The following is a 72,089-nucleotide window of genomic DNA, read 5'->3' as shown; positions in this document are numbered from 1 at the left end:
GCCTGTGTGAATTTTGTGAAAGCGACATCTAACTGACTGGCGTGCTGGTATAAAAGTTTGCTGAAGCCGCATTTACCAGACAAAGGCTTAACAAAGCAAAATAACCCTGGCCTAATTTTTATTACAAGCAAAATGCCCCGGACCCAAGGCGCCAGGTCTCCTAAATAAAAGGTTTTACCAATTTCTAACAAATCAACGCATTTATTTGCGCGATAAAGCTACGATTTGGTCATACAAAAATAGGTGTTTTTACTTTCTATTTTATTTTATGACGTTTTTTTTTTTTATCCTAAAAGCTTGGACTCCACCTCCAGAATCCTCGATCTTGCCCTGGTCATCAGTAGCGTGCTTATTTTTTTGGTGTAGCGTGCTTATTTTATGGTCTGAACAGATGGTAACCCTGTCTATAGCCTACATCAGGGGTCGGCAACCTATACGGCCCGCCAATGTAATTTATTCGGCCCGCCGCTTCTTTGACAAACTATAGACACGAGTCCATTTCCTACACTTTTTGACTATTTTAACTATGTAAGTGAGAAATATTTTCGCGCTTTGCGTGACGAACTTTCTACGTCCGTTTAGTCTACGTTTTGTGGCTGTTTTTTGAACTGCAGATTAGCGACTTGTTGCCGTGGAAGTCTGCCACGAAGTGCGTCGCGGACCAACGGAAAACGCATTCAAAAATATATATTTTTTTAAGCAATGTAATAAAAACTTGCAAAAAATTTAAGAAATTTAAGAAATGTCGCTATACTAAAAAAAACGCGCTCCCTTCGCTCGTCAGGTGCGCCCGGACACAAAAAGGTTAAACACTACCCTAGATTAACTATTAAGGAAGGGGTCGGCAACTTTGGCACGCGAGATGATTTTTCCGGGCACGCCAAATGATTTAACGCGCACGTTATATCACCTTAAGATAGTACAGCTATTACATCACTATCACATCATTAACACTAGCGCCAACTAAAGGGTTGCACACACTTCGAGGTCGATCTTTAGTGTTCGTATTAGTGCGTTAACTGTTGTATTTGACAGTATTTTTTGTCGGCAATAAACTTGTTGTTTACGACTAACCGTTCGTATTACGTCGCAATACCCTAAAATTAGCGTGATGTTTTTTGCGTAAAAGCAGGGCATTCTACATTAAAAGTAAGCACATATGTTTTTTATGCGACTTTGAAACCTATACCTTAAAGCGAAACTCATATAGTTAACACTTCTAGGTACCGACTGGAAAAGGTTGAAGTAATTTCAAAATAGCGGGAAAAGTGTTGTGTTCGTGACAGTTCGTTTTTTTTCAGCAGGGTAAGTATCTTTACAGAATTTAACTTATGAAATTAGGCCTATAGGTTTAATGACGTCTCCCAAGATGCGTAAATTGGATGTCAGATCATTCGTAAATTAGCAGATTACAGTAGGGTTCGGAGTCGTACTCAGGACTCAAGATACACTAATGGTAATACTACCCGAGTTTAACGTATGCGCATGCGCAGTACCAAATTTTGAAACGGACAAGGCGGCAAACTGTAAATTGTTATCGTGGAAAAGCATACGGTGGCATGTCTTAATGAGCCCTACGAAGGATTTCTGAATACCCATCTCAATTTAGTTATGTGTATCGGTTAAATACAGACTGTAGAGTCTGAGCCGGACTCGGGACTCGATGAAATTAGCCTATTTGGCCGGAGTCGGACTCGTGTTGTTTTTAACCGACTCCGCAGCTCTGGTTGCCAGGGCAAACCAAACATAAAAAAAAATGTTTAGCACGCGAGTTGTTGATATTATTTTGAAAATATTCATAAACTCGCACACTGCTTACGAATAGTTGCCGACCCGGTATTAAGGTTATCGCGTTTCCTCAAAGTGGTTTTGTTACACTTTTCATTAGTAGTATGCAGGGTTTTTTTAAGGTTTGGTTTTGGGTGACCGCTAAGTAGTTTTAAGAGACCGCAAGTGTTTCATTTAAATACCAAAACATAGCTTCTGTAGTTGCAATCCAAATTTTGGGAAACCGCTGGAGAAATTTGGGGGACCGTTTCGGACGCTTTTTTAACAGAAAATCTATTTTGTTAAAAATATATGAATTGCGAATCAAAAATAAAAGTAAAGTTATTTTAAGACGTGTTTCAGCTTTGTTGTGTTAAAATTTAGAAAAACTTCTCGATTTGCCAAGTTGTTTTTTATTTGCACTCCTTTAGCGCCAAAACGATATACGGAAACAATTTTGTGGTAAATGGGTTAAAATAAATTCCAAAAAGAACAAAACATTATTTTTCCGAAATCACAAAAGTTGTGTACGTTGTGTTTATAGTTATACGAACTCTTCGCGTACCCCTTAAATATATGTCTATTGGGAACACTAAACACGGATCTGTTGATTATCTCTTTCTACTATATGTCTATGTACTGCCTAGTAGTCTTTAAAATACAACCAAGGTAAAAAAAAATGGCGCTCTTTCACTATTGTACGTAAAAATTAATAAAATTTTTTTCAAAATGCCGCTTACCACAACGCATATTGTTTGGGTTAGGGTGCGGGTTAGCGTTTGGTTGAGGGTGGGTCAAGTTATTATTAATAATAAACATAATATTACTTGACCCACCCTCACCCAAACGCTAACCCGCACCCTAACCCTAACAATATGCGTTGTGGTAAGCGGTATTAATATTTTTTTTTTTGCATAACTTTTCACGTACAATAGTGAAAGAGCGCCAAATAAATTGCACCTTGGGTACACAGCAATGTGTTTGCACTAAATTAGTATTTGCTCGCTGAAAAAATGGGCGCCTGTCTAGAATCCTACCACAACGCACATTATTATAAAGTTCACCCAGAGCCGAAACGATCCTAACTGCACCCAAATATGTAAAAAGCTTTTGCACCCTCACTTATCGGCATACGTTTGCAGTACAATGTATACAATACAGAGTGCATAGAAAAGTCACAAAGTGCAAGGTGCAATTTTTTTACCTTTGTTGCACCCGGTAACCCAGATTTTGGCGCTCTTTCACTATTGTACGTAAAAATTAATAAAAAAATTTTTTTCTTTAAATGCCGCTTACCACAACGCATATTGTTTGGGTTAGGGCAAAGAGATTATAATCTCTTTGGGTTAGGGTGTGGGTTAGCGTTTGGTTGAGGGTGGGTCAAGTTATTATTAATAATAAACATAATATTACTTGACCCACCCTCAACCAAACGCTAACCCAAACAATATGCGTTGTGGTAAACAGTATTATTATTTTTTTTTGCATACCTTTTCACGTACAATAGTGAAAGAGCGCCCAGATTTTTTTGCTCGTGCACTTGCGAGATCTCGTGAAGATTTGCCAGACTGGCCCAAGACAAATTACGAGCTGTATACTTCCCTTTGGTAATGTTTTGGGGTTGTGTTGGTGTGGTTTATTATGATTAGTCATTTCTTGATGTATAAAATGCTAAACATTCACCAACTTTATACATAATTATGGGCGCTCTTTTACTTATGTACGTGAAAACTTATGCAAAAAACAAAACAAAATAATACCGCATACCACAACGCATATTGTTTGGGTGAGGGTGGGTCAAGTAATATTATGTTTATTATTAATAATAACTTGACCCACCCTCAACCAAACGCTAACCCTAACCCAAACAATATGTGTTGTGGTATGCGGCATTTGAAGAAAGTTTTTTTTATTAATTTTCACGTACTTAAGTAAAAGAGCGCCGGCAAGTGCACCTGTGGGTTGTGAGATAGTGTTAAGATATCCCATGCTTTCCAGACTGTTTAACCTTTATGTGCAGTGTATTGTGATGTTTTTTTTTTCAATTGCCTGACACTGATGTAAACCACTTATACAAAAATGTGTGTATATGTTTATTTTTTTTCAACCAGAAGTTTATAAAAATTTTAGTTAAATTTGTCAAAATGATTGTTAACTTTCAAAGAAGTCGAATATTAATTAACAAATTAAATGGTAAGATGTGTTTCTTTATTTTAATTTAAATAATATTGAACTTGCTGGTCAATATACCCTCCAATGTTAGACAGTACCCCTACCCTATTGTTGAGTATTTTTATGTTTAAAAGCATTTCTTAGGTACATTGGCCATACTAAGACCATCGCTTAATCAACTGTGCTATTCTGAAAACAGGTTGTTAATTTCCTTTAAGTGAAGATGTATGTAAGAACAGATTGCAGCAGGCAATTGTGCTATGGTCGTTTCTCTATGTGCACCTCTCTGAGCCCGGTCCCAATATTGCAGTAGGTTGTCCAAACTTCACCCGAACCTAGTTATGTTTCTAGCCGGGCCTTTTTTTGATTTCGGTAAACCTTTGTCCCAGTCTAATCGCTTCAACAAATAACAATTCAACCCAAGTTGGATTCGACTCCACTTGGTGAAATTAAACACATTCCATTTTAAACAAAATTAGGCAAGTCATAAATCTATAATAAAACAACAGCAAGTATCAATTTAAGATATTTGTATTCCAATAATCATACAAACGACCCAATTTTACTGAAACATATTTAATTAAAGAAGTTTATTTTAAGTCAATTCATTTATCCAATTAACTCTAGAGATAGTCAAGTTAAGTCATTTCTCAGAATGACTAAAGACATGTCAAGCCATATAAAATAGTTACTGATGTGCACTAAAGTCAATTAATTGATTACGTAATTACAACACTGATGAAAACATAAATTATTTCAGCACCCTTACGTACTGAATCACCAGAGACTTTAGTGCTCTTTTACATACAACATTTCTTAGCATAATGTTAGCCAAACTGACCTTCAAACTCTTTTATCCTTGACCTAAAATAGAAACTTTTAGCTTTAATGAAAATGACATTGTTTATAACTGCTTTTTACATAAGGCTACAATATTGCTAACGCAAAAGTGATCTAAGAACGGACTTAAGAACAGGATGTATTAGTTTTGCATAAGATGTTTCATTATGTGATATTCATCAAGAGTAAACCTGTGGTTCGTTTATGTTTTTGTACACTTTCTTTCAGTAAACAAAGTATTATTGTTCCCATGGAAGCGAATTCCAGTGACAGGCCTTTCCACCTCCAGCAACAGAGTTATTATGAGTGGCAAGGATTCATTTGAGCTCCGCCATCAAGTTGCCTCGGAAAGTATGTTTTTAGATTTATTTTGTCCTAGCTCGCAAACTGCAACTGAAATTAATTTTACTGTGCAGCTGTTGGTTTAAGAAGTTGCAATTTAATGAATCAGAATTTTCCATACCCTTAAGATAAGATAAAAAGTATATATAATGATGTTTTTGTCACATTTTGAGCCGGAATATTTTAAACCATGTTTAATTTTTATTGAGTTAAGAAAATAACACAAAACTCACAATATTATTGTTTGCAAACAATTATTTCTTTTTGCAAAAAGCGTCCAACTTATATTTTATAGTGTTGTCTATTCCTCTATGTATTCTTTTAAATGCATGACTTAATTAGGCGTTAGAAAACCTACACTGATATCCTACAACAAACCTTAGTAATTGATGCCAAAGCCTTCTTACAGTGTGTTTAACCCTGCGAAATTTAGACAGAATATGCAACATATTGCGTTTATTGCAGCAGTTTAACAGTAAGGAATTTTTAAGTGGATTTTTCTTCGTTTGTAGCAGTTTAAGCACCAGAATTATGTTTCTGCTTAAACATCACGTTATATAGTTTAAACAATTGAAGTGTTGTGTGATTCAGTCAAATATTTAATCGTACCAATTTCAAAAACATCACACAACATTGGTTCCATGTTAAATTGTCACAATATTTTTAAACCATCGGCTGTAACATGTGACTTTAAACTTTTATACCACACCAGTTGATTATATGCCACTTACTCATAGTTGTATCCTCTTTGCCTCTTATTGTGTTGAATCATTTAATTAAACCCTCTTTTATACCACGCTAGTCGATTAGATGTTATTGTTGGGACGCATTTAGTTAGCCCTTCCAGACACAAATCATAGTCATTTCTATTTTACAATGTTTAGGACACATGTTCTCCGATCACCGCGAAAAGCACAAAAACACATGATATGTTATTAGATTTCTATTTACCAAATCCGTAGCTACTTAAGAAATGTCTAGTCCAGTGGTTCCCAAACTTTTTTGGCTTGGGGCACACTAAAAAAATCTTAACTTTTTCGCGGCACACTTTTAACAGAACAATAATAGAGTATAATTTTACAATAGCCTTAACACACGACAAACTATATCTAAATGTCTCAAAATTCTTAATTTGAAATGAATAGTTGGTATTTAAGTCTTAAATGCATGTGTGTATGCCTATTGGTAATACAATACTCTCTTTTCCGATATTACAAAAAGTTTCGCGGCACACTTGACAATCTCGCAAGGCACACAGTTTGGGAATTACTGGTCTAGTCCAACGTTTACGAAGCCATAACATCAGTTTTGTTTGCGTGTAAATTGTCACATTCATTTTTCATAGTCATTGTATATATCCCCACTAGGCAAACAAACTTTCATGAGGCTAGAAAATCTACACGAGCATGTTACAACGTAATATGAAATAGTAGTAAGTAAGGAGTCCACAAGATAATGAACTGTTCATTTTGTAAAACCCTGCAAAATTTAAGTAGATTTCGCAACTATTGGGTTTATTGCAGTTGTAATTGAATTACATGGCCGTTAGAACACCAGTAGTCTTTAACCAGTTAAAATTAAACTGGCAAACAATGCGTTTATTGCAGCAATTATAACAGAAGGCGTAATAATAATATTAAAGCGCCGTACAGAAGTAGGTATCATTTTCAACGTTTCGAATAACTCTTCATTCATTTTTTAACATAACAGTTCCTTCTAAAGCAAAATTCATTTTCAAACAGGTTTACTTTTTTAACACACACCATTGCTTTTTTCACATTTGCTGTTTTATAATAGGCTATACGCAAAGTTTGCAAAACACTCGTTTATTGCAGCAGTTTACTATTATCAGTAAGCAATTTTATTTTAAACATGTTATGGGTTTTCTGGCATTTCATGCAGCTTTTTGTGACTGTAAAAATTAAATTGAGGTCATCGATTTTGTTTGTAATTTTTTTAAAAGGCTGATAATATGTTGCTTAAAAAAATGTATCGCTATGTCATGCAACTTTAAGGGCGATTATGTTGAAGGCCGTTTGCGTTAACGCCGATTTAGAGCCCACAGCACAATGGATTGTTTCATTTTGTTTAATTGCTCAAATTTTTGCTTGATTTTGTCAATAATTGTAAATTATCATTTTTCTGCAAAAATTACATTTTTATAGGCAACCATGTAGATTCATATGCAGGATCTATAAAAAAAGGTTACCCACCACTGCTGTACCCTGTGTTCATCATTGTTTAAAAAAATAAACTTTTGGCAGAGGAAAGCAATTCAAAATGGACAACTTATCGAGTGGCTTCTATTGGTGTCTTGGGAGCATGTGCCAGCACTTTCATTTGCCCTGGAAATCCTGTGGTTGACTTTGCTACAGTAACGTTATTGACCTATCACAATCATTAGTAAGTTAACAAACCATACAAATATTCAGTAGACCTTCTGTACTGGATATTAAATATACGTTTTTAATAAAATTGAGAATTCTCTGGAAAAACAAAAGTTTATTAGTACAACCAATGCAGCGGTCATTTCACTCATTTTCCTGACTTTAGATATTATGTCTCACGATGTGGAATAACAGAATTTACTATACTGGGATTATGTTATAGTTTTTAATTTTAAGTGTTACAAAAAGCGTTACTAATGTGATCAATGCTAGCGGTACACCTGAAGTTGAGTAACTTTTATGACTTATTTTAGAAGTTAGGAGACGTCAGTTATTGTTTCGATAAAATGCGTTTTTTAAGACCAACAATTCATTACCTCACTTTTTTACAGTGGTATCAAATCGGTGATAGCGGACTACGCACCTCTGATGTTCAAGGAATGGTTCGTTAACATCCTCTATGTTACCTGGCTGATCATCAGTGTATGCACACTGGGCCTGCTCTACGCTTTTAATTACAATAACATTGGTTTTTCACAAGCGGTCGTAAACTTCTTTAAAATTTGATCAGACACTGTTTTGTCAAACGTTGTTCAGCCTCGTATTCCGCGTTGCAAGATAATTGGCTTGGTATTGGCATTATTATTTTTGCTTTTTTGGTTTCGTTAAGTCAGTTGACGAATAAACAGAGTATCTATCAACAAGATCTGTAAAACTCTTGTGCTTGTTTTTTTTACAAAACGTAATCGGAAAAAGTCTTTAAAACGGATAACTTAAAGCGCCCCCACTCACGTATTAGTATTAACAACATACTATTTACATTGATTTGCATTTAGTTTATATGAGAACACACAATAAGGCCTAAAAAGCAACAATATCGGAGGTCATCAATCAGGCATCGGCCGTTTTGGTGACTTCGTTTGGACGCCCTAGTCTGTTTGGGCGCCAGATTTTTGGTCCTGTTTCTGGTTATTGGTGGGTAATGGGTGGGGTTAGAAAATGGGTTAGTTTTGAAATTATTAGGGGAGTTAGTGATGTACTTATGGGTGGGGTTTAGGGTTAGTTAAAGTGTTGTTTAGGCCTGATTCTGACTTTTTAGTTATTATTCCGATTTAGGTACTAATATACTATTAGGTATTTGTCCTATTATGGTCTTATTCCGAGTTGTGTTTTACTCTGATGTTGGTGTTGTTCACCAAAGGGAAGTTTGCAGCTCGAAATTCTTTGCGTAATATCTCCGGAAGTAAACAAGATATCGATTAGAAATTTTTACACATTACTCAAGGCAACCTATAAGCTAGCCAACAATCAGACCATTTTTTTAAAAAAAACATAAAAATATTCATATTTATAAATATTAATATTCAGTAATATTCGGCCCTAAAATTAGGATGTGCCTTAAGTGACTTACATAGGGTGATAGCTACGAGTCTACTCTTCAAAATGAGATATAACTCGACCGCCAATTATTCGGGGATAAGTTATTAATATTTCTTCGAAAATTCATAAACGTCGATAATTTCAAATCGGACAAAAAAGCAAAAGTCCCATAACTCGAGAAATAAAGAAGATTTTCAGTCAAAATTTTTACATATCACTCAAAGCAACCTAACTTAGCCAGCAATCAGACTTTAAAAAAAAAGATATTTATTTTCATATTTATGAATAGTAATATTCAGTAATATTCGGCCCTTAAATTAAAATGTGCCCTAAGTGACTTACATAGGGTGATAGCTACGAGTCTACTCTTCAAAATGAGATATGACTCGACCTCCAATTAGTTGGGGATAAGTTATTAATATTTCTTCAAAAATTCATAACCGTCGAAAGTTCCAAATTTTGTCAAAAAGTTTATAGGCTGCATCACTTAAGCAACCTAGCCGATCCTTCAATCAGGCTTTATCAAAACCTTGGCAAGTTGTTATCAGGTTTAAGTTGGTTTTGCGCGGTCCGCCCTATAGCTGACATCACCGCGAATATAGCGATGACAAAAAAACTAAAAGTCGCTATGTCTTTTATTCTTATCGATGGTGATAGGACAACCGGTCACTCGTTACGGTCACAATTTAATGCCACTTCTTTTCACTGTTTTCTTTTTACTTAAACCCTTTCGTGGAAGACGCCGACCACCGGTTACTCGTTACGTGCTGGTAACATGCCTAAAACAAGCTTGTTGGCTACTTCCGACACTTGAGACAGGGATGCGATCATTTTATACACAATGTGTGAGTTAAAGTTAGAGTTAAGCAAAAGAGAATTAGTTGAAGAGCTGATGAAATTAGTTATAGAGTTGGAGTTTGGAGAAATATTAGAAGTCATGATTGGTGAAAGAGTTGAAGAAATAGTTGGATGAAGAGCAGGGGGAACACTTTGAAGAGCTTGTGGAAGAGTTGGAGGAACAGTTTAAGGCGGGATAGAGGCGAGTGTAGAAGACAATCAAATAACTTTTCTCTAAATTAGAGGTTTCAAACGTGAGAGGTACCGCCCCCTTGTGAGCGTTGACGAATTACAAGAGGGCGTTTTGGGTCTTTTTCTCATTTGGGGGGCGCTAAACGTACATAAGGGCCTATACGTAAAAGTACTTTCCGCAAAATTTAAACAGTTAAAATAGTAACAAACAACACTGTAATATGCAGTGGTGGGATTCAATATTTTTGTCAGCCGGTTGTATCACAAAAGTCCTATATTTCACCCGGTTTATCACAAAATGTCATAGTTTTCGGCAAACAACTAAAGTAGTTGCAAGAACAGGATGCAACCCCAGGTTCCAGCGAATGTTGCGAACTGCGAGTTGGCTAAATCGCATCACAGGTAATTTGTAACATTGAAACTTAAATGGCAACTGCCGTAATTTCAACCTTGTATAGTAGTTAGCCCAACAATTGTTACCTTATTGTGACGTAATAATTTGCTTTCTTGTGTAAGGCTATTGGTTGTTGTTGCGTTGTACTGTTTTATACGCGGCAAAATATTTGTTTATTTAAAGTCTTGGTGCAGAAAGTTGAATTTTTCCTGGTAATAACATAACCTTGGGAAATAATGTATGTTTATTAGGTATGCATATTTATGTTGAGCTAACAAGAAATCTGTATTGCATTTTAAGTTAATTTTTCCGCAAGATGCAGTGTTATGTTTTAGTATGCATGAAACTATATGTTGAATCGTCAGCCATTTTATTTAGCAGTAGCGCAGAGTAGTTTGTACCAGTATGTAAAAACCTTTTTATATGTCCTGTTAGCTGTTAGCCATATGCCTTAAAGTTTTAAGTTATGCACCTACGTCATTAATTTAGTTTAATTTTCCACATGCTCACGTAAATTCCTATAGTGAATGTATGTTAGACCAGGGTTTCCCAAACTGTGGTCCGCGACGACTGCACAGGTGGTTCGTGGCGATATGACAAGAAATTAAAAAGTTACACATATATTTTGTACAGCAGGGGTCGACAACCTACGGCCCGCGGGCCGGATCCGGCCCGCGGGCCTAACCTGATGTATAAAGATCGTTAACGCAAAGCGCGAAAATTTTTCGCACTTACATAGTTAAAATGGTCAAAAAGTAGGAGAAATGGACTCGTGTCTAGTTTGTCAAAGAGGCTGCGGGTCGAATAAATTACATTCACGGGCAGTAAGTTGTCGACCCCTGCTGTACAACGTATGCAGTATGTGTAACTATCATAAAAGTCGCGATTACTGTTAATAGACAGGTATGATATCGCATGGGCATAACGAGAATGTACATGCTGTTCCATCTAAGGCTTAAACTATATTTTGGGCTGTTTTGAACGCAAAAACGTGAACGCAAAAAATTTTCGCGCGACTCTTTCAACTGTATCTATTCAGCCAAAAGGTATATTATGCATACTATGGCATGTTGCACTTCACTATGGGACTCTAATTTCGGCAAACAATTTGTACTAATTTGGATTATGACACACTGTTATTTTATTAAAAATTTCTCCCAGTTTAAAACAAAAAAAATTATCCCAATTTTAAGATTTATTTTTTCGCTTTTCAATCTGACTTGCTGCATGTGTGCACATAAGTTCGCCCCAAAACAGCTTATCTATGTAACAGTGTTAAAGTAAGAAAAGCAGACATGTGCAACCCCAGTCCCCCAGGCTGTACTTCAGCATACCCCATATGTATTTCTTTGTGTCACAAAAAATTTTGCAAGATTCTGCCAGCCTGGCAGGGTGTACGAACATGTTAAACGAACCAATACTTGATAACTACGGTGATTATTTTTTAACCTAAAAACTGGGAAATATTGACCTAAAAATTTGAAATTTTGACAAATTTAGATTTAACTTTACATTCCCAACATATATTAATGATTCCGATATAAGCGCAGGAAAAAAAATATATTTGCAATTTGCTTTGTTGATTACATGGCCCCGTTTTGCCTTGTTACAACGTTTCTGTCGTTTAAATATTGCACACCAAGACGCTCATGTCTGTTTTGCACAAAACTTGTATATATATACGCACCGAAAATGACTTTTAGTTTTTTTCATGTTTATCCTCGGTGAATGTCCCAAAAAGAGATTTGCAAGTGAATTATTATGATACATTTTAAGATACGAATGAGTTCACTCAAGCTCGTTTATCAAAGGTTTACATTGTGAAAGGTTTACCGCTGGGGTTCAGTAGGGAGCAGTTTACAAAAAAGGGTCCCGTTTACAAAAAAAGGTACTCTACCTACTAGTAAAATGGAAAATTTGGGTGGTAAAAACTATTCTTTTACACAAAAGAAAAAATGTTCGGCAGAAATATTTTTGAACAACACGTGACTATTTACTGGTGTTTTCAATCGGTTAACCTGACCAAAGTGACGAAACGCCCACTTAGCGCCAGCCTAAAATGCTCAATCAGCGGTATTTGTAAGGGGCAACACCATTTCAAAAGGGACAACCCCTGGTTACTGAAGCGAAAAACAAGACGACTATAATGAGTATCCATGAGCCTCATAGGGTAATTGAAACAAGCTTTGTGTACTTAGTTTTATTGCAAAACATATAGCATATGTCCAAATGCAATTAAATATTTTTGACGTAATTTAATTTGATTTATTCGAAAGCGGCGCTTTGTGTGAACAATTCAAAGCACAAAAGGAAGGCAAAACTGCTGGTACATAAGTCGTTACTATTTGTTATAAATAACTATTAAAGAGATAAAATGAGTGTTTTTTACCGGCAAAAAGTTACCTGATGCCACCGAGTCGGAGTTTTGCGCACTATAAATGCGCCGTCAGCACTTTTTTGTAAAGGGGCGTTTTCGTTGCCCAGTGCCTATCAACCTTGCACTAGAATTGAAGTGAAGCGAGACGCCAGCCGTGCGATTGATTGGTGCGTAAACATGGTGAAACCCTAGAACTTCAACCAATAAAATATGTTTACCTTTTGGGGTTTGTCCTCGATCAACATCCTCAAGTAAAGGCTCATTTGACAGCTTGACTATATAATATATTATAAAATATTGATGAATGAATAATTCCTCTTGTGATTCCGTATGATCCATTTGTATGTCAACTTATTGTCGCCGATACTAGCTCGCCCACAATGTTGCTGTTTGCTAATCTGCACTTGAATGTTTTTGAAGATAATTGTACTGCAATTTAACAACAATGTCATAGTGGTGTTAAACTGGTTTATAACAATGGCAGCAATACTGGTGTGGGTCGCTGCCAACTGATGTTCCTTGAGTACTTCAAGAACAAGTAATCATGGTCATTCTCGAGGCGTATGTTTCATGCGAGGTCGAACAAAAACAGATAAAGCAAATTATAAACTTACATGTTACGGCAATGCGCTTGTTATTGCTTTGCTTAAATATTTTGTGTTAGCTATGATTGAATACGCAACTTTCAGCGAAAATGTATAACTACAATATATCGAAAAAAGATTGCGACAAATACAACAAAAAAGAAGGATATGCAAGTATTTTTATTCTTGACTGACAACGCGAATACCGAAAAATGTTCACCCAAGCTAGAAGTGTTGTAAACTAGTCATTTGGAAACAACTTAGGCTGCAGCTAAGTCATTTGGAAAATAACAAGTCCCAGTCGAAGTCACGAATTGTTTAAGTGAAGTTCCGGTCATTATTTAAAGCAACTCAAATCAATTAATTGATATAAAAAAAAATGTAGTGCTGAAGTCTTTACAACACTGTAAACTTGCGAGAAAAAAAACAGTGTTTATTCATTGGCAATTTGGGCGCCACGTGGCATAAAGCACTGCAATTTCGATCTCGAGGCTCGACATTTCACACGCAATAAAAAAAGCATTGTTAAGTTGTTCTACCTAAAATTCGAATAGTACTAAACTGCCATGTGTAATTAATTTGTTGCATTATTATGTGTAGAAGTTCCTGATTGGAGTTTGGAGCTAACTTGTAGCAAATATTAGGGTTGTTATTTAAGCTTGTCCCTATTGGCCTATTGGTATATTGCTTATCTGGCTAGGTCTGCATTTTTTATGTTTGTCTAATGTGTAGACCTCCTAGTCCTACTAACTACAGTATGAATTTAAATATTTTAATTTGTTTTCCACCTTTAATAGTTTTATACAATCTGTTAATATGCTCAACAACCAACGTTACCAAAAATAGATAGATGTACTATCGTTAAAGCCCGCCATTGTCAAACAACTTTTATTTAACTTAACATAGGCTTGCAGTGCGCTATTCAGAATTTCCACTTTAATTGGTAGAAATGTCGTACTAGTTTGATGCGCTATTATATCAGTACTGTGTGTTCTGATTAATTTTAGTCTGTGGCCCTCATGTTACCGGTTGTATGAGCGGTGATGCAAGCGCAAGCACAGTGTACAATGCTAAGTGAGAGTCCGATAGATGTCATGATTCCTAAAGAAACGGTCCGTTTTATACAGTATTTTGAAAAGATTTTAAAGCGGGTACATCGAAAAGCTTAAATACACTATAAACTTTCCCGTTTTTCTGTTATCTCTTCGTCGAACATTGACGCGTCTTAAAACATTGCTGAGGGACAACTTTTACAGTGATATGACAACACAGCTGAAAATCAGAACAGTTTTACAGCAGGACTTCTGTTACCAATGTAGGAAATGAATGAAAAACGGAAAGTCGCGCGCGCACGTGCTGCTGGCGCATTGAATAATTACCGAGCGAGAGAGAAAGGCGCTGCGTGGAGTAAGAGGTAGCAAGTCCGGTTTCCATCGCCAGTTCTCAACAAGCTTGACTGCACTGTCCATTTCAATTGGGCGTCCGGCTTACAGTTAAGGTTGGCTATTGTCATGCTGTTACACGTATGTGGATTTTTATCATTGTGCTAGTTCCAGAGAACGCTGTTTTTAGGGTAGCATAGTGGGTATCAGACCAAAGGGTTTTGTAGTATACAACACCTGTTTGAGGACAGAGTAGCCAATTAAATTTGAATCGTTTATATTTGATAATTCTGCAAAATACGCAAACCTTAAATCGTCATCTATAGATGTAGTTTAGACAACTGTAAAATACAGTTGGCTTTAATTTCAAGCCGCTGCCTTTTAGTTATTGTCGTTTTAATAATTTGTGAAGGTTTTGAAGACCACGTATGGCGTAAAGTAAAACATTAGTATTGAAATGGTTAGTTCAACCTTGCTCGACTGAATGGTTTGTCTGTACAATAAAATGTAGTTGATGGTCGTTTCCAGAAAATTCCCCCCTTCCGCAGTTTCCTGTTTCGTCTCGCTCCATTCAGTATCAATTCGACCTACCAAAGCATGCGTTGGTAGAGTAGGCCTATGCACAAGCAAATCTTTGGCTTTAAATGCCCGCGATTCGCCAGCTGCGCGACGTGGTGTTGTGCTTTTTGAAGAGCAACACTTTTTTTATTGTTTTACGTGTATTTAACTTACATTCGTATATTTAAACCGTCATTATTGGCGTATATACTGCGTAAGTAATTAAAGTCAGTATTTTGTCTTGGGTCGCTACCATCATTTTTCAATAATGATGTGCGTTTATGTGAGATGTATTCTAATAATTTAGCGTAATAATTGCAATACTTATTATTCAAAAAGCTGTCAAAAGAGTTGCAACTCAGTCTTCGGGAGGTTGTGGTTGTCCATTTCCTTTTTTAGTTAACATCTATCTGAAAAATGCTGAAATCGTGTAGTTTAGCAGTAACTGCTCAGCAAAACAAAACTTGTTTGTTTGTTATCTGAAAGCCGACACTGGTTTACCAAGAGCTCAGCACACTTGACTCAAAAGCATAAAACATATTTACTTGCTTTACTTTAAATCGGTCATTTTTCGGATTTCGTAAGTTTTTGGCTTTATAAAGTATTACCAATTAATTTCAACTCTATACTACTTGTAAGCAATTGCTAAGAAATCATGTACTCGTTTTGGTAATAAAGGATAATTTACACCCGACAGTTCATATGCATTATACATCGGCTGAATAAATTCACATAAAAAAGCTGCCATTCTTATATAAAAATGTAACTTTTTACTTAGCGTTATAAAATTAGGAATGTTCGTTAATTTATTGTTTAGGGCTTGAGCGTTTTCTTAAGTTAAATTTGTTTAGTAAATGTATTTCAGTCAAAACATTAAATCACCTGCCAACCGTGCAACAAAGCTATTAACCTGTGCATTGCTCATACTTGACAACTCATGTCTGCATCATGTAGGCGGAAATGTGTTAATATGTGCTAAAATTTATTTGATAAAAAACAGAGAAATAGTTCTTTTTTACTGAAATTCTTAGCGCTGATGATGCCATATAGCCGAAATATATCCTTCTGGTTAAGGTCATTTTCCCACACGTTTTTGTCTAATCCCCTAATTCCACGTACGTGACCGAAAGCACGTGTTGAAATTCATTAAATGACAAATTGCTGTCAACAAGTTACTTTGTTTTTTTTTTAACTTGGCTAAGTGTAATATTGGTGTGCTATTGTTACAATCATAACGCAAATTGATGCATGCACTGTTAAGTCGCGTACATTAAATGTTATTTTAGGTCATGCTAACTCTCGTAAAAACGGCTTATTAATCGGTAAAAAATGTGTTCTGAATACAAAATATTGATATGTTATTCAGGTTGTTAGGAAAATGTCACATCAAAGGTTTTTTACATAAGCTTCAAAACTTCTGATTATATGTTTATATATTATAGATTGCGTATTTGCATTTGCGAGCAATCCAAACCGTCAGTAACGTTCGTCGTTCGTTAGCAAATAAACATATTTTTCTATATATTTGGCTTCAGTTGTTACTGTTGTCGTACTCAAAAACGCCTGTGATACCTGGTTTATTCGATATTTTATGAATTCCTCTTAGTCTAAACTGTGACGTACATTGGGCGTTCTCGCAAAAAGCTGCCAGAATTAGTTCATCCATCGCATGTTTGTAGCTATCTGGACACGCTGATAAACGGATTAACGTGTCTTGGTGAAAGATACGAGAAAATTTGTTCCGATCTAGATGTGACGGCGTCTCTCACGCTTTCCGCGCATTGGTTTAATGTTGTTTTTTTGAAAGGTTGGGATATTTATTATTTTTCACATTTGTAGATAACATTTTGTCCAGGGGTTTCACACTAAAAATAATGGCGACTTTCATGTACCTTATATACTAATTTATTTGTAATACATACTCAAATATACGATTCAAAAAAGTTATTATTATCTGCAAAGTTATCGAAGGCGTTTTAACTATGTTCAACTTTCGTTTCTAGTAATGACAATTTCCATCCCTTCCCCTCTGGGTGAGCAAAACCGTTCGACTTGAGGCAGAAACTTTTTTTATTTAAAGCCACTGATTATATATACTATATCACCTATGATAAATTGGCAGTTAAATACAAATTCCATCCAAACATTATAGATTTGAAAACCTTTAATAAAATGGTCGCTGCTCTGATACTAAATTGGTCAACACCTAAAGGCAGTTATTTTAAGTATATAACTCACCAAAAGCCTTATACAATGGGATAAAAACATACAATACCGATCGTCCACATCAAGAACAACACGTCGAAAACGTGATTTAAATCGTGTACAGTGCCTAACACAACTCCTTGGGACAGGTGTTATAAAAACACAATTGAAACTAAACTGTGATACTTTCAAATCAAAAGTAATCTTCGTGCTAGGGTGATCAAAGACGCTATTCTTATTTGATATAAGTGAAACTAATCGGTGTGTTTTTTTGCAATTTAAATGTTGAAACAAGTTCTCGCGTGTTTTTTCTTTGTGAACATTTTGCAAAGTTTTGGAAAGAAGTCGCAGCCTGGAATTCGTCAAAACCTTTTATATCCCTACAAGCCATTCCAGTCACTGTTCTGTTAGATATTGTAAATGACAATGTGCTCGCTTAGTGATTTATCAATCGAAATACTCCAAAACTTACCTTTCTGAATGATGTTCAAGAACACTAAGCGAGCACATTGTCATTTACAATATCTAACAGAACAGTGACTGAAATGGCTTGTAGGGATATAAAAGGTTTTGACGAATTCCAGGCTGCGACTTCTGCCGTGTACATATTATCGCGTAACAAATAAAATTATTAATGACCATAAATCGAAAATTAATGCATAACAGGATGTTTGTCGCATACCTCGTCTAGCATCGTTTGGTGATGGCGAGATATGTCTGCGGATATAACGTCATGAATGCAATTCTAACGTCACAGGTGGCTGACTGTTTTTTAAATTGCCCTTTTTTCTCACAATGCCTTCTTTTTGGATGCGCTGTATAAATTGAGCTACACACTTCGCACTGACTGCAAAAGTAGCGAGGCACTTGGAGACTTATTTTGTGAAGAGCCTTGCTTTAATCTGAGTTCCACCTGAAAACCGCGTCACTAATAGCTTGGTAAGTTGCATCTTGCTGATGTATTAAATTTGGAAGAAAATATTTAGATGTAGTGTTTACAATTTTAATATACGAATTATCAATTTGTAGTGACGTTTTGTCGTTATTTCAAACTGTGCTTTATATATATTTTAAGACAACCTATTTTTGTAGTGTTTAACACGTATGCCTTCACACCACGATCTCAGCAGACAACAACTATCAGTCTACAAACGTAAAAAGAAAAAGTTTACCGCTACAGATCTTACGTAAATTCTACAAACCTACTAAAGAATGTCGAACGAAACTTGTAAGTAACTCTTATTTTTACGCTCGCCGAAACTTAAAACGCCATGAGTTTTAAGATGCAATAGGTTATTAAATCATTAAAAATGGCATGCGTCTTTGTTTTATTGAAATCTAAATGTTTGTGTGATCCACCTTTTTGTGTATGGATCAGTTAATTAGTGTGTGTTGTAGCCTAATTTCAGCCTCTTTAGTGCCATAAAAACAGCTAAAAATTAAACATCGTGATTGTTTTAAATAACCGGAATTTGCTATTTGTTAAATGTTTTTTAGATTAAACTTTTAGATGTGTAGTTATTAGGACTAAATAAATTTATATCAATAGTTTACTCCCGAACTGGTATAACACGATTTTTTAGTATATACCACTTTATTTAAACTGTTTATAATTCCAATTTAGCAGTTTTAGGGGTTATTTGTACAAAATATAGATGCTAAATATGTTTTACCCTTTAGCTTTGTAGTTATTTGAATTTTATAGTTTTGTATTAAGAAGTTATTACAACAAAATATTCTTAATTATTAATTAATTGTTGGTTATATTGTGTTAGTTTTTACAAAGGGCTACTGATAAAGATAGTATTATTTTGATATTGACACTAAAACGTCCTAATATTCACTAAATTGTATGAACGGTTTTAAAACAGGCAAAACATAAAATGAATACCGGTTTTTATAAACCACTTGCAATTGTTCCTTTGCACTTGTCCTTGGAAAGATGTCAACTGGCCAGTGACATCAAAACCCTATAAAAAAGTTATGCGCCTGTTTAAAGTTTATTTTACCCTTTAAACGTCACCCATGCATGCAGCCAATGGATCCGTGCAGCAGTACGACAACCAAGTATTCGAAGACGAATTGCCGACAAACGGCATTGCCAGTTCGGGTGATGTGGTGGTCAACGTAGACCAGGACGTTTCGCCTGGCATGGCGCAAATGAAGGAGCTGGCAAGACTGCGCCGGCTAGAGGCTAAAGAGTAAGTGGCGTACCGGGTGTTTGTTTGTGGAATTTTTTATGACGTCAAAATAAATCTTTTACGTTAATCGGCTTTTTCGGTAATCGGATCGTTCATTGTTAGTTGTTTTATACGGTACTTCGAAGTGGTCGCACATCGTCCATATTATATTTTAAACATGTACCCATTTTTATTAGAAATATTTATGAAATTATCCTAATCAGAATGTAAATTTAAAACATTTGAACAATACTCTGTTTTGTTTAAAATATATCCTCGCTTGAATGATATAACTAACACCTAGTTAATCATGAGACAACGCTTTTTCAGAGGTTACTTATTTAATGACGTAATCAATTTCACAGAAGCTCGCTTTAGCATGGCGTATGCAGAACGGATTACCAGTAGTCGACACCCTTTTGCAACACGAGCAAGGATATGCAGAAATGCTGTCATCACAATTTAAAACCCGGGACCAACTCCCAGAATACTTTTATGTCGAGTTACCACCCTGTCAGTTGCTATGTTAACCTTCCATCGGTGTATGTACTCCAGTATACTAAATTAACATGCTGTGTCGTGAAAAAATGTTCAGTCGAATTAAGCGGAAGTGCGTCATGCAACGGTCACGGGGGAGTGAGGTGCAGTTAAATTAGGGTTAATTTTCTGTGTCCACTGCAGTGCAGAAGCAAAGCTTATAGTGTTGTAGATTCCCAGGGAGCAGCGAAAGACCGTTAGGTCATCAAAGTCAGCCGCTCCCTGACCGCAATATAATCAGAATACATGTACAGGTACGGCAAATTAAATCATTAAAAAACAAATTTAAATACAATGAAACAACATAATTTTGGCCACATTAGTGGCTGCTATAACAGTGAACAACCTTTGTAGAACAACAAAACAAAAAGAGGTATAAACAAACAGCAAAAAACAAAAGGGCAACGGTGCAAAACAAGCGACAGAAGGGGCACAATTTGTGAATGGCACCTTTGCCATACAATACAATAATTACAATGATAACTAAATACAATACAATGGTAACAATACAATAAAACACGAACAAGGGTATAACAAACAGAAACAAAAATATAACAATGCAACGGAATGGAGCGGGGACGATACAACAGCCAAAAAAATAAATAAACAACTAATACAGGCACGTTAGAGAAGGTTCCGTAAGCGACCTAGCGTGACGGTTGCTAGGCTGCGTTTACCATGTTTTTTTGGACCACGTGGTTTTGGTTTGTTGTGATCACACGAGGTAGGATTCAAAGTAAGCTTGTTTTATCGATCGTACGAAAGATTTAAAGGGCAGTGATTTAACATTACAAGGGATGGTTTCCCAATATTGCGAACCTAAATATCCGAATGTATTTTTTCCCGAGTCAGTTTTTACCTTAGGACGGAAATAATTTTGCTGATCATGTAGTCGTGTGTTGTAAGAGTGTATACTAGTTAGGGGAACATGCAAATTGAAGAAAGCATCCGGTAAGTTTTTTGTTTGACCATCGAAAACTAGCCACTTCGGGTTCGAGCTTCGCTTATTTTACAGGTTTGCAAATCAGTTAGTATACGTGACTGCCAACTCGTTTACAGTTCAGTAATGCATCTTTCGAATAGTTTTATCTTTCTGTTAATCGTGCAATCGTGACTAAACAAATTACCGAGCGATAGCCTCCCCAATTTTAGCCTCCTGGTTTCTGTCGCGCGTCGCTACCGGGCGTCAGGTCGCCAGAATGACTTGCAGTGTAAGCGACGCGGCGTCGCGTTGACAGCGTTTTAAGCACATCTCCTGATAGCCGCGGACCGCCAGGCGCGCGCGAAATTTCGTCGCGGAAGTCTTGAATGACTGTGCGCGACGCTGTGTTTCAACTGCTCCATATGTCCTTATTCAGGCTTCGCGAGACCTCGCTCAGTCCCAGCGTGGACTACGAGGAGGTGATGAACGCGCAGCATCTCGCAGACGAAGTAAGCGAGAGCGACCACGACGAGGACAGTCCGCGCTTCATTAAGACCGAGATCCGTCCCGGTATCCACCTGAATCGCAAGCACAGCGCAAGTCGCAGGAGAATGTCACGCGACGATATCGAAGGTAAACAACGCGACTGTTTTATTTGCGCATTATTTTTCTACAGTAAAGGTCTGCCGTTTTTTGATCGCTGGTAAACTCGGTAATTTTGCTTGCGGTGACATTAAAATTTTGGAAATTACGTCATAGCTTGATGTCATTAGCCAATAACCATGTAGAAAGCTCCGTAACCAGTCGAACTCATGTGCAGAAATATGTGTTCCACTAAAATCGAGTCAAAATAAGTTCCAAATAGAAGGGGCCATGTATTTGGGTCCGCTCTGATCCAAAAGGTGTTGTCAAATGTATATAGTTAAAAATACCACTGCACTATCGGCGATTGCCAAACAATGCCTACCTGTGGCCAATGCGTTTCCATGTAGAGAATGCGACTGGGTTAGTGCACTAAATCTGCAGTAAATGCTATGAAAATACATAACGTAAGGTATCACTTTAAAGTTTGAAGGTACTGAAACTGCGATCTTTGGTAACACACTTATCTTGATTTTTAAACCTCGGAATTCGAGATGTTGACAAAATTGTTGGGCGAACATTCGTATAGCATATGCAACACAGTAAACGTTTCCTGTAATGCGATGACGTATTTCAAACGAGCGAGTCAATATCTGACTCATACATTGTTTGCATGTTTTTTGTGAGTTTAGTGTGTCTCTGTGTTTCCCGTAAAATCACCACTAAGTGATTTGCCGTTTAAACCAGGGCATTGTTACGACGCCGGCTCAGTAAAGGTTGCAACCATGTTGCGCAATTTCGAAGTCTCGTCGAGAACTTTCTCATAATGCTTGACCCGCGCCAATACAGAGGATTCGCGCCGGCGGTAACTGGTTAGAAGACAATAACGCCATCTTTCGCCAGTAACTGGCGCAGTGTTCCGTGTGATTGCACAAAATGCGCAGGCGGCTGGCATTACCTTCCCGCCTGTACAACACATTATTGCGTCAAATTTCTACGTCACTGCGAGCTGACGTACAAATTGTGGTTAAGGCTCGCTGTTAGAGTACAGACAAATAAACCTATACCTCTATACTTTTCGCAGACTACGAAGACGAGTTCCAACATCGCGAGCTGATATTAAAGATTCGAAAGGTATGTGACGTCAATTACCGGTCTTACAACGTTTTTTGTTTGTCGATTTAATTTATTGTGTAGAAGATTAAATAACTTAAATATATATGGAGGTGTTGCAATGCTATGAGTCTATTGGGTAGGCGATTATGTGACTGTTTAAAGCGTTACTGGTGTTTCTGATTTTGTTATTACTTGCTAACTATGAATTAATACCTCTACCTACAAATTCAAACCAGAAAATCCAATATAGACTTTTCTAAAACATTAGTACCACAAACACTTCCCTTGTTAAACTTTGAGTAATGTCGTCGCAAATCAAACGATTTGCAAATAAAAAAAATTAAGCCGACTACTAACCAACCAGTTTTTCTCCCCCAGACTCTACCTTTGAAAAACTTTCGCGATGAAATTCGAGCCAGCAGAGACCTTGAAAAGTTCTTGGTTTCTCCTGTTGTTCTTCTTGATGTTCCGCACACCAGTAAGAATTAAACATTATATTTTCTACTTAGCTATTTGAAAAAAACATTGTTTTTCGGCGACACCATCTCTGTTTTTTGGGCCAATTTGCATAACCTGCCTTAGCTTATTGACAGTGCCAAATAAACACTGACAAACCGGTTAAGAGTGTTTACAGAGTTTAAGGCCTTTGAAATAATTTAAAAATACGCCTTTTCTTATTTTGATCAATAATGTTATATTAATTACAAACACATGGTTTTGTCGTGCAAACAGGCATGCTTCCTGTTGAGAGATAAAAACGGTGTTGATTTGTTTGGTTAGTTGTCGGGCGCGCGACTAAAATCGAAAGAAACGCTATGCTATCTTATTTCTTGATGGCGCACGTAGGATTTATTTTCAACTGTATCTTTTCAATCAATGTCGCAAACATGACCTCGTTGCGCTAAACGGCGATATGCTGTTTGCTGATTGGGTCGTGTCAACAATCAACGATTCTCTAAAAAAAATAGCAACGTTAATAACACCGCTGTTCTCCCAAAATCCAGGCCTCGATCGTATCATGGACGACTTGCTCACCAAGCTCCAGAAGGACTTGGACGTGGACGAGAAAATCACGTCGCAAGCCAGCAAGGCCTTTTTCACCTTTCAAGAACAGTACGACGATTCCCGTAAGAGTTTGTTCGTCTATATTTGAAGAACGCTCTCTGTAGGTATATGCGGCATTGCGGTAGTCTCGGTAAATGTTTTCGCACAGCACGACAAACTCTTATCAACCGATGTTTTCCACTTGTTTTCAGGTATCAACGCCGCGGTTATTTGCAAGTGTTTATTTAGCACTTATATTTTCTGCAAACTCATAGTTTTCGGAGATTTCGACGCTTAGCGATCGCGCACCTTGGTCGAAATGTTGGCCGTCGCGCCGCTTTTCGCGGAAATTGACGCCATATTTGTTTTTTAGTTGCGTCAGTGGACCAGCTTCGCGAGACCATTCAGGGCGTGCTCTACAAACCGAACGGAGCCGAGTACCAGGAGAGCTGGGTCACTGCATTGTGAGTTCTGAATTAGTTGCCAGGCCGCAACCGTTGCATTGCGTCATTCAAATATAATCTTGCAAACAGCGTGGTGTCGACTTAAATAGACGCCGTTTACCTATTACTTGATACTTGAAGTGTTTTGAACAAAATGACTGTGACCTTGTACATATATATTGACTCAGTCATTACCAATGATTTTATTAATCACTAATGGTTTTATAAGCTAATAATTTGCTTGGTCGATTTTTCTAATTTTCAATTGATTTATCTGAGCATATAGTATTTCAACCATTGTGTTTTTGACTTTGTTATTGACTTGTTGTATGTTAAACAGCAAATGTGGTCCATTCACTTTATTTGTTATTTGAACTTGGTATTTTATAGAAACAACCGGACTGATTTTTATATTGCAGCTATATAACTTGGGGTGCATTTAAAAAAAATGAAAAATGTTCAGCCTTGTCAAAACACCGGTTCAAACCAGGCGTTGTTAACTACACAGTCCTCCCTATTCATTAAGAATAGAACCACCAAAAACAAGGCTAATTTCTGCACCCAGATGTTCGCTGCCGATGTTGAAGAAAAGTCACGTGGGTATTGCTCGCTTGCGCCACCCACTGAACTTGGGAAACAAATGCGAGGAGGTTTCTTTTGTGCTTGCCGTCATTGCTCCCAAAAAGGAGGTGAGTGTTGTGCTGATTGAAATTTGTGATCGTGCAAAAAGGCGTGGGTTAGATTTAATACAAGTCTTCCTGGCAACCTTGGTAAAATTACAATTATTAATTTGTTTTCCTTTAAAAACCAGTTTCATATTGCCAAGTTGCTGTAAAACACATACAACAAAAATTCTGTTTGAAGAAACCACACGGCAAACGCGAAAATTGTGAATAAAAAGGAATTCAACAAGTTTAAAATTGCGTTTATTTTTGGTTTAATTTTGGCATGGGACAGCACGCTACATTCTCTACAATGTTTTAAAGTCGGAGTTATAAAATGTTCACTCGTGTCCAGGATGTTTTTGTTTACTCGTAACAGTCCTGCCTTGGTACGTTTGAAGTGTGCGGTGGCCACTTACCTACACATACCTACTATGAGCATTGCTCAGTTAGCAATCCTGTAAGCACATCATCCTGAGGGGCTGAAAAATGCTACTATTCTGTAATGCAATCACGAAATACAGTTTGTCGATGTCCATTGTTAGTGTTGCTACGTGCTTATCCGTGATAGTTTATGTATATAAAGTGAGTTACCCTTTTGTTATATTTACAGCTCGGTGCATACATTGTACTTAACGACGTAGAAACAGCATACTGTATTCAGAACATTACGCTTTATGGCATTACCAGTGAGACTACTTAAAAACAGGCGTCAGGCTCGTACAGTGTCGGGTCTCATAATTCTGCACGTGATCTCGTTGATGGAATAATGGACATAGAAATCCATTTGCAGACTGTTTACAAAAAGAATTCGGATTTTGTAAATAATACAGCTACAGGACACTTGTTGCCGACTTTTCATCGTTTTTCTATATCTTGATCACGCGGCAGAAATTCACAAAGAACGCGGTCGAGATTGGTCGCACCTTCTCCTCGATGATGTGCAACTCCTCCTTCCGCCACGAGCTCATGCAGGCCTCTTCAGAGGAGGACTTTAAAGGTGTCCTGGTCAAGCAGAGCTTCCGCTACAAGCGCCAGTTCCGCGAGTCGCTCTCCGAGTATCCGGAATCGATCGACGAGGAATTCATGGTGAGCGATTTCTTCCCCGTGCGCAACCGCTGTTTGACTGTTTTTCAAATACAATCATCATTTTTGTTTTGAGATGAGGAAGTTAGCAAAAAATGAAAAATTCTTAGGCACGCACAAGTACACTTTTGTATCATTATCGTTTCGTGACAGGCACGTTTAGTTGAAAAAATTAACGCATAACTGTACGGTTTTGTGATAAACGAGTAACATATGTGACTCTGGTCATAGTTTTTTTTGTTTAATCCTAACATTCTATTTCACTGACAAGGTTCAATTTAGTGGAACCTTAAGTTGTAAGAAAAGGTGTTTAGTTGTTGGAGTTTTTGCTCTTCGAGTAAGCCATCGAGTTTTTCTTTTAAGTTAAAATAATCTCCTTCTGCAGACACCAGACGTCTACACATACACCAGACGTCTGATTGTCTTGTTTAAAAGCCCTTTGAGTAGCACAAATGTGAGAAAAAATCGACAAAACAAGCGAGCACAATACCGCGTTACTGTAAGGCACTGAGTAGGAGTTTTGCCTATCCTCGCTGTGGCAGGAGGTTACCTTAATAGCGCCTAAATGGCTCTGTGGGTCAAATGTCTTTACGTTGCGGCCGATAAACCAACTACAGCAGTTGTTGTTGTTGGCGAAACCTTAGTGCCCGCGCCTCTTTGTTAATCTCCGGCTTTATATTGTTTTGCCGCTGTCGTACAGGACTACTCGATGAAGCAGGTGGGCCGCGGCCTGGTCGACGATATCAAGCGGAGATGGCCGCATTACTGGTCCGACTACAAAGATGGTAGGCCTTTGCGTGTTTTCTGTCGAGTAATAACCCTATGCGTTTTCACGGCAATGCCATTATGCGAACATACTTTTTTCACTTTACTTTGGTCAAATCTATTGAATAAATAGCTTGTCCACGCACGATCAAAAACCAGCAAACCTCTACCGATTTGTACAGAATGATTCCAAATGCTGTGATTGTAAGTATTTACAGTTGGATAAAACTTCGCTTTAGTTAGTGTCATTTGCAAACAAATTATTATATATATATTTTTTTTTCTTGTAAATCCTTAATGACGTATTTCCCTTCAGGTGTCGTGGGGAAACGAACGATTCACAAGTTGCTCTCTACAACATTCTTTCTTTATTTTGCTTGCCTCCTGCCGGACATCGCCTTTGGAAGTCTATATGAAGAGAACACTAATGGAAAAATCGGTAAGGCGGCCTGAGTATTGAAATCATTTGCAGAATCGACAAAATCAAAAACTGTATTGAAACTATTGGATATTGTAGCGTTAAAAATAAAAAGGCTACTGGAGCGTAATTGTAATTGTCTAGTTTTAGAACCGCAGATTGTTCACAGTAAAAATGTATTGGTATACAGTGGGCAAAGTCTTAAGCACACAGTCAAAGGTTGAAATCCTTTTCCGTGCTGCAATTAATACTTGCCTTCCGGGCTTGAACTTGAGAGTTTAACATGCCGTTTTGCATCAATACAGCCCGGTTTATCAAGTTGTTTATGGCATCATACAAACCTAACGACTCGTTTGACGCCATACACAGTTTACCGCATAGATTTATAACGTCGTTTTAATGACAAACTTATTCTTATCGCAATATATCAGCTTACCTATGCAATTAAATGACGTCAATGTCTGAGAATGTTGTTGTAAAATTATTTATTTGAAGTTAAAAAAATAGTCAACAGGGAAAAATGCCTATACATCTGTCGAATGTCCATTATTCTGTAAAATGGCCAAGTTTTTGTTTAAAATGAACACGGTTTGTAATTGTTTTTTTCCTGCATTTTACATTTCATTTTTCGTGCAATATTAAAAACAGATATCAGTTGCTTGCGATGAACACACCTTAGGTCTATTGTACACTGTCCGTTACTTACCCATTGCCGTGATGGCTTTTTACCCAGTCGCGACACGTTTTACTGACGTCACACCTGCCTCGATTGCAATTTCTTGAAAAGTAATTGCAAAACAATCTGCATGACACAAACACCGATCCAGTGCCGCCTTTCATTGTCCGGTACACTTATGTTTATTTTTCCACAGGCGTAATGTCATGCATTGTATCGCAAACGATCGGAGGCCTTGCATTTGCACTGTTCAGCGGTCAGCCAATGCTTATCTTGCTCACAACCGCACCGCTGGCCCTCTACGTGAAAGGTACAACAACAAACTCCTTTGCACTCTTGATAAGTATCATTAGCGGGCGGACGGGTTGACCAACCAGAATAACTTTTGTTTCGATAACTCCTTACTGTATGTTTTACTTATGTTTGTAGCGACGTTCCAACTTTAAATGCTTTACAACAATTTACCAGAGATGGTTAAAGCTTTTTTTTCAAAAGAGATTTCTTAACCAAGTGTCGTTAGTTGATAGAAATCTACGGATGGCTGCTGTTTAAAGCTATTAATTGGACCTATTTCAGAAAATAAATGTCGCTCCCAAATCCATTGAATTGGATGTTTGACTCCAGTTTTCTATCGGTAAAAACTTTTCTTTGATTTCTCTTTTTTTGCTTAAGTTACGTGATATGCTTTACAGTTATCAAGCTTGTGAGCACTCAGTTCGGTCTCGATTTCGCCTCAATGTACACGATGACTGGAGTTTGGAACAGCTTTTTCGTCATTACACAGTCGGTGTTCAATCTCAGCAAGCTAATGAAATATTCCACAAGGTACGTTAAGCCACACTTCTTTATTCAATAATGGATGTTTACTGTTTACCTTGCACAATGCTTTTATAAAAACTATGGGATTAGTCTGAAACAGTAGTAAGTCTTATCACCTTGCCGTGCATTAAAGGCGATTGTCAGGCTATGATATTGCTGTTTACTAGGATGTGTGTCGCGACCTTTTTATATTTTAGCGTAATGCAAACTGAAAAAGAACCGCTGATCCAAGGTGTTTTGTAGTAAGCTTTCTGACTACTGAAAAATGGTATTTTCGGTAAAATTATACCTATAAAAGTTTATCTTATTTCTCTTTGAATCCTATATGCTCTGTGGTTTGGGGTATGTCCAGGGGCTAAGCAAACTGTTTTTTTTTATAAAGCGTTTGTTCTAGAATCAGATCTGCGATTGCCAAGCTATTAAGCTGTTTGCAAGAAAAGTTCTCGGCTAATGTTTTTGATTCTGTCATATTATATTTTTAGCCAATGTTCAATATATTTTATAAATCCCTGTTTTACTGAAACAATTGCGCTTTCATACATTCCCAAGCACTAAAAAAAGGAATGGTAAAAAAAATAACATTTTTTTATTAGTAAATTGCGGTTGTAGACAAACGTTTGCAAAACAACAAAATTAAAGCGTTTTTTCGACATATTTTGTGTATAGTGTTTCGGAAAAGTTCATGTTTTCCTCCAACGCAGGTCGACTGAGGAGATTTTCGGCTTCTTCATCGCCCTTGCCTTTACAGCCGATGCCATAAAGGCAACTATCACCAGTAAGTCTCGCCAAAAACGCTACCGTTTTACCAGCTTAAAGCAAAAGCAATTTTCTATGGGTGTTCCAATCGAAAAGTCAGTTATTTAGTTAACACGTAAACTAAAAGCTTAAGGCATTGATAACTTGTTTAATCAACATAGCGTAAATATACCTCTCTGATATATTTATGAGACGAGATCTATGATTAAAAAAATGAGATTTCGTGCTGGAGTTATTTCGAGAAGATGGTTGGCCGACTGAAAAGCCGATGCTAAGCCAAATATAAGTTCGTGCCATCAGATTTAAATGACGCCCGTACTTGTAAATTTCGCTTGTCCCATCACCAATTAGCGGTCGACAATTCTCGGGATAGGCGCTGTTTGGTTATTCGTTCCCAGGCGGCCTTGCCAATGTAAATGCAAAATGAAAGTGGAAACGTAGATTGTGAAGGTGCATTGTTTGGCATTGCAGATAATTAATGTTTCGACCAGCGTATAAAAGCAAAATTATTCCGTTCTCGAATGTGGTTTTTCAATCGCATGTACGCTCGTATACGGGCGGCAATTCGTTTTATTGATTAACGTGGAATTTCATTTGCTGTAAGCCAATTTTGTTTAAAAGCGACTCGCCGCGCTATTCACTTGTGGCGCATCGGACGCAGTTCACCCGCGGTTTAGCCGCATCTTTCCGAGAACGCCGTGCCGAGCGAAAATTAATCTCCTGCGAGAATGTAAATCATAATTAAGCCGAAGCTTTTGTATCTTTTGCAGATTTCAACAAGAACTACAACTTCCTGCCTGCAGGTGAGATTTTTTCCCGGTGTTTTATGTCGCGAACGCGCCACCATCTGCAGTCCTGCACTTATTGTACTGCAAACATGAGATACTTTTGGAAATTGAAAAATGAATTAGACACATAACGACCAATTGGTGGTAGTAGTTGTAATGGTGAAAGTAGTCGGGTCATGATTTGTAAGGAACCAAATGCTATAAATTAAATAATTGTGTCCTATACCAGTTTTCCTGTAAAATTGGTTTGCGGTAAAGTAACCATGGCTATATTCATAAATCGTTGCGCGAAAGGGCACACACCAAGAAACCACCACAGCAGCATCACCTCACATCACAACACTTCTGACATGGACGTAATGAGAAGGAATACCCGCCCGCCCATCGATCCCAACGCCAGTCGCCACACAAAACAAACTGTTGTCACGAACGTCGAGCAAATTGTCGACGAAACAAACTGGCTGCAATTTTTGCGTCTGCTTCATAACCCAGGCTGAATTGCACATGCTTGGCTCCGCCCGTTTTCGCGCAATGCTATTTGTTGTTCGGACACGGTATTCGATCGATGGGCGACGGCTTGGGGGTGTTTTGTGGTATTCACCTCCGGCCACAGCTGGTGTGCATGGTTCTCTCCGGTGACACTGTTTGGGGCGGGGTTTGCAGATAACACTGCGCTAATCGAGTCGTTTTTTTGTCACCATGAAAATCTGAACCAACCATATGCTGCCTTCATTTTATACGATATGTTCTGCACCACAATATTTTGTGTGTATGTACAGTAATAGTTCGACTGATCAAACAATTATATTAATTTAAATTATGATGGACGCAGCTGTTATAAAACATGCAGTAGTATTTCGGCTATTGCAAAAGCTTTTTGTGTCCTATAAGATGGCCACAACAAGTTATCCCACACGCGCGGTTCACTCAGTTTAACGATTTTTGTGCTCCTATACAGGCGAAGTTCTCAACGAAACCATAAGGAATAATAGCGCTTACGGCAATCACTGCGATGCAACGATGTGCTATCGGCCTGAGAACTCCATCCTCTTTCTTTTTCTGATGCTTGGGACCCTCTGGCTCGGCCTCACCCTTCTTAAGTTTGATCAGTCGTAAGTTATAGTTGTCCATACGTTTGTTTCTTCCCGGTACCTTGATTCACTATACGGTGTGTTAGGCTTTGGTTAGGATTTTTTCAAATTCAGAACTGAATATAAATGGCTTTTGATGGAATACTTTTAAAATAAGGAAAACACTTTGAAACTGTTGTTTTATTTGCATCGTTTTGCGAAAAAACATTTTCACGAAACACGCTGGACAGGTAGGTCAAGTTGTTTTGTAATTAACCTTAAGGAGTTGGTTTTACTTACTGGTCCTTTTTACTAGCTAGTTATTTTCTGGCCGAGTAGAGTTTGAAGAATCATTGCAATTACATATAATTTACAACCTCAAACAGTTAGCTTCTTGTATTTATATTGAGTAATATATCGGCCCATGTATATTGACATTGACAAATTCGAAAAAGTTATTTATACATTTCAATTCAATTCATGTTTACAGGCAATTTCTTTCCGCTACCAAAAGGGAGATCTTGGCCGACTACGCACTCCCCATTTCGGTGATCTTTTTCACCCTTATTGGAGCCCTTGGCTTTCAAGCAATATCGCGTGAGTAGCTGGGCAGAATGCGGTCACGCGTTATTGCCTTTGCAAACCAACCACAAAGAACAGTTCTCTTTGTTCCCACCAAGCGTATATTCTGTTTTCGGGAGAACAAAATCCCTTACGCTTCAACTAACTAAAGCAGTACGCGTGTTGTCTAGTTTTACAAGTGGGCGTTTTCCATTGCATTAAGTTAACAGATAGAATTTACGTAAAGTTGGACATTGAAACCAACATTTATCTCATTCTCATTTGTTTTGTGTGAAATGCCTATTTATTAAGGATGTTAAAAAACTTTAAAGCATTTACTGTCGAGCGTAACTATGTTTTAAACTCTAGTTAGTTTTAAGCACTGTACTTTACTTAAAAGATCAATACCTCTCTTGCAGTGGAACCTTTTAACTACGACAACACTAAGAAACTGTTCACCATACCACCGATACACGAGCTTCAGCCCCTGGCCCACGTTGGCGCTATGGGACTCGGCTTATGTCTCAGCTGCCTGTTTTTCGTCGACCAAAACGTATCTGCCGCCGTGGTCAACGCTCCACAAAACAAGTAAGCGACCATTGCATATGGGATGTGGATTATATATACAATCGCGAAATTGGCCCCGCCATACAAGTATCTTTCTAAAAAAATCGCTAAAAGGTTTGTACAGAACCAAAAATAATTAATAACCCATATAACAACATTAATACAAAACTCTTTAATTCTTCATTAAGAAGAATAGACATTTTGTCTTTCTGCGTTTTTTAACCTTTGTGCATTTTTTTTTTTGGTTCTGCAACTATGCTTACTAGTTTGGTTTTTGCCAAATACTCTGAAAAGTCGTCTGCTGTAGCAAACATCCACAGTATCAGTGCTCTAGCGCCACCCTAGTATAGCTGTTAACCACACTAAAGAAAATATTTAAAAGATTTTGAACCGTTCGCAAAAGGTGGTTGTTTGCAATGCTCTTGTGGTTAATGCCTATTCTTAAGTTGGCTGCGAATGCTTGAGTGGTGTGGTCGACTGAACGCAATACAAAAACATGATATAATCGATATCTGAAAAGATCTCATTAAAGATAACGGTTATTGCAATATCACGCTCCCGATAATCAGTTTCTTATCACGATAATTTTACGTCACAGCAAACTGCAATCCTCGTCCAAATCTCGGTTCCACAGTTGTGGATCACTTATGTGCAGTAGTAAGCAAATAGGCGCGGCCCATATTCTCGCCAAAGCACCACACAAATAATGACATTTGACAATACGTATCACTTCATCTGCTAAATATTAAATTTGCCTTAAAAATAAATATAAATTTTGATAATTGCGATGAAACATAGTGTACTCGTCGCGCTAAAAGTACGTTGCTGCCCATCTATCTCGGTTTGCTGAATAAATTATTGACTACATCAGAGCCTCACATTTTCAAAATTAATCATTTTCCACATTTTTACCCTCGATCCGAATGTTTCATATTTGCGGAAAGTATTATTTCCATGTAACAACTAACCGTTACGCGCATGTTTTATCAGATTTCATAGTTTACAATGTGTAAACTTTACATCGTCCCGCATATTTATGTGTATAGATCAGGGGTTCTTAAACTGGGGTCCAATAACTAGTTTTAAGGGGTCCATGAAGGCCTAATTAAAATAGTCGTGTATATTCAAGAAGTAATCAATTTTTCAAAAAACAAAGTTTAATTAATTAAAAATAAAACGGTTCTGCAATGTTTAGACTTAGTTACACTTTCACATTTTTCGAAATCAGAAGATTAATGAAGTCTATTTGTATTGTGACGTCAATTTATAACGTCATTTTTGATATTTTTTAGGCAAAAAAAATTAGGGTTCGCCGTAAAAAAGTTTAAGAACCCCTGTTATAGATGTTTCAGTCTCATTACAACCGAAAAAAAGTAATGAAAGTAGTCCATTCAAAAACCCGGTCACGAACGTTTCACCATACAGTTATAACGCCTCGTTTCCAACAGGTTGAAAAAGGGTCCCGCCTACCACTGGGATCTATTCGTGGTTGGTGTCATAAACATCCCCCTATCCATCTTCAACCTGCCCTGGGTGCACGCTGCCCTCCCACACTCGCCGCTGCACGTGAAGGCACTTGCTGACGTTGAACAGCACGTTTCCAACCTGGGCGCAGTCAACGACGAGTAAGCGCCGATTGTCATATTTGTATTCATACTCGGCGCCATAACAGATGCAGGCGTTCGTTGTTTTTCAGCGAGCAAAGCCATGTTTACTTAGCGTAAATCAGTGCCTTCCAATTGGTGTTCCACGCCCTGTAGTACCAGACAACAACTATTCGAAAAGCTGCTGTATAATAATAGTATTAATAGCACACAACCACGCATTTGAGGATTTTTGTGCAAACAAGAACAACTAGCCTGTGGTGAGGTTCAAACTCACGCCCTCCGGCCAAACTGGCTCTACCGACTGAGCTACGCAGGTTCAGGGGAAGCTTCTAATAGTTATTTCTCGACCAGCTACCCCTATGCCTGCGTAGTATAGCTCAGTCGGTTTAGCGACGGCCCCGGCTTCGGCCGGAGGTCATGAGTTCTAACCTAAATTATAGACCGACATTACTATTTTCTGTAGTTTGAAAATAGCAAACTTTATGGTTACATTGTTTATGGTAAAAATGTTTTTGATACAAATAGTTATTCCTTTTGGCGAAAATTGCGCGAAAGTTAAGCGAAGTTTATGTTTTTGAAATGTTTATTTTTAACTGCAATGGATTACCTTGGCTCAGTCAAATTTCGTCTATAAAGTGAGATCGTAGAAATCATTGCTTAGGTTCATTGTAGTATAATAACGTTATGTCTATCACATAGCAAAAGCACACCTGCTCCGCTTAACCCAGCAAAGAGCAATTTTTCAACCAGTTATTACAAACGTAAAAAATGTCTCTTGTCAAAATTGCCTTTTAGTCGGCTCAATTTCTATATCATCAAAAAGTGTTCATAGCAATATCGAAAAGTGACCACCTCTTGTGAATTTAGAATCGTGAAAGTTCGCGAAACTCGTCTCACCAGTATTATCTCACATGTGCTCATCGGCTTGTCTCTGCTTTTCGTCCAGCATCTGCAGAACATCCCCATAGCTGTCCTGCAGGTGAGAATCAACATAAAGTGCTCGATTCTTTACGAATTACAGGCTGTGTAATGTGTATACCTACATATTTAATATTAACTTATCAAAGGACAATTCAAACAATTAGCGACGAAGCGTGTTTGTTCGACTTACTGTACAACACACGACAGTTGACAATAAATAAACTGTGATAATTAGAATAACAAAAAAGTCCAGTCCAGTTAATTCACATCTAAGTTGTTAGCCTCGGTAAAAAATTACAACTCTGCATGCAGTAATCATATTTCGAATGCAATAGATTGCTTTAAACTTTTTTACATACATGTTAATAGCGGCGGTTGCTCATCATGTTTAACTTGTCAAAAATGTAAAAGTTATGCCAACTAATTTGTGTATACAAGTATTGCTTCTATTGTTCGAGACACTCAATATGGCCTACAAAGCAAGAATATCTAAATCAGAATATTCTACAAAGCGGTAGCATTAAGACCAACAACATAATAAATTTTGCAGTAATAATCACGACAGAAAAAGATCTAAAATCGCCTGAATGAGACCTAAACATGTAAAAATAATTCCTAAATTTATCAAAATATGGCCTTAATGGATAAAATAACGCCTCGAACTGTAGAGTGAGGTTATGGAACCATTGGGGACATCTGTCTGGCGTGGCCGTTTTGCTGTCGACGTTTGGGCGCCCTGGTTTGAACGGCACCCTTACCGGATTGTTTGTCCCTGTTTGGGGTTAGGGGGGAAGTGGGTGGGTTAGAATTTGGATTAGGGTTGAAATTGTTAAGGGAGTTAATGATAAGGGGGTTGGGGTGTAGGGTTAGCTGGAACGTTGTGATTTTCTGGCAATTTAGGTTTTATTCTGACGAATTTAGGGTTTTATTCCGATTTAGACCTTACTACGACTATTAGGTATTAGTCTTATTTTGGTCTTACTCTGAAATGTGCTTTATTCCGATTTTGATGTTGTTCTAATTTTCGATTAAAGGCTGGAGTCCTATTGTTCATTGTGTGTATATGTTTAGGGTTTATTTCTTTACCTTGGGTTTTCATCGTTCGGTGGCAACCAGATGTTTGACAGGATGATGCTCATCTTCACCGAAGGCGTAAGTAGTTAGTTTCAATTTTATTTCGGCCGAACCGCAGCTTAAATAACTGAGTAATATTCAAGCAAACAAACAATATTTTTTTAATTGTATGGTTGACAATTGTTTTTTTTTTTAACTATAGCTCCAGTAACAGATAATTTGTATTATGAGCTACCTTACAGGCTTAGCGTTTTACCAAATCGATGTTTCATTCGACAGAGCTCCTACCCGCCAAACCATTACATCCGGAAGGTTCCACACAGAAAGCTGCACCTGTTTACCTTAGTGCAAGTGCTACAGCTGGTGGTTGTAGCGGGCTTCGGTTTTGCAAATGAGTTCTATCTCAAGATGATCTTTCCAGTTATTATTCTTCTTCTTTTGCCAATAAGGTATCGTCACTGTAGGGAGTTACTATGTATAAATTTAATAAACTCGTGTCGAGCTCAAAGTTTGAATTTCAATTGTGTAAATAAATCAATGACTTTAAATTTTATTTTAGGGCAAACAATAAGATGTTTAGTCACAAGTAACAAACGGAACAATTTAATGAAGTGCTAAAAGTGATTAACCGAAACTGACACATGTTGCATACTAGCACCTCTTTTCAGCAACAGTTTTTAAATACTATTTTGAACATTCGTTTAATAATCTTGGCAAATTGATTATAGCAATTACGTCTTTTGGAACAGATTAATTTTTACCGGAATCCAAGTTACAACAATCATATATATATAATTATTTATCTTGTATTCTGTAGGTTGAATTGACGCAGTATTGTACTAACAATCTTCCAACATTACAGGCATTTACTCCTTCCTCGCATTATTGAGCGAAAGTATTTGGCTGTGCTCGACTCCTAAGGAATCTCCTAGCATCGTCTCGCTGTTGACGGATCTTTCTGGCAGAACATCTCTCTTTTTGTTATTCACTATATTCTATAACCATGCATCATGTACGGACCTTAATCAACAAAGATTTCCCGTTTTAATTATTGTTGTAGTGATAAAAAGTGTGTGCTGTTAAACACTTTTGTTGTAAAACTTTTAATTGACCGGAATGTTGACAGCAATTCATCGAGCATTCCGTTCGACTGCGTTACTATAAATATTGTTTTTAACCGCCGATTTACCCAATGTACAGATAGAATACCCCCTTCAGTGCCTTTTATTGTTTTTTCCACAAGGTGGTGCTATGTTGTTGTTTTTTCTTCCGTCGTAGTTCACATTTACGCTTCGGCTTCCGACTAACGGCACGTTTACTAATTATTTTAGTTTTAACCATTGTTTGTCATAACTGCAGCTGTAAATGACATGTGAGTAGCAATAAAATAGAAATAATCCATTTTCGCTATCTTATAGAAAATAACATAAAACATAAATAATTTGTATTTTGATGAGCGTAAGCTTTGTAACATTGATCTTTCTTTCTTTAGTGGCGCAGGCGGGCCAACTGTTGTTGAAAAATAGTTTGCTCTGTAGCGCCAAATAACGGCTAGATTTATATATATTAACTTGGAATAAGTTTGACGTATTTGCAAAAACTGAGTTATCGTTCGTTACGCTATGACACACTATCATTGCGATTAAACTCTACTAATTTAAGGGGCAGTTAAGACATCAAAGTAAGATAAACAAATGATTTGTCGCCGCATCACTTAATAAATAGTGTGTAAATTAACCTGAAAATTTATACATAGCAGGTATGCGGAGTCCATTTAAAACTAACGGAAGTTTAATGACGAGGGTGGCTGTGTAGTTCACGAGGCGAGAGCCGGCGACTGCCTATGGTCGCTTACGTGATCCTAGCCAAAACTGACTCCAAAGAACAGGCCGCTAAATTTCCTGTCCTTTTCATTGCCAAAAGTGTGCCGAGAAACTTATTGTTATTTTGGAAATTAGAGTATTTGTATTGCCAAAATGCATATGCGCAAACATTTAAGGCTTAAAACCGCACTACCCATTATAAACTATTTATATTGAGACATTTACATTTATTTTGTCGTGTTTTAAGGGCGATTGTAAAATTACTCTATTGTTGGTCTGTTAAAAGTGTGCCGCAAAATATTTAAGATATTTTTAGTGTGCCGAAAGCCAAAAAAGTTTGGGAACCACTGCACTAAGGTATCGATTTATTCGTAGGTTGTGCAATGATGAATGGCTAAATATTTAAAAAATAAATTAAAAAAAATAATTTTAACAATGAAAGCTTTGAGAATGGGAAAATTAAAACATTTACATATAAATATTTTTATCTATATTTTTTTTCGCGCAGGCGAGATAATGTCGTTTAGTACACTTCGGACCCGGGTGTTAACTACTTTTGATGCTATTTTTTAGTTTAAATTCATTAGCTTTTTTGGTTTAAAAAGAATTCCGCTTCTAACAGTTTTGATTGTTTTACTTAATTTTTGGAAGATCCTAGTGTTTTTAATTTTAAGCGATTGAGGTTTTGTTGAATCGATTTCCGTTTTGTTTATAGAGTTGCTTGTGAAAGCCGATTAGGCCGTCCAAAACAACTGTTGTTTTAGTCAGTTATTATTTTATCGTCGACCAACAGTCTGTTAATACCCTTTTTTCCAAGTTTAAAAAGTATTTTGTATTTTTCTCACCCTCCTCTTTTGGCGCAGCATTTAGTTTGTCAAGTTCATATTTAAGTTTGGACAATTTTTCGTGCAAGGGGTCTATTTCTGTTTCAGAATTATTCAAAATAGCATTCTTGGGTCTCCCCAATCATTTTTTCCAAATCGTTTTGCTTAGGCCCACTGTTTAGCCTGCGTTTTAGTTCGGCCGAATATCTAATAGTTTCTCCCCGAACCACTGACTTCAAGGCGTTCCATCTAACGTGAGGATCAGTTGCGCCTATATGGTTTTCTGCTTTACAATAAGTGGACACCGTTTTTATGTTTTCCTTGTAACGCTGGTCATTTAGTAATGATGTATTCAATTTCCAGTAGCCTCTGCCGCGTGGTACTTGGAATGTCAGCCCCTATAGTTACCATATTATGGTGGGACATTATATCGGGAAATATGTCTACATTTTCAACGTTTTCGAAGAGAGTTCCGTCAATTAAACAAAATCTAAAAGCGATGCTGTCGCTGGTAGTTTCTGAATTCTTGAGTTTTTTTAAGAAATTTTAATACTAAGTTGCTTTTTTCACCTAACTTAGATTAAATAACTTATGTTTCAAAGACTATTCTCTACTACTAGTTGACACAGCTTATATTGCATCCGAACCGGAACTTTATGAACCGTTTTGGAATAACGGCGGTCGAACCGGAGATGAACGGGAACTTATAAATTGCTCGAAACCGAAACCGGAACTGAACCGGATTCCAAAAACATCCTTGAAACCGAATCAAACCTGAACCGGAAAAGTTAAACGGTTCGACTCCCTGGTGAAAATTCTTCTTTGTTATTTTTCTTTCCAATTTACAATAAATGTGGCCTAGTGCCGGGGAAAACTGAATTTGTTTAGAGCAGTGGTCGGCAACCACCGGTCCGCGGACCGGTGCCGGTCCACGAGGAGTGCGTTACCGGTCCGTAGTAGGGTTGCCAACTTAAAATTACCGGTCCGTAGTAGGGTTGCCAACTTAAAATTTAAATGATTTAAACCCCAAACCGTACGTCGAAACTGGTGTAGGGGGTCGTCTTATTATTTGTTGTTATTTAATGACGTCATAGCAGAAACCTGCAACAGTCCAAACTAAATCAGTTTAACCCTGCACTGGTCTATTTGTGTCGGTGTATGCACGGATGGGACTACAGCCTTGATTGTTAATCTGTCTGATTTGACAGTTCGGATAAAGGAGGTCGCACCACTTATGGTATCCTTCACAGAGAAATCCTGGCTGGCCGAAAATTATCACCTGAGATTCATAGTTTATTCGATGATATGGATAAAATGATCAACCTCTTCAAAGCACATGGACTTAACACCCGACTTTTTCAGCAGATATATGATCACATGGACACAGAGCACAAATGCCTTATTTTGTGCACAAAAGTAAGGTGACTCTCACGAGGAAAAATATTAAACAAAGTGTATGAATTGCGTGAACCACTGCGAAGAATTCAGATCTTGCTGAAAAATTTATTGATAAAAAATGGGTTCTAAAACTTGCCTACTTGTGTGACATATTTAATCTGCTCAGCGAACTATATCTTTCATTTCAGGGGAAAAAAACAAATGTATTCAATTGAATTATTCAAGACAAATGTATTCAATTCAATTATTCAAGTTGGCAGATAAAGAAGTGGGTACATTTAAAGACAAACTTAAATTATGAAAGTAACGCGTTAGCAAAGTGGCATTTGAAATGCTTCAAACTTTAGCCGTCATAATGAAAGAAAACGAACCTGAGCAAGCGTTCTCCGACCTTGAAATCGGTCACTTGCAAGCGTGTGTTGTATTACTATAGAGTTCAAGCGCTAAACACCCTTGACCTGCAAACAAACGGGTCTGTAATCCATTTAAATTCGAAACCGGTTAATATTGCTGGACATTGCAAATGGTGGTTGCCTGAAATGTAGTTTACAACTACTCTACTAATGTTTTGGATGACGGTCTTGGAAAACCCCGACCTTGCCACAAAAGCCTTTAAAACCACATGAACTTACTTATGTGAGTCAGACAGCCATGCGCTGGTCTAGAATCCGGCGCTCTTTCACTTATGTACGTGAAAAGTTATGCAAAAAGCAAAACAAAGTAATACCGCATACCACAACGCATATTGTTTGGGTTAGGGTGCGGGTTAGCGTTTGGGTGAGGGTGGGTCAAGTAATATTATGTTTATTATTAATAATAACTTGACCCACCCTCAACCAAACGCTAACCCGCACCCTAACCCAAACAATATGTGTTGTGGTATGCGGCATTTAAAGAAAATTTTTTTTTTATTAATTTTTACGTACAATAGTGAAAGAGCGCCTAGAATCCTACCACATTATCTTTTTCTAACATTATTTGGATTAGGGTACGTGTTGGGTCGGCGCACTGCTGGAAAGTATGGCAGATCTCGACAAGATCTTGCGGGTGCACGGCCGAAAATATCCGGGTGACCGGGTGCAACTAAGGTAAAAAAAGTGCACCTCGGTTGCACATTCGGATTCTCCAATGCACTCTGTATTGCATACATTGCGCTGTAAACGTATTCCGCACAAGCGTTTTACATATTTGGGCTGCATTTCAGATTTTTTCGGGGTGCACTTTTGAAAGGTTGAAAAAATCTTGTGGGTGCACTTGCCATACTTTCCACAGTGGGGTGGGGGTGGGTCAAGTAATAATACTTCACACACCCTAACCCAAATATTGTGCATTGATTTAATATCTGTGGTAGAATTCTAGACCAGCGTCATATTTTTTATTCCTTGTAATTTCATTGTTGATCACTATTCCAATACTGTAAAAAAGTGTTAGGATTCCAGACCACACACAACACTTGTTGAGTCTGGGTCGATTCAGCCTGGTTTTATACATAGAATTCATACAGCACTATATAGGTTTAAAATAGTCCCTGTTGATGGTAAGTATTGTAACGAACAAGCAATTGATTTCACGCAAGTAATTATGTATATTAAAATATCCATGTGCGCAAGACAAAGAGCTCTGAACTATAGCCCCTAGTAAATTTTCAGTTTATACACAGACACGGCCAGTATATATACCAGATATGTTAAACAAATAGTTAAAATCCAATAGCAAACGACTTCATGACTATAGTAAAATACCTAAAACTGCAACATTTGATGATAAGTGATACAATTCCAAATCTGGTACGCATGCAACCTTCCATTCATGTAGAAATAAGTATTTGACAATTCACACTTAAATTCTTGGTAATAAAATCGTAATTGCTCATTTTAAGAAATGAAATTAACTTAGGATTTTACCCAAAGTATTATCTCTTATTCTACCATCAATAAATTTGAAGTGAGTATAGGAATTGTTGCTGTTTACCAATATGTAAAACATTTTAAAAATATGAAGGTAATATATTTCCATTTCCAGGTGTTTTTGGACTGGTATTTTTATATCTGGCCCTAAATATTTATGAGGTAAGGTACATATAACATGTTAAGTTGTCAAACCTTCCAGAGGATTAACCTGCAATCCCTGAAACTTATCAAAGGAAGCAGGCGATGTTTCACCAAGAGTCCAAGAATTCTAACATCTCTGCTTGTGCATTCAGACCAATCTATTCACAAATTTGTGCAACATGAAAGAAAAAAACACTGTAATGACTTTCTTGCCAATTTATGGTCCAGAAATACAGGAAAATATTTTTTCCATCAAAGTGTAAGATTTTATTCTTTGCCTGCACACAGCACACTTTTGCTTCCAGCGCTTTCACCCACAATGGAACAAGGTAGTATTGTGAGGTGGGAGATAAAAGAAGGAGATGAATTTACTGCTGGGGATCTGCTGGCTGAAATTGAAACCGACAAAGCAACCATGGGATTCGAAGCAGCTGATGATGGCTTTATTGCCAAGATCTTACTTCCAGAGGGCACCAAAGACATTCCCCTTGGAACTCTTCTTGCCATTGTTGTAGAAAATGAAGATGATGTTGCAGCTTTTAAAGACGTCACAGCGGGTAATTTAAATCTTTTTTTTTCTTTTAGGTTTTATAAAAAGTATTTGCAGACTAATTACTTTATTTGTTTTTAACAATACATAATAAGTAGGCTTAGCAGTTGTCCTCAGCATTAGTGAAAAGCATTAGTAGAATTATATTTGTTAATTAAACCACATATCTTCTGCCTGACATTTTAAACAAAGTAAGTGTTGGAGGTAAACTTGGGAATTCAAGAACAAAACACCTTAAAGTTAGCTTATAAATTCTTCCCCAAAATATATTAAAAATATCTTTGGAATTTTTTTTTTGTGGGCAAGAAAAATATCTATTTCCATTCAAACAACACTGTCTTATTGTTGTGAAACGAAAAGAAAAATAAGTTAACCTTAACATGTAAAGATAAACATTAAGCAATTCAAAAAAGGCAGTGTTCGTTTAAAACCATTTTGCCAGAATAGTAATATATACTATAAACATAAACAAACAACAAGATATAAATAACAGGATGTTGCCCAGAAAAACAAACATATAATTTGTACAATGTGACACGATAACATTTACATTTCGGCAAGTGCAAGTGAAATCTTTAAATTCTTCAAGGGAAAAGTAATTTGCTTTGTAAATGCAGTGATGCAGAATACTGGAATAATATTTAAAACAAATTATGTGAAAGTAAAATGCAATAATATTGTCTTAAGGCTTAGCCATAAGGATATTTTGTTGAAGGTCACATATATATATGATTTAAAATTTTAAACAATTGTACATATCCATAAAATTTTAATGCAATAAGTTGCACAATAATTGTAGAACACAGCATTGTATGTTAGAAACTTGTTTTATACCATTTACTTGACTCTTTAACAAAATTTTGGTTTTCATGTCATTCGGAGTTATTCCCTAGACCTGGTGTGAATTTTGACTCAAGAAACATACAAGTTGAACATAAATCCTTCTGGTATGGTATATTAGTAACATAAAGTTTCTTGAGTCATCTTTAGCACTGAGGAAAACCAAGCACTTCAAATTTCAGGGTTACTATTGAATTGAATTTTGCACTTGTCAGTAAGGCACCAATCAGAACTCTACCTGAGGAAATAACCTTTTTTTACTGGACGAGTAAATGCATATAACTTTTCAGTATGTCACTGTGCATTCCAATTGTACTTAACATTGGCGTGGCGAATGCAAATTCTCAACCCTGAATTTCTTACTTAGTTTTGGAAACGACTTGAAAAATGGTCGCAAAAATATGGTAATTCACAATAAAATTACTGTACACAAATACATCTTTTTTTTCTTTTTTGCATATTTTACTATGTTTTATGTTTCTAAACCTGCAGAGTTTTCTTGTTAACGTTTCTAAACCTGTAAACTTTTGTTGCCTTATTAGAGTTTGCAGACCAGCTGCTGCCTTCCAGTTTTAGCTTGTAAAAAATCTCTACTACAGAAAATATGAAAAGTTTAATTATGTAGCAACTAGCAAATAGGTATTTCAGACTGTTATTAATTCCTTTAGATCAACTGAACGCTGAGAGTGGTGGTGCTCCACCTACTTCAACACCTCCCACTCAGATTAGCAACGAACCAGTCTCCCCAACTTCAACTCCACCTACTAACCTTCCCCCTCATGAGAAGGTTGTGCTTCCAGCATTGTCACCAACTATGACAACTGGAAGTATTGTTGCGTAAGTTTTTGAACTTGTTTTATCCCACAAATACATGATTATAAAGAGCACAGGTCTTTTATTAAATATAAATTTTATTTTTTGACAATTTTTTGTGTTTTTTCTGTTTGGTAAAATAAACGCAATATATGGCTCTATGGAGTAATGGTTTCCAACCAGGGTGCCATCTTAACCCTTAAGGGTGGCAAGATATTTGTGTATCTTTGAAAATCCCATATTTACTCTATCGATTATCCGCTTAATGTAACTCTTTGTTTACTAATCACTTTTTTGTAGTAAGTTTGGTGCAATATAATTATTATTCCTTGGATGTGCCGTAAACTATAAAATGTTAGGTACCACGGCTATAGACAAATGGCCTGTGGCCATATTACTGTGTTTAATACATTTTATCAGCAATGAAAACAGCAGGTTTAGATGTACTTTATTTTAAACAAAACCTATGATAAATATCGGATGAATATTGGTCAATCTCAAAACTTGAAAAAGCTTAATTAGTCAACCACCGAGGTTAAGCCTCAACCAAATGTGCTTATTAAAAACTGTTAGTATTATTTTATCAGTGATGTGTAGGTAGTAGTATGTAATAATATTGTTTAAACAAAGTGTGTAATGCCTCGGAGCCTTGTTTTAAAGATTATATATCTTGGTATTTTTTAAGATGGGAAATAAATGAAGGTGACAAGATTGAAGAAGGTGATGCAATTGCCACAATCGAAACCGACAAAGCTTCCATGGCCCTGGAATACCAAGATGAAGGTATCATAGTGTCAAACGACATATTATTATGTTTGGTTCATTTTATCTTATAGTAATTACCTTACAGATTTAAGGTCAGCCAGTTCATTTTGGATCTGATAGATTGTCATTCATTATTTCAAGTTAAATACCTAAATAATTCGAGTTTTTAACCAAGTAAAACATTCATATGGTATGGCATATTTTTGTAATAATAATAATTTACAATTCTACATTTAGGTTATCTTGCTAAAATTCTTCTTCAAGTTGGAGCTAAGGATTTGCCATTAGGAACACCATTGTGTATTATTGTTGAAAATGAGTCTGATATTGCAGCATTTGCGGACTACACAGATTTAGGTATACTTGATCCACTATGTTATGAGTAGTCAACTTTCCAATGTAGCTGTAATTACCAATGTATTGTTTATACATAGTAGCGAACTAATCAAATTTAAACTTGAATGCTATGTAAAATATTCAATGTCACATAGATAATTAGTATAACTGATTACTGTAAACCATAAATATCATAACAGGCAGTTCCCCATCACCTTCAGGAGCTGCTGGTTCAGAAGCACAGCCTCAATCTTCAGCATCAACTCTTGTACAGCCTCCTATCCCCACTCCTGCCTCAACCCCAACTATGCAATCTGGGGACCGGGTTTTTGCAAGTCCGTTGGCTAAAAAGATGGCCGGAGAACAAGGAATAGCTCTTTCACAACTGGCAGGTGCAGCGAATACTTAGACTTTTATGAGCAAAGAACTTTTGACATGGTCGACTCCCTTGACCACAACATGAAAGATTAAACGAAGCGCTCAAATGAATATATTTAAAACTATATATAAAACAGACTGTAATTTCGCCATAGACCCCCAGTACTCTGCTGACCCCAGTTACGGAACAATTGGTTTAATTCAAGAACCATAGACCCGCAACTTTACACACACATGGTGGTTATATTTCAGGGTCATATTGCTTCTATTTCAGGGATCAACACACTTTATTCATAAAGAACAGATATATAGTTGTACAGCCCACAATATTGCAGGCAAATCACATTTCAAATAACTGTAATGTTTGAAGATTGTGGGCAAGATAATAAATTTTACTGAACCTTATTAACTTGTATAAATTATTAAAAAGAAATATAAGTGACCATTTAATAAAACCTGTAATAAACTTCATAAAATTGTTTTTAAGTTTGTTTTTTGTCAAAATTTTATGTTGAATTTCATCCAACAATGTTTTAACTGTATTATGCATACTTTGACTTTGGAAAAGACTTAATATATATATTGAACGGATTGTTTGATTTTGTGTACTATGATGCTTATATAGAATGATGATTAATGCCAAAATATGTGTGTTGTTCAGTTAATAGTATCATTGTTACATTTATGTGAAGGACAAGGATCAGGGCCTGGTGGGCGTATTCGTGCTATAGACCTCAGTAAGGCTTCTTCAATTGCAAAACCAAGTGCTGTAACCCCTGCACCTTCAGCAACGTCCCCTGTAATGCCTACACAACAACCACAAATAGTTGATGGGAAATATTCTGACATTCCCTTGACAAACATAAGAAAGGTTGGTGAAACCCATCAGTTTTAATAGAATTAGCTTTGTAAGGTGGGGAAATCGGTACAATGGGACATTTATTAACAGTCAACATACTGTTTATTTTATTTTTTTAGGCATTAACATCGCTAGCTTGTGTTAGTTACGGATGTCTTTACAAATATCTTATTTAATACCAAAGCAAAGCAATTGTTTAATGATGATAATTATTAATACAAGGTTACTGCCAAACGACTGTTGGAGTCAAAGCAGAACATTCCCCACTATTATTTGGTTGTTGATGTCGAGATGGACAAAATTCTTGCTATGAGGAAGCAGTTCAACTCTGAATTACAAAAAGATGGTAACTACTTCGATTGATGTCATAGTTTATAAAGTGAATATGCTTGTGTAAGGTAATATTTTTTTTTTTAGGATCTAAGATATCTGTGAACGATTTTATCATCAAAGCGGCCGCCCTGTCCTGCCTTAAGGTTCCCGAAGCAAATTCTTCTTGGAGGAACACTTTTATAAGGCGGTATGTCAGTATCAACGACAAATTTCGAAACCAATAAAAGTAATATCTTAAGTTACTTTAAATCATTTATTTACCGTCTATATTAGGAAATTACCTAAAATTTGTAACCTGTTTCTCCACCTTACGAACCGTTCCAGCATCGTCGCTTACTTCTGTAACTCTAAACGCGGCTAAATCAGTATAACAAACAACATTGAGGTTGCTAAACACGTGTTTAAATGCTTAGTGTTGTTTTAATCAAATCAATACTGCTGCTAAAGTCTTATAATGCTGCTGGATTTACGCTTTAGGGTGTATCCCAATTTTGACCGTCGGCAATTTGAAATCAACTAACCTGTGTTTGGCTTAACGTTGCTTACTACTGCGTGCGTGTAAGAATCGCTGACCCTACGCTTCAACAGCAGAGAGCCGTGTATTGTCATTTATTAAAGTTGTCCGTATAACAACTGCAACTGACACGACTGTCAATGTTTCTATAACGTGCATGTGAATTACTTTTGTACCATTTTATTCAGACACACCACTGTAGATATGAGTGTAGCCGTAAGCACTGATGACGGTCTCATCACGCCGATAGTGTTTGATGCACACAACAAGGGCCTGGAGGCCATTGCCAAAGATGTAGTATCCCTGGCCACAAAAGCAAGGGAAGGAAAGCTTCAGCCACAAGAATTTATGGTACATCAACACTAAGGATTCAAAGCAAAATTTTAAGTCGTACAAACAACGACTAGTTAAAAATAGATTATTTGTGAAATTAAAATATCACATACAAAATTTTTTTCGCCAGGGTGGAACTTTTACCATCAGCAACCTCGGCATGTTCGGTATTAAGCAGTTCAGCGCAATTATCAACCCGCCCCAAGCCTGCATTCTGGCCGTTGGTTCGGCGAGGGGGGAACTTGTGCCGGACGAAAGCAACGAACGGGGGTAAGTGATAACCAATATTTGACGCGGACGCTTCAAGCCATTGTTGCGAAAAGTCGTCTTTTAAGTCCAGAAAAATGTCTATTTCAAGTCGTAACTTACAGTACACAAATCTTAATTATGAAAAAACATTAAGAATTTAACTGGTGAAAATTTATATTTACTAGTATTGCCACTGAAAAAACATTTAATTGTAAAAAAATTGAAAATCAAACAATGGGCAAATAATCTGATTTCTTTGTTTTTCGTTTTGCTTAAGATTTCGCGAGGCAAACGTGATCTCAGCTACGTTGAGTTGCGATCACCGTGTAGTGGATGGTGCGGTCGGTGCCAAGTGGCTGCAGTTCTTTAAGAAATACATGGAGGACCCGACCAGGATGCTTCTATAAAACTTGATGTCTTGTTTTGCTACGCCGGAGCTTGAACTCCACCCGAAATTTCAACCTTGAAATTAACTATACACAATTTGCCTATAGTTGTAGTTCATCCTGTTTAATATGTTTTCTAGAATGCCCAACCTAAAAAACTCCCCACCCGCTGTGTTACTCTGTACGCAGCCTTCTTATGTTCTTGCACGTGACATTTGTTTCACCGCGGCACGTTTTATTTTTTTGATTGCGTTATATTGAGATATATTTATTAATATTATAACAAAGTTCAAGTGTCACACTGGCCTTCGTGGTGTTTCCTTATTTTGGTCTGGAGAAAATCGAAATGTTTTCAGTAAAGCACAGATTCCATTTGTCAGTTTCGCGCCGGCCAATGCTAATGGGTCATAAAAGATGAACATTTAACCTTTTTATACACTTTTAACAGGTTTGCACACAATTTTCACCAGTCGAAAGTCATCCTAGCCTAAAATCTTCATAGAGCAGTGATTACCAAACTTTTGTAAAGCACGCCCGGCTTTTGTTCTTCAAATAAGTCCGGCCCCACTATCATAAGAATATATGTTTGGTCTGTGACTACAAAACTATGCCCCACCAACATTTTATCGGTAGCTCGTGCGCTCTACTCCAGAGAACCACTGCTCTAGTCTAGTGTATGATTTTTTAGTTCATTGAATTAACTGACAGCTTATTTTTTCCATACAGCGTACCCACAACGTATTTTTGAATCACTTTAAAATTAATTTTTAGACTGAACATAATATATATATATATTCATATTTTTATTTCCTTTCCAACAGCGACTCGATCTGGTTAAATTTTATCTTGCATATCTGTATTTCCATAAAATTTGTTTTTAAATAATTATATAACGTGCTTTCAAGCCCCTTGTACAATTATAACTCCGGATAATTTTATTTAAAAAGTTATCTAGAGATTGGCAAATCTATACGGGCAGATTATTCCTACTTAAAGAGTCACTTTTATTGTTGAATATGTTTGCGCTTACTCGAGAGGGAAACGTGATCACGCCCTTCCAAGTGACATTCTTCCCCTATTTTAACTAGGTAAATACAAACCTTTTTCGAATCAAAATTAGTCTTTAGTCCCGTGCGCCTAATCGAAAATGAATGTTTAGGCCACTCAAACTATACAAGGGTAAAGCATTTTTCTTTTTTAATGAAACATGTCACGTTTTAACGTTAACTGTGTGACGTCATCCCTGAAATCATACGCTATGCTCCTCCAAAAAACCAGAAGAATCCCCCCATCCATCAACGTCGTAGCCTAATAGGACTTTTAATAAGATTTATATCGTTATAAGAACCAAAGCTGCCAGAATAATACATACACCGCCAGATTTAAACAACTTCTTCTCGCTAAACATTACTACTAACTCCCCCAATAATTCCAACCCTAACCTCAACATTAACCCCTCCGTAATCTCAAAAAGGCAAACAGTCCGCTGCCAAAACAACGACGCCGTTCAAACTGGGGGTGCATACCAAAACCGCCGATGCCCAAACGAAGGCTGTAAATTACGAACCCATACCATTTCCTCATAAATGTAGATGTTATTTAGGGCCATAGGCCATGTAGGTATTTTTCCGATGAGTTTAGGACTTGGTTAAATTTTATTACGTCACTATGTTACAGCTTATTTGGCTTTATTATGTCGTTGGTCTACGCTGGTATTATAAAAAAAAATACATGCACAGACACCACATACTTATTACTTCCCGGTACGCTAAAAAGCATACAATAAATACAGGAAATCACAAAACCTGTTATAAATACGAAAATAGCAAAACCAGACACATTTTTGAAGTATTTACGGTACCAAGAACATGCAATAAACATAAATATTAATACTTGTAAACACCATATTTAAATTAGTCGACCCGAATATTTTGTCCTACACTACTAATAAATATTCACAGTTTTTAGTTTAACGTTAAAAAAGTTGCATTTTCTTTTTTTGACATATTTTACATGAGAACCTGCCGAGGGTTGAAATGGCAAACAAATAAAAATTAACCACCTAATGGAATTATTGGGGTTTACTATGGGTTGGCAAGCCGGGATGCTTACTGTCGTATTCGCGATGCCCAGAACGGATACTTTTCTTGGCCTGGTGGAAACGTTTCATCCCTGAGCACAACGCTGCCGACAATTTTGGTCGAAACGCTGAAAACGCTCTGATCGTGCCGAGCATCGACGAACTCGGAGTTTAGTCGACGAGTCTCGTCGTTGTATTTGTCAGAGAACAACCAAGGATCGCTTTCCTGTACATCCCTTACCATAGTCAGCAAGCGCTGCGAATGCTCACCTTTGCGGATCAGGATGATGCCGGTGATGCGTTGTGCGCTCTCACGGATGCTGGAATTAGCGGCTTCGACTCCGAGCGCCTGAAATACTCGTTCAGTCGTCCATTTGTATTCCTCTCTAAAATCCTCCAGCTTAAAGGCGAGTATGTCGAATGGGGACTCGGACAGCATCGCGACATACTCTCGAAACCTTGGTTCGGCTTGAGCATTCACTTTGCACCCAGCGTCCAGATAAAGCAAAAAGTCACCGGTGTCTATTTCTTCCAGTGCCTTTTCAATGAAGAAAAACTTCCAGACCCAGTATCCGCCGCCGCGAGGTTGTTGCAGTATGTCGTGGTACCTTTCTTGAAAAGTCGTCGGCAAATCGTCAGGTTGAAACGCACGAACGCTGGCGAACCAGCCTGTCTGGTTTGCCTCCTTTGCGATTCTACGTCTGGATTCGGCAAATTTTGCATTGCCGTAAGTGATAAAGTGGATTGACGAAAGCTTTTGACTGGTAGGTTCCACTAATGTAGGCCTATGTCGGTTTGAATCGACCAAATCGTTATATTTGTTTAATTTCCATGTTACAGCAAATATTGCAACGGACAGAAATATTACTTTTAGATAGAAAAATATATGACTTTTTTTAAGTTTGCCATTTATACAAACGCTGTTAACCTACAAGTCCTGATAGGTGAAAAATGCTACAATAATTGCCCTAACATAATTTTTCGGTTATAAAATTATACAATCTTTATTGACGGACTATAACAACAAATCTAAATTAAAAGAGACTATCCTAAACTCTTTTAAACTGTTCATGGCCTGCAACAGCGAAACGGACGTACTTTAAGACAGCGCAATGCGCAACCTTACAATGATTTTAAAAATACGACAGCTTATCCCTAAAAACGAAGGAAATGTTTAGCGTCTTTAACTGTGTTAACATTGTTGTCTACCAATTCAGTCCATAGCGGGTATTGTATTTTCAACAGTTTTTTTTATATGTACGGCTCTATTCAAAATTACAATAACCGCTTTGGTCTGATTAATTATGAGTCAATTCAGCGTGGTCCAACTGCAGGCCGAGTTCAGCTTTTTAGGCCCGCAAACTGATAGTCAGCTTTGGTTCAATCTTGCAATATCACTTCAATGTTTGTTTTTTTAAATTTTTTGGTGTTGAAACTACCGTAACTGAACAAAGGTATACATTCCATAAAAATAATATATATGTCATCGACCAGTGGTCGCGACCCCAAATGGGGTCGCCATAACTCAACATGTTTCTGCTGTTTTGGTACGATTTTTGTATTTTCTTTACAATGACGTCACACAATAAGCGTGAATGAGTGGATAGCAACGATAAGGTTTTTTTTTTCTTCTATACCGAACAATACATAGATGTTTTTAGCTTAAGTAGCTGCTACTGTAGGTTACAAAGATTTTAGCAAATAATTATTTACTTTTTGATTTCGATGCAATTAAAACCTGACTGTTCAATTTTGTGAGTAAACTACGGTACTTGTTTCCGATTTAAGCACATGGTTGTGTTTACCGAAATTCAGCGCAATGTGCATATTGAAAACGAAACATCGTAAATCGCATAGAAGTAAAGCATGACGGTTATCTCATGCAAAGTGAAGGTCGCCTGGTGGGATCAACAGTTTGGATTTTAGGAATAGCCTACTGACATTCTGTAATGCAAAACTGCCTCAGCTAGCTAAATCTGTCGCCAAAAAAACGACGCACTTTTTATAATCCATAAAACACCTTGACTTTTCCACAAAATATTACGTTTGGCTAACTGGAATCAATTCAAGGAAGATCTGTGACCTCTACAAACAAGCAATTTCGTTAGGTTAAAATATAGTCAAAATTTGATAAAATAAAGTCAAAAATCTTTTTCTAGGTTAAAATAAAAATGGCCCTATAGTCATTAATGATTCGTTATAAATAGTTATTTGTTTATGTTTTATATAAGGTCTATTAATCGCTGTGAGGTAACAGTTTTAGTGTCAAATTATTAAGTATAGTTTGCCTACTCAGCGTGTCTTGTCATTTTCTGCATCAAGGGGTGGTGTTTCAAATCAAATACTCTTACTATAGTTTAAGTTCAAAGTTTTCGCCCCACACATATTTCGGCTGGCTAAGCCACTGACCACGGACACAACTCTCTAGCTACGTATTGCAAAACCAGACACCACTTTCAAAAATTGCCAGTTAACTTTATTTTTTGGTTTATATTATGACGGTAAAACTTTTTTTGTAATGTTTTATAACACAGTTTTCTAAAACGTTTTTAGACGAGAAATGTTAAAAGTAGAAGCGTGGATCCTTTTCTTTCGTTTATCGAGGAAAATTACGAGTTACCCTACGTACATGTGGTGCTTTATATGTATCCAATATCATCAGCATTTTTCAGGCGGCCGGGCCGTTTCCTTGCCGATAAATCATTAAGAGTCCGTCAAATGCCGTTGGGCGAGAAACTAACGTATAATGCCAGGTGCAGAGATTTCGCAATTCCCTTAAGGGGCGTTAAGTTGCAAAATAAACATTCCGTAGGAAAACGCATAAAGTACGCTGGAGGGTAACTCAAGGTCATTTTAGAACAATAGTCAGCTAGGTTGGTTATGTAAATTAATAGTAATTCTTAAACCGAAAATCCACAAATCATCTCGACGAATGTAGTAACATTGGCTTGTCTGAGTACAAAACAGAGAAAAAAAAAACTTCAAGATCAAGCTTTGTAATGACTAAATAAGTTAACTTAAATTAATATAACTGATTTGTTAAATTTTGGAGAAACTAAGTGCATTTATTCGTTGATTAATATCTGTATTTGATATTAACGTGGAGAAGTAAAACAAGAAAAAATACACGTAGAAACAAAGCTAAATATTTTTTTATAAGCAGGGGGGCTGCGAGGGTTGAGAGCCTTTCAAAGGGGCCACGAAGCATAAAAGGTTGAGAACCACTGGTCAAACCAATATATTTTCGAACCGCAACATAAACCCCACTTATTTTGTTTGGGTCCGTAACGTGAATTACTGGGAAAACGTCAGCGTTTGTGGATTGTGTCTCTCTGAGGAAGCTGTAGGCGAAAAATACCTCGGCTACATTACACCTTTTCGCGATATTATGTTCTGATCAAACTTATGAACGATATTCGGCTTTAAAAAGAGCAATTATGCCGACATACAAAACTAAGTGCTTCTTGACTACATAATAGATTTGGATTTATAATTTAGTTTTTTGCGCTTTTCTCGTTTTACGAATAATAAATTGTATAAAAAAAATCTTTCTAGGCCTACCTATATAAATGAAAAAGTTTGTCCGCCGGATGATGCCATGTGCTTTCGGTTACAATTTAAGTTACACAGTCATTTACACTATAGGGCTACCATATTTTCAGCATCCAAAAAGAGGTCATTTTTTGCCGACAAGTAAAACAAAAGTAGAATTGTTACGTTTGAGTTTGATGATGTTTAACATTTCCTTGGTAGTTACAGGTAGCATTAAGGGTATATAGGCCCAAGGCTGTTTACTTGGGAAGGGCCTAATTTACTAGAGAAGGGCGTAATTACCTTAACTTCCATAAGCCTAAAGCCCTAGACCTGTTTTAAAAAAACACTTTAACTTAGTGGTTTTCAACGTCCGGTCCCCGTCAACTTTCCTGCCGGTCCGTCAAATATATTACCATTTTATATCTCAATTGCAAAACGCTTGACTTTATTAGTTTATCGGCTAAAACTCGTTTCAGTCTTAAACTTTAACACCAGTTTTATGTGAAAAACTTAATAGAACCACGTATAACACGTATGATATCAAAAAGACAGCAGCAAATCGCTCATTAAATTGAAGTTTTAATTATTTGCTTTGAAGTTGCATACTTTTGTCTTAATTACATTTTGGGTGAATTTTGATTTTTGAAGGTCTACCCGGTCCGAAAACTTGTTTTGAAATTTTACCTGACCGTAAGACAAAAAGGTTGAGAACCACTGCTCTAACTAACCTGGCAACTAATACACAAATACGATAATTCAATCTTAATGCAGCAGTGTGCCACGTCGCCAAACCTAGTTCGCAGAAATTGCTTATTAATCGTGACAATAGACGCCAGACACGCAGCAACTGTATTGAATTCCGACTATTGAATAATAATAAAACTAACTGAGGGCCGAATTTTTACAGGGCTCAAAGATATAGCCTTATTAGCCTAATGGTTAATCCGGCCCTGGTTACAGTCAAAAGTTACAAAAACAAAGAAAAGCAAAATTCACAAAAACAGACACAAAAAAAACAAATTAAATTTATTTTTCAGATTCATGAATACTTTGCGGTTCCCTTTTCTATTGCTAAAAAGGAATGATGATCTTCAGCGAGATCGTGAAATTGTTTATACACGAAACATCATTGAAATTATATAGGGGCCTATCAACCGTTAAGATGCTCGAAACTGATAAAACTAATAGACTGTCTCTTTCTTTGCACCATTTTAGCTGCATCAAAAAAAAATACGTTCAATATTTGCATTATAGGCCATAACGCTCAAGTAAAATTACGCGATTTTTAACAGTTTTTTCTGGCGCAATATTTGTAACTATGTTTGCAATAACAATCAAGAAGATAGGGCTGGTAGGGCAATTTGTTGGAAAAATCTTTTTTAAACCAGCAACTCAGCATGTCTCATGGGAATCATGGCTGCAGTATTTTTTGGGAAATAAATGCAACGTCTCGCCTAAAAGTCTTGTTAAAAGTCTTGCTAACTCGAAATGCAGAAAAGAGGACATTTGTGCATTTGTGTGCGTCCTCGGCGGTGCGTCCATCCCTCGACCATTCTCTTTCCTTCAGAAAAGAGGACAAATCCTCCGTAAAGAGGACATATATGTTAGGCCTAATTTACACTTACAAGGAAATGGTACACCATAATACGCGATGGTGATCAACAATCGACTGCTTAATTGCTACATAGATTTTTAACCACGCAAAATCGGGGAATTGCACGAATGCATGCAATATATCGCGCTTATTGCAAGGATAATATGTCGCGCTCTTTGAAAAAGGTTTTAACCTGGGCAACGCCGGGTATTTCGTGTAGTAAAATATAAACAAATAAAAAATGTAGCAACAATTTGATGATTTTTTATTTAAAACATGTATACAAGAGCCTGGGCTAGACACGTTTAAGCGTTACATAAAAAATGTTAACAATTGACTTAATATGGTAAGTTAAGGCTTTTTGTCAAATAAGATATTTAGCTTCTATAATTTCTATGAATTAGGCGACTCCAGAGATCCGGATAGAGAAAAAAATTCTTTTCCCGTCAAGACACGCCGTGAAGGTACGTTTATAAAGCTCTCTTATATTGATACTTTTTTATATAAATATTATATAATTATACTGATGTTCATCAATTAACTATTTCAAAAATATATCTCACCATATTTTGGTATTTTTCAGATGGTTCGCGTGACTGTTAAAGACGTTAGTCAGCAAGACTTTGTTGTAGCCTTGGCTGCTCACTTTAAGAAGTAAGTCTTTACAAAGTATTTGAATTTTATGCTTTTTATCTGTTATTCAATAGTTAAAGTTCAATAATTAATATATTTCAGCATAAAAAAATACTAGGCCTTTGCAACAACCTCTTTATTTTGTTATGTTGTGCAATGTTTAATTTGTTTAAATATTACTGTTTGCATTTCCAAAACTCGAGTTTTGTGAATAGTGTAGGTCAGATAGCAGGACTGGGAGACCAAAGCTTCTGAGCCAAGCATTTTGCCGAAGCTTTTTGTATTTTTTTTTCGGGCTCGAGCCATTAATTTATTTTTATGAAGCTTGGCGGTTTTCATACAGTCAGAGCAATTTTTAAATTTTGTCAGCTGATGCTATGAAATTTTTTATCTGCTTTAGCTTTAAACAATCTAAAAAACAAACCTAGTTTAGCCTTTTTATATAGTAACATGTTCCACTGTGTCACAACTGCATTCCATAATTTGAGGCTGATTGTATATAATTTCATAATTAAATACAACTCTGAAAATGCGTTTTTTTTTTCACTGAACGTGTCACTGGCATATTTTAGGACTAGTGTTTAATGCCAAAGATCTTTGGCAGAATGGTACTGGAATGCAATCAGAACTGTGTGACTCTAACCTCGGCAAACAATTTCTATTCATTGAATTATAAATGTTGTTATTTTTAATATTTATAAAAAATTTAACTAATTTTTTCCGTGCTTAATCTGGCTGTAAGCTGCATATTTGCACACAAGTTCACCCCAAAACAGCTATATATCTTTCTAACAGTGATTTCCCAGGTTGTACTTAAGCATCCTCCTTATGTATTTGTTAATGTCACAAAACTAAAATTTTGTGTCTTTTGCAAAACCTTTCCTTAACTAAATTACTCATTAATAGCCTTATTCAACTTTGCGAAAAGTATACAATAAAAATGCAATGTGATGTAAATAATAAGTTTTTGTTTTTCCTTGCAAAGAAGAAAATGTTTATACTTGAAAACTGTTTTGATTGTGATCTCGGCTTATGACCTGCCCTAATATGAACTTACACGCAAATTTACCCCACTCACATTTTCTACAAAGTTTTTTTTAATTTAATTGACAAGAAATGGTCTTATTTTTTGATCATTTTGTTTATACCAGGGGTTCCCAGCCTTTTTTTGACCTTGTACCACTTGGATGTTCTGTACTGTAACACATACCACTTCTTGCAGAACATCTATTTTGATTGAATCATATTTTCATCTATTTATAGCTTACAACTAGCATTGTTCAATGCTATTTGTAGATTAAGATATAAATCAGTAGATGATATCTATTAATGGCAACTATATATTTGACATAATTAATGCCCACTGTCCCTTAGCGCTGTAGGGCTTAAGTAACGGTGCTCATTGATGACAATATACATGACCTGTATTATAAAGATCGTAATAGTACGAAACAACAGGGATAGTTACATAACAATGAATAGGCTTCAGGAATTTTTTTTTGTAAAAAAACAAACAAAATATAAAAGTTCGTGAGTCCAGGTTTTTGTTAAAAATGGAAGCTACTCTTGTTTTTTACCACCTGAAAGCCTTAGTGTGCTATAGGTTGGGCACCCCTGGTTTATACCATATAAAAGTGTACATAATGAAATAAATAAGATGTTGTCCTACAACCTTTTTTGTTGTATAAATCAGGGTGGTGTAAGGTTGACAGCATCGCGGGCCACAATATTTGTTACATACTCTTGGCGGGCCACATAAAGCAGGCTACATTTTTGTTTGCTCTGTGTATAAATAGTTTAACGATTTCGGCGCAAAGCATCGTCAAAATGTAACGTTGAAGGACATAAAAGTTCCACAAACTTGCTACTATCATTGAACTTTTGCGCAAATGGAATCGAGTGACAACGAGACTGGCAAAAGGGTGTATGCGAAGCGTTTATAAGCGTAGAATTTTTTCAACTAGATTAATTTGGCTCAAATTGCATCACGGAGAGCGTCAGCCTTTAGTCATAGTGAAAACCCTTTAAAACAGTGTTTCGCGACCTTTTTTGGCCTGCGACACACTACGGAAATTTTATATAGTTTGCGATACCCTTGCTTGTATTCTTGCTGAGTGGTTAATTGTAACGTTACAATAAACGAGATTGCAACAGAACCTTTGCAACAAGGTTGACAAAACCCATTTTTGGAATTTTATCGTACATAAAAATTTGTTTTAAGTAGCTCACTAATAGAGCAAAAATTTAAATCCTAAAGAATTTGAAATATCTTGGCACACATAAGCCTCAAAAATGGCTCCTTATAGAGTGCCAGGGCAGCCCACTGCTGTAAAACAATACTTTCCAGAAGCGCGGCATATTTTATCGGTCATTTACTTTAAAGTGGCAGAAATATTAGTTTATATTGGGCTGTATTTTTATGTTATGCTTATATTAAAGACTGAAAATAAAAAGCAAATATAACTTATAGGTTCGCAAAATAGCCATTTTAAAAATTCCCATATAGGACGTAGTGCGACTTTCAAACCGGTCTAATACATCACAAAAAATAGGCGTTCATTGTCACCCCCTAGATTCGAACTTGATAAGTGATAGTAATCTGGTTTATTTAATAATGTAACCGGAAAAATGTAATCATAACCAAACAGTTGCAGTATGCTTGCTGGTCATTGGTCACTTATATTTCTTTGATTAAACCCTCAACTACACGCATTACAATAATTCAACAGTGCTTCGCGGGCCATGAACAATGATGTTGCGGGGCCACATGGGGACGCGGGCCTCGGTTTGGACCACCCTGGTATAAATAATGCCATGTTGGGCAATAAAATCCTAACAAGTTATCCTACAATTGTTTTTTTGTATGAAAATGCTTTTTTTATACTTGTTTTACAATTGTTATCTAAAACTTGTTACCAAGACTGATGCACTTGAACCTAATGACTTTTTCAACTTACATCAATACTATTGCATTTCAAATTGTGTAAAGGAAACAGCATTTTTACACTGGTATTTTAGAAGTAGTTGTTAATTTGTTAAGGTCTGGAAAACTAAGAGTCCCAGAATGGGTTGATTTGGTGAAGACTGCAAAATTCAAGGAGTTGTCCCCTTACAATCAGGACTGGTTCTACATTAGATGCGCTTCCATCATCCGTCACTTGTACATGAGAGGTGGTGTTGGAGTAAAATCTTTCCAAAAAATTTATGGCGGTATGTTGGATCTTGTATAATGTTTGTCACTATTAGCTCTGTAGCCTAGGACTGCCAATTTCAGAAAGTCAATAATCAATAAAATAAGTGTTTGCTATAAATGCTTACCTGTCTATGTATTATTTTGCAATCTTGTATAAGAATAGCGAATTCTATAGATAATTAAGTCCTGCTAAACTGTTATATATATGAAATATTCATCTGGTAGTTTTTATTTTTAATGAATTATAACTGTTGTTTGTTTCTTGTACATTCAGGCCGAAAGAGCAGAGGAACAAAACCATCACATTTCTGCCGTGGCTCCTCTTCCATTGCAAGAAAGGCTCTCCAGTCTTTGGAAGCCATAAAACTTGTCACCAAGGACGAAATGGGGTAAGATTTGTCATATTTATCATTTGCCCCTTAAAAATATTTTCTGTGTGTAATAATCATTTTTTTTGCACCTTTAGAACAGTTTGTTGGAGTGATACACCCAGTGTTAGGATTTCAGTATTTTGTTGTCTAAAAAAAAATCTGTTTTAAACATCAAAATTAAACGAGCTATTCTCCACTGCACATATTATAACTAGGGCGATTATTTTTTGACTTAATAATTTTGTCAAAATTTGCATGTTAAGTCAAAATTTGTCAAAATTATTTCAAATCGATTAAAATTACATATAAATCGAAAATATATATATATTCAGTGCAGTAAGTCACTTACTGCACTGATGATGGCAAAATAAATTGCCGAAACGTTTGCTAATAAAAGAATGAATCTTTTATCTATTATTTGGGCCACTCTCTTTCTACTGAATATATATATTCAGCTTTTTGAAAATGTCTATGAAAAAATTAGTTTTTAATTAAATTTAATGACATTTAAGTCTATTAAATCTTCAAAGTAATATATGATGAACACGAGCCAGCAGAATTAACCATGCAGGCCTGGTTTATCGCATTAAGTTCACCTCGAACTTCGCTTTGGCTTTATACAGTTGTGTATCTCTGATTTTGAGCAATGTATTGCAAAATATTTCCTGTATTTTTTCGCTTTTGATGCAGTTATTTATCCCATTTCCTATTCCAATAATATACTAGAGTTTTGTTATTAATTATTTTTACGTTGTATTTCAACTATTTACACCAGTATGGCAGAAAGCTGGCGACTATTTCGGCCGAAGAATCAGACAGAAAACCAAAGAAATTGACCCAAAAATATAAAAAAAAATTTTTTTTGAAAAATCTATTTCCCAAGCAAACATGTGCTTGTTCTACACATGTATGCAATCCAATATTTTTTTTAAATGTTGAATATGTAGGATCGTTATGCACTAAAATTGGCAGGAAATAATTTTTTTGTACCATTCTAAAAAAAATACAAAGCACATTGTTTAGCAGGGAAAAGCCAGTGTTCAGCATATAGGTTGTTTATTAGTTTAAAAAGTACTAAATTTCGATAGAACGGTTGTGTATTTGCAGTTATACTTTGATTTGGCAAGTAGTTCTTTAGAGTTAAAAAAGCAATCCTGATAGTCACCATTCTTGTTATATAGACAGTTATGACATTCGCATGGGCATAACGAGGATGTACTAGGCCATGCTGTTCTATCTAAGGCTTAAACTATACTTTTGGCTGTTTTAAATTATGTTTATTTTAATTATGTAAAAGCAAAAAAAAAATCGCACTTTGCACAAACTTCGCCCTCGTTTAGCTATGGCTGAGTCTCTGAAGCATATCTATTCAGCGAACAGATATTATGCATACTATGGCATGATGCACTTCACTGTGTATGCAGGGTCGGCCTTGAATTATAATTTACACTCTCCAGCCAGGCCATAGCCTCCCTATCAGCACTCGCCTACAAACATCCGGTGACCAAAAGGTGGCGATATAGAGCTACTTATTTTATAACAACCAGTTTTAAGGCTGCCCAATGGACATTTCAATTCGTTGAACGTCTCATCCAGGTGGGCATAGTCTGCCAGGCTTCTGCTAACAGGCATTTGTGGCCCAGATCTTTTTTGCACCATAAAGTTAAATGTTATCCACCTGAGGAACGTGTAAACTTTATCACGGTAAGACAAAAAACAATTAAATAACCATCGAGCAATAGTTATCTAAGAGTTATATTTAAATATTTAACAAGGCTATTTTTACGAAAAACAGTTGTGTTAGAGTTGCAACATAGGCGCATAAATTGTTGTGACATTAAGAAGTACACAAAGAGATGCGAAAACACAACATGCGGGTGCTTGTGTCTGCTTTTCCTTTTTGTCATCGTGTTAAATACACTAGTGGTTCTCAAGCGAAGTTATGCGATAATGTACAGCTCTTGAAGCACGAGAAATTTTTGTTTGATCACGTACTTAAAATCGACAAAAATATATAAATGGGGAGCATGACCTTGTGCCCCGAAGTATTAGCTCTGTCAGTAAAAGTTGAACAAAAACAGCAAACATAACATTTCTACGTATGATCGAATTCCCGAGTAGTTTTTAAAATAGGAAAACACTTCAACCCGTAGTACTGCCTCTTTTCCCCACTAAACAACTCGTACCAACGTTTCTCAGAATGATACAACAAAGTAAATTCTCCCCAATGTATTTTGCCAGTTTAAGATTATGCACTCCAGGCGAGTGTTGATGGACATTCACTCCTTCGATTGGCGAGTGCGTTTTAAAAAATCTGGTTGTTGTTATCACACCTACTAGATTTGTTGACAAATTATATTAACGCCAAGGACTGAAGGCCAATATTGCCTAATTCGCGATACACCCGCAACGAATTAAACAACCGCTTTAAACGTGGTACAAAGTTCTCGGCATTCAATGACCCGGTAAATTAGGTCGGTAATAATTAATCTAACCAAGTCCGCATCAGGAGTATTTTAAGCATAAAAGCGCCATAAGTAGTTTTTGCACTCTAGCTTATATTTAAATTTAGGACAAGCGTTTAATACCTCACAGGTATCTAAGTTACATATTTAGGTCAGCGTCAACATCGTTTTTCCTTTAAGACCGTTTTTTTTTTCGGTTTGTAAGTATGTTTTCAATGCTTCTTGGTACGGTTTTGCAGGCATAAGGGGAGGTTTTGTGAACGTACGTTAGCCCGTTTTGAGGAAATGCATTTGGCCAAATGGTGCCATGCCTATCATGTCATTTGTACTTTCAACTTGAAAGTTGTCCAACCTGATCAATTACAAATGCATTCTTTGCGCTCAAAATATCGCAAGGTATAACGCTTTGCAATAACAAGACCAGTTGATCTTTCTACAGTGAGACGCACCTTTAAAGATAGACGTGTTGTTGGCTTTTTTGCCCTTTCAATTTATTTTATTTTTAAAAGTTGATATAAGCTGATATATGCTAAATAATAAAAAAATAATAAGCAATATGGAACATAGGGATGTCTTCACCAAATCACGTTTGTGGTAGATCTCTGTCGATAGTTGCTCAGCTTTTGTGCCATTTTCGGAATCTGTAGGCAACACTCCTGCCTTAAAATTGTTATCCTTCAAAACAACAACTACCAATCACCTTAATGGCATGTTTGTCAGCGCCCTGAATTTCCTGCGACCTTAGCAGAGCGATTTTTGTCCCGATTGTAGAAAGACCAAAACGCATAGGTCAATGTTCGCCTTTCCTTGTCACGTCAAATATTGAAAGGTTTTGAAATGCTTCGCATCACTTCCCCTAACACGTTCTCAGAAAGACTCTCGTACACAGCAACCAGTATACACTTCACTTCCGCACGCTTCGACCAACAAAACGTTTAGTTCACCAAACAAAACGTATTTTTGTGATAGTTTCTCGAAACATCCCTTTACCGAGCGTATCTACGTAAACAGGACACTGCTTTGTTAATACCTGGTAGATTATAATGCAATTCAGGAGAAATTTAAAGACACAAGCACCTTGACTTCCACCGTGACGTTAGCGCATCATAAACGCGTTTGTAGGCTTTTAAGTTTTGGCTTGCATAAACCTGTAAGTCGGTGCAGATCTATTGTTTTTAAAGAAACTGTACCACACGTTGCCTTTAAACAAGATGATATTGTAGTAAACTACTTCAAGTTATTTTTATCTAATAATAACATAGACGCGGCATACGTTTGTTGGTTGTTTTCGTAAAAGGGATTTCCTAGACGCCTAATGTTTATGACATACATTCCGATGAAACCCTGTCCGAGTTTCGCGCCCGTGCCACATCTTTGAATATTGTATTTTAAAAACGTTTGTTTAATTTTTATAGTTGGTTAGAAGTTTAAAACATATGCTTAAATGACTATCAAAAAAAGTTATAATTGACATTTCCAGATGTCTATCAAGTAGGGCAGGGGCGTGCAACCTGCGGCCCGCGAGCCAAATGCGGGCCGCTGAACCAAAATATGTGGCCCGCGGTGTGCTTTGGTTTTTGGCCCGCACAACTAAGCGAGTTATTTTTTAATAGCTTCATGTTATCATATACCGTAGTTGTTGGCCGCATGATAGCCGTACATTCTTTGCAATTTATTTTAACAATTGGTGTGGCATATAATGTTTTAAATTGGCTCAGCTTGGAAAGACCAAGCACGTGTCAAATGTGGTCTTGTGAGCCTGTAAAACTATATTTTTTGCCAACTTAATAACTATGTCAACGCAAATTTTTCGCGCTGCGCGCGGATATTTTTTTTATATAATGTTTTATATTATAGCCTGAATGCGCTCCACTGTTTTCGTGGTGGGCCTTTTAAGTAGCTCTGAAAAGACTACTTTGGGCCGCAACAAAAAGTTTGTCGACCACTGCACTAACAGGTAGTCGACGAGATATATGCATGTGGCCCGTGGTCTAATCCGAATACACATATTTGGCCCGGCAGTATGAAAGGTTGCACGCCCCTGAAGTAGGGCATCATTCACCTTTTATTTTGCAATATCAAAATTATATTAAAACTTATCACGTGTCAGAAATAATTGGTAATTGTGCTAGAATTCAGCTATATTAAACAGTATAGGTAGGAATTTTGCATTTTGTTCATTAAATTTCAACTGGTCAATTTTTTTTATTTTATGTCATAGTACTGAATAAAACTAGGTTTTAGCCCGCTTTAGAAAACGTGGTACGTTCGAACCGTTCGTGTTACAGTTCACTTTTCATTATGTTCTTAAAGTTTAAAATTGTTACACCAACCAACGATGACCGACGCAGTAGGCAGCAATTCACAGTGACCTCTTATGTCTTTGCAGTGGCCGAAGAATCACCAAGGACGGACAACGTGATCTCGATCGCATCGCCTGCCAGGTGGCAGAACGATCTGCCAAAGCCAAGCTGCAGGAGGCCCAGATTCAGGCATGAAACCGACCTTGTTGTTTCTAAATAAAAAAACAGACCGCGATACTTGTGTGTGAGGTTGCCGTTGCTTCCCTTGTTTTTTGTTATTTTATAAGAATACGCAGTCGTCAGGAAGCACTCTAGTATCCCGCCGAGGTGGTTTTGCGGGTTGAAGCGTTTGGACGCATGCGGCAGGAAGCTTGTGACCACATTTATTGCTGCACGAATTGTAGCGAGCGAGTGGATTGCTTGTCGACATGTGTGACAAACGGGTGCCCGTAAACTTTGACCACTACCGTCGTTTGAGCGAGCAGCTAGGTGATTGCTAATTTTAGACAACTGCTTTTCGCGCCGTGACGCAGAATGTGGGAGCTCTGACGTACGAAGTTGGGTCTGTTTTAGAACTTGGGCCATGCATGCATGCATGTTAGCTCGTTTTGACAAATTCTAACATATCCTAGAGCGCGAAACAACTAGGCTGATCGTAAGACCTTTTGGAACTTGATTTGAATGATGTTGACATTTAACTGGGTGCAGAAAATGCTTTGTCAAATAATTGAATGCTGAAGTTCCCAGACTTTATCCCTTTGCTTTAAGTAATTTAAATAAATAGTCCCACGTAAAGCCAACCTTCGTTAGGTTGGACATCAAACGACGGATATTCAATCTATGCTTCAAAAATCTTAAAGATATTTTATGACTGGCACATTTGACGTGGCCGCCATGTCGGTGACAAAGTCATCGACACCCTTAATCCACCACAGACAGGAAATTTTGACATGTGTATTGCGGGCGTACCGAGGTCCTGTCAACCGCATCGACATGTGATGTCGTGTTCCGGAATTATTTCTGAAAAAACAATTAGGATACTTTCAATCAAGATAGATCTAAAAGAGTCCTTTTTAACAACTCTTAACTGCCAATCCTAGTTTTTCAATATTGTTTACGATTAGGTTAGACATTTTAATGTCGTTATGCGCTAAATCGGAGGCAAATTATTCCATTTCCTATTCAAACTCTGCAGTTATAGAATGCTTGTAAATATTTCTAATGCATGACATGTACATTCGAAATCATTAATACGAACAACTACAGCAAATGATTAGGATTTTGTGATAGAAACAAACCAATGAATAAATTAGTAATTAAATACATGTTTTTCAAAAGCGTCGCAAAAGTTTGAGAACCACAGCCTTTAGCGTTGGCATTTTCGCTATAGTCGATCTTTTGGTAAAACGGTACACTTTTAACAAAACAAATTTTAGTTTAATGCTGGAGAATTCTTACGTCTCAGAGTAACGTTACCACTAAGCAATATGTTTGTACCAAATAGGCGCAATAGATTTGTACAGGACGAAAATTGTTGCGTGTCTTCTCCGTGGCATTACGATGTAAATAATGGTTGCTAGCAGAAGTCCTAAAATACTTTTGATTCGATATTATTTTTTGGGTAAAAAGTATAATAGGCTGCGATATTTAGTTTAGAGTAAAATATGCTGCACAAATTTAAAAATAAAAAATAAATATATTTAATAACTGAGCAAGGTTCGGTGCTGTTGGATAATTAGGAACGAGTTTTGTTAAAATGGTTGTACTCTAAAAGAGAGTTCTATAACAATCACCAAACGTTTCACGTAAAAGCCGAATTGTTTGTAATTAGATGTATGGGGAATGCAAAAGAGGCCTCGTATGTGTGAGTGAGCAAATACGGTGACCCACCAAACAGTGTTGTCAGTAAAGCTACAAGCTTTTACAAATTGAGATCTTAAAACTGAATTATTTTTTTTTTCGATGTCAGATCAGCATTTATAGGTTGTGTAGTACAGTAGTTTGGTAGCTTATAGTTATTTAAAAAGAATAAGATTTTACGTATTGTTTGGCCATTGGTGACATAATGGACAACTGTGAATGGGACGCAATGCTATCTCTTCACTTGACAGAGCGCGTGTGCGCAATTTAAAGCAGTGCGCAGTGTAAAGTTTCATATTAATGTTATTTATAATCATATAAATAGAGTCTGCTGACAAAGACAATTAGGTACAATCCTAACCGAAACAGGATTCCTGATTGCGTATAGCGCACACAGGCTACTGTAAAAAAGTACGGTAGACCTGCTTAAGAATCTGTTATATAATTTTATTGGGCGCTGGCCTAGACTAGAATAGCGTTTTGGAGTGGGTGGGTCAAATAATATTAAAATAAGAATGCTTGACCCACCCAAACCCATACGCTAACCCGCACCCTAAACCAATACTGTGCGTTGATTTAAAAGTTGTTTAAACACTGCTAAAATTCTAGACCAGCAGCGTCTTTTATTTTCATACGTAACAATGCTGAAAGGTTTAGAGCAGCCTTTCTCAACCAGGGATAAATTTACCCCAGGGGGTTAATTTTCTCGTTTTAGGGGGTAAATGAGCTATCAATCAAAATATTCACATGAGTTGACTAGACAGAAAAAGATTGACAGCTGTAGGTATTGGTAGCCTACTCTCCTAGTTCAGATTAACTGCTAATTTGAAAATAGCCAAGCTTATTGATTATCGTTTAGTGTCGGTAACGTTAAGCTTTCCTAATTGATACCTTTTTTTAGTTTATTGGCAACACCCTTATCTTTTAGTTACTTTATTGTTTCGTCATTTTCTGTTTAAATTCAGCTTTTTCCGGCAGACAGTGTGTTTAAGGTTTAGTTTGAATATTCTGGTTTCGTGTTTTTCAACTTACCTATGCGAATGCGGCTTCTCTGCATTGCTTACTCTATCAAATATAAAGCACGAAACCGACTTCATGTTGAATCTGATATTCGTTGTGCATTATCTACTTTTTACCGTACCAGGCATTGAACAATTGGTTGCCAAAAGCAAAGGGCAGCCGTCGCATTTAATATAATAACTGATGTAATTTTTTACTTTCGTTTTTTAATAAATAAGCACTATTTAATATATTGGGGATAAATCTGATATCCATCTTTATTAAAAGGGTAAAACATACAAAAAAGGTTAGAAAACCCTGGTTTAGAGTTATATGCACCGCCAAAATGTTTAATTCTGTACTCAAAAAAAAAAAAAAATTGCTAATTAGTAGGCCTAATTACCAAAAAAAAAAAAACACTGTTAGTGACATAAAACTTTCAAGTGTTGTGGAGTGAGGAATTGTAATAAAACGTTGCACTCGAATTGTAATAAAACGTTGCACTCGACAAGGTTGTATAATTTAATCGGCGTCTAAAATTAAATTTTAAATAGAATAAATAAGGGCAACTTACTAACTCAGTTTTAGAAAATTTCAGCTAGTAACGAATCGGTACTACTGATATAACAAAGTCGTTTAAATCCTACGTTGCTAGGTGAATCATCATTACCAGTGGTTAAATCTGTCATTTATCTTGGGAAACACCCTTGCGTTTCAGCGTTGTATATTTGTGATATGACGGTTTTCTGTGGCGGTAAAGAACGGTTTAAGTCAGGTGCATCCTTATATCATCCTTATATATAATACTCAGGGGTGAAGGTAAAATTAATTTTAAAAACGTGCTTAAAACAAAAAATATAGCTTAAGGATTTGGCCTCGTGAAAAAATTACATATTTTTTGCCGAAAAAGCGTACCGGCAAGAATTTTACCGGATGCTGTTCCGGACCGTTTCGGCCTCCTTTCTCCACAGTTCATTATTCCCCGTAAGTGTAACTCAACGACCCAACGTATGTTTCCTTTAAATTTTAATTGGGCGCAGCTATAGGCTTGTTAGTATGGCGTCATAATGACGCGCGTGTGAAAATTGGTTGAAGATGATTGCTGTCCTCTTCATTCCCAGGAGAACCTGTTGTTTTAGCGGAAATTATAAAGGAAATGCGGCGAGCGAGCTGTAATTAAATTGTTTATTTTTCGGCTGATCCCGCCATGCCCATGAGATATATAAATAGATCAGGTAGCCTACGAGTTTTTTCACATCGACCATTTGGATGAATAGATGAGCTATCCTAAGGAAACTGCCCAAAGTTTTTTTAATGGAGTATGCGAAAAAATTAGATTTTATTATTGCTCCATTCAAAAGTTGTTAATAACGTACGATGCCTTTAAGTTTGAGATAATTTGATAATAAATGACCAAACGTATTTTAATAGTTTGGCTAGGTAGGTCATCGCTTCTTAAACACATGTAGGCCTATCACTACCAAATATTGAGTTACCGTTCGATTTAGTAAGGACAGCGACTGCAGTAGTTTACATCTTTGGAGATTGGTTATAAGTAAGGTTCTCCGAAATATGGAAAATTGCACAGCAGTACAAAAACATGACCCATAATATTTAAATTTATATAACTCTTTTATGCTTGTGGAGTTTTGTTTTAAACAGCGCGATTTATAAGCTATAAGTAACAACTTACTTACCGTACATGATGGCTGACCAACGTGGGGAAATCTGATCGGTGATTAGGTCCGAATTGTTGACCAGACTCTTAATTGATTGCGAGACATTTAACACAGTCAGGACAAAAAGCCGCACCGACGAGAAACTCGCTTTGGGCTCTCTCGGTAGTGGCTGCCTTTTTCGCGTGCAGCGCGATTACTTGATATGCCGTGCCAGTCGTTTGTTTAGTCGCACCAGTCTAGCATCAAACGACTGAGTTGAAAGTGAGTGGATCAGTTCGCAGAAAGTGTGCTCTATTAGAGCACTTTATATTTCAAAATGCGTTATAGAACGGCCTGAATTCTTTTAACAGAGCACATAGTGAAGTTGCCTCTGCTTAAGTGGTATTGAAAGGATATAACTCGCAGCCTAAAAGTTGAAACAAGCTAATAACGTAGTCATAGTAAGAGGCAAGATTGACAACACAAATCCAAATTTACGTCGCAAGTAAACTAACGATTTTAATTTGCACTTAATAACTACAGGTGTTCTCGAACCGACGCCGACAGCATTTGATAGCGTTGTTCTGTCGGTTAGACCCTCGTTTTCTGATATAAAATGAACGATGGCATTATACGGCGAAAGCTGTTGTACCATCGCCATATCGACGACGAGCCGGGAACCTATATCACCGATTATTTCCAGTGCGCGGTCTGCGTGGTGTGTTGTATTTATCTGACATTATGCGTGCTGAGAAACAAGCGTACAAGCCGACTGGGCCGCGGTGATGGGAGTTATTGCAATGTGACGAAAACCACTTACTGTACTATTCTGTTTTTGATATCGTACTTTTGCCTTTCCTTGTGCGCCGGATTGTCACACCAGTTTCTACAAACGGTAAGCTGAAGTCAAAATTTAATGTTTGCGATATTTAGTAAACTGTCAAGTATTTTGAAGTGATATTTTGTTCGTGACAGGTCGAGCCGCATAATTCCTTGTGGACCTGGACCGACGACCCGACTTGGCTGATTGTATGGAGGCTCGGTTTCGCCTTATCAAGTGGAGTTGCGTTTGCTCTTCTCATTCTCCCGAAACTCATTGTACGTATAACACTCCATGTGTTACGCCTCCTTGCTATGATACAGGCCACACCCACAGTTAATGTTTCGCCATTCAGTGCTGGCTTAGCGTGTTTATTTCGCCAAGTAACGCTGTCTCACCGTAGGGTAAGCTCACAGGCCACAAGGCGGTAACTTGACTGGAATGAAATCCCCTTAGGCCTAAATTGGACGTACAGAGTACGGTTCGGTTTGTTGCGTGACTTAAAGTGAATCGCATTACGTACAAACAGATCTTGCTTGTATTCATTTGTCGCGTTGATGCGTTAAGATTAAATGTACATTGAGGGCCAGTCATGCACTAAGTAATGTCTTCGTAAACGAGTGACCCACAACGGGGTGGATTCGCCCCACCTTTAAAATGTTTTTTGATTTTCGGCGAAGTAGTAAGCAAGATTTGTCTTTTATTATTTTATTTTTTTTAAATCTATACAATTATTTCTAATCACAAACGTTGTTTGATAACAGTTTTATTTTCAAAAACTGTTGAACATAAACAGAAATGCCATACTTCAATGCGACAAAGTAAACTGTTTGAATAGTCTATTTGTGTTATTCCAATATCAATTTACAGACTTATTCACACGTATTCGAATTCCCAAGGCTTCGTACGATATTTAAGGGCTGCTCCAAACCTTTACCAAAAACCAGCTGTATAAATTACATCACCTGAAGTCGCCCTTAAAGTGGCTACATTTAATCAAACCAGCGCATTTGATGCAGTCAACTAGGATACATTTTGAGTGGCAAATAGGTTGTTGTTAATATTTCTGCACAGCGTGGTTTGGAAGAACAATGATTTAATAATGGCTAAAATATACTTAATATTTAACTTCACCAAATGTTATTCCGGTTTTACCAGGATTTAACCTCACAGCCGTAGGCTACTGCGTGCAATGTGGTGCACAGGTCGTTTAAGCACTGTCCTAGCTTGTGGAAAACATCAACTGAACTATCTATACCTTGTTGTGACCCGTTCAAAAGGTTTTCACCAAACTCGACTTAGTTCCTGTAGTACTGTTTTGGTCTTGACGTCGTGGGGTCTTTTAAGTGTGGACAAATGATATTCAAATTTAACGTCGCAAGTAAACTAACGATTGTAATTTTCATTTGATAACTACAGGTGAACTCGACTTAGTTCCTGTAAGATATTACTTGTAATCCAGCTTACCTATAGCATATTCCTATTGCGTTGTGTTATTAATTTAACTGTTACATGCCAGAATAGATTTGTACCCTACATCCGATTGCAGCACGGCTTTATTGTGCTCCATCGCATTGCCGCAAACTATTTTGTCATTAATCGTGTTGTTGCTCTGGATGTATTTACTATTTGGTTACCCCGTATTATTGCAACGGACGCCGTGTTATCGCACCGTATGTCGGTTTACCGATAATATCGGCCAATATTTGACTTCTACCAAAATATCGGTATCGGTAAATTGTCTTGAATTCGACTAATATTTTATATACGAAAATATGATATAGTTGTTCCTGAAAAACAAACAAATCTCTCATTTTTCTTGGATTTTTTTGTTTAACAACATGCTAATTAACATGCAAAATAAGAGTTTCATTTATAAAATTGTATATATGTATATTTTGTTTTTAAATTAATTTCAATTTTGACCATATTTTAGGTAGATAAAAGTCGATATCGGTATCGGTTGGCAGAAACGTAAAAAATCAGGTATTGTTATCGGTCTGAAAAAGTGATATCGGTCGATCTATAGTCCTTTTGGTCCTCCGAACTAATTTTCCACATAATTTTTTAGAGACAGATTGCAAAAAGTCTAACAGTGGTTTATAATGAAGCTATA

The 72,089-nt window shown here is 36.9% G+C and overlaps 5 protein-coding genes across 5 annotated transcripts in view; all 5 read left to right on the top strand.

The window, feature by feature from the left end:
• The first annotated feature begins 3,882 nt into the window (after nt 1-3,882).
• Nucleotides 3,883-8,217, top strand: LOC146167913 (succinate dehydrogenase [ubiquinone] cytochrome b small subunit A, mitochondrial-like). The gene is made up of 4 exons (XM_083389590.1): nt 3,883-3,960; nt 5,008-5,130; nt 7,386-7,524; nt 7,901-8,217. Exons 1-4 carry the CDS (start codon nt 3,912-3,914, stop codon nt 8,073-8,075), a joined length of 486 nt encoding a protein of 161 aa, XP_083245716.1. The 5' UTR covers nt 3,883-3,911; the 3' UTR covers nt 8,076-8,217.
• Nucleotides 8,218-17,990: 9,773 nt separating this feature from the next.
• On the top strand, nt 17,991-37,412 carry LOC146167912 (solute carrier family 4 member 11-like). Its single transcript, XM_083383291.1, has 24 exons — nt 17,991-18,356; nt 18,510-18,645; nt 19,453-19,618; nt 21,493-21,689; nt 22,723-22,772; nt 23,133-23,232; nt 23,759-23,881; nt 24,172-24,262; nt 24,807-24,930; nt 25,795-25,992; nt 26,690-26,774; nt 27,071-27,193; nt 28,045-28,158; nt 28,541-28,673; nt 29,369-29,442; nt 30,194-30,226; nt 31,170-31,323; nt 31,772-31,878; nt 32,262-32,430; nt 33,858-34,034; nt 34,884-34,995; nt 36,009-36,089; nt 36,291-36,460; nt 36,874-37,412. Exons 2-24 carry the CDS (start codon nt 18,630-18,632, stop codon nt 36,929-36,931), a joined length of 2,655 nt encoding a protein of 884 aa, XP_083239417.1. The 5' UTR covers nt 17,991-18,356; nt 18,510-18,629; the 3' UTR covers nt 36,932-37,412.
• A 4,672-nt stretch (nt 37,413-42,084) lies between these two features.
• LOC146167911 (dihydrolipoyllysine-residue acetyltransferase component of pyruvate dehydrogenase complex, mitochondrial-like) lies at nt 42,085-49,095 on the top strand. Its single transcript, XM_083390913.1, has 11 exons — nt 42,085-42,664; nt 44,166-44,334; nt 44,996-45,093; nt 45,313-45,432; nt 45,612-45,803; nt 46,482-46,660; nt 46,871-46,994; nt 47,066-47,168; nt 47,684-47,846; nt 47,959-48,098; nt 48,355-49,095. The coding sequence occupies exons 1-11, from the start codon at nt 42,142-42,144 to the stop codon at nt 48,482-48,484; spliced, it is 1,941 nt and encodes a 646-aa protein (XP_083247039.1). The 5' UTR covers nt 42,085-42,141; the 3' UTR covers nt 48,485-49,095.
• A 6,990-nt stretch (nt 49,096-56,085) lies between these two features.
• Nucleotides 56,086-64,873, top strand: LOC146167910 (small ribosomal subunit protein eS19-like). Its single transcript, XM_083388826.1, has 5 exons — nt 56,086-56,135; nt 56,255-56,325; nt 59,345-59,514; nt 59,772-59,886; nt 64,723-64,873. Exons 2-5 carry the CDS (start codon nt 56,255-56,257, stop codon nt 64,829-64,831), a joined length of 465 nt encoding a protein of 154 aa, XP_083244952.1. The 5' UTR covers nt 56,086-56,135; the 3' UTR covers nt 64,832-64,873.
• Nucleotides 64,874-69,704: 4,831 nt separating this feature from the next.
• Nucleotides 69,705-72,089, top strand: part of LOC146167909 (uncharacterized) — a 6,596-nt gene continuing 4,211 nt past the window's right edge. Inside the window, exons 1-2 of the mRNA XM_083388958.1 lie at nt 69,705-70,048; nt 70,129-70,251. Coding sequence (XP_083245084.1) covers nt 69,770-70,048; nt 70,129-70,251 — 402 coding nt within the window. The 5' untranslated portion in view covers nt 69,705-69,769. The remainder of the gene's footprint in view (nt 70,049-70,128; nt 70,252-72,089) is intronic.

The sequence above is a fragment of the Ascidiella aspersa genome, chromosome 1 (assembly GCF_963924565.1).
Source record: "Ascidiella aspersa chromosome 1, kaAscAspe10.2, whole genome shotgun sequence".
NCBI classification, from domain to species: domain Eukaryota; kingdom Metazoa; phylum Chordata; class Ascidiacea; order Phlebobranchia; family Ascidiidae; genus Ascidiella; species Ascidiella aspersa.
Note: the sequence above shows the minus strand (reverse complement) of the source record. Positions and strands in the feature narration are given on the sequence as shown.

Bases quoted from the DNA above. Each gene is read 5' to 3' on its own strand.
- LOC146167912 (XM_083383291.1), top strand. The intron at 31,324-31,771 runs GTAAGTTATAGT...TCATGTTTACAG, and splicing joins CTTCTTAAGTTTGATCAGTC to GCAATTTCTTTCCGCTACCA. The intron at 36,461-36,873 runs GTATCGTCACTG...CCAACATTACAG, and splicing joins CTTCTTCTTTTGCCAATAAG to GCATTTACTCCTTCCTCGCA.
- LOC146167910 (XM_083388826.1), top strand. From the start codon at position 56,255: ATGGTTCGCGTGACTGTTAAAGACGTTAGTCAGCAAGACTTTGTTGTA. The intron at 56,326-59,344 runs GTAAGTCTTTAC...TAATTTGTTAAG, and splicing joins TTGGCTGCTCACTTTAAGAA to GTCTGGAAAACTAAGAGTCC. The intron at 59,887-64,722 runs GTAAGATTTGTC...ATGTCTTTGCAG, and splicing joins GTCACCAAGGACGAAATGGG to TGGCCGAAGAATCACCAAGG.
- LOC146167913 (XM_083389590.1), top strand. From the start codon at position 3,912: ATGATTGTTAACTTTCAAAGAAGTCGAATATTAATTAACAAATTAAAT. The intron at 3,961-5,007 runs GTAAGATGTGTT...ACTTTCTTTCAG, and splicing joins ATTAATTAACAAATTAAATG to TAAACAAAGTATTATTGTTC. The intron at 5,131-7,385 runs GTATGTTTTTAG...AACTTTTGGCAG, and splicing joins CCATCAAGTTGCCTCGGAAA to AGGAAAGCAATTCAAAATGG.
- LOC146167911 (XM_083390913.1), top strand. From the start codon at position 42,142: ATGTTAAGTTGTCAAACCTTCCAGAGGATTAACCTGCAATCCCTGAAA. The intron at 47,847-47,958 runs GTACATCAACAC...TTTTTTCGCCAG, and splicing joins TTCAGCCACAAGAATTTATG to GGTGGAACTTTTACCATCAG. The intron at 48,099-48,354 runs GTAAGTGATAAC...GTTTTGCTTAAG, and splicing joins GACGAAAGCAACGAACGGGG to ATTTCGCGAGGCAAACGTGA.